Source organism: Medicago truncatula, chromosome 3, assembly GCF_003473485.1.
Source record: "Medicago truncatula cultivar Jemalong A17 chromosome 3, MtrunA17r5.0-ANR, whole genome shotgun sequence".
NCBI lineage: Eukaryota > Viridiplantae > Streptophyta > Magnoliopsida > Fabales > Fabaceae > Medicago > Medicago truncatula.
The window spans coordinates 52,613,599-52,685,330 of NC_053044.1; the positions used below are offsets into that span (position 1 = coordinate 52,613,599).

Genomic DNA, 71,732 nt, shown 5'->3' on the forward strand with positions numbered 1-71,732 from the left:
AGTCTGCAGCGTCCCATCCCCTTCATTATGTGGATAAGAGCATAAAACATTGCAATGTTTTCAATTACGTATATTCCTAGGAGCTACAAAAAGAATTACTACATTTTCTTTGTCCAAACTTAAAAATAGGTTAGCATTATTAAAACACTTTTTACCACAATGTAAATTATGATTATTGTTATCAGCAAAAATTAATTACTTTTGAGCTATTTAATGTTATTATATTATTCTAATGTAGATGTGTAGTTTTTTTTTTTAAGGTAGTTGAATGAACTTTTCTAATAAAATCAAAAGGAAAATTTAGTAAATTTGATTTATGAAATTTGATTTATTATATATATATATATATATATATATATATATATATATTATAATAGTGATTGGATGAAACACTCTTTTAAGTGGTTGAAACTTTTTAGTCACAAAGAAAAGTGGTATTTCAATGTAGGTGGGGTTTAGCATGGGAAAGGGGAGTTGTTTCCTACCATGGAAAAGATTTTTATGACCATTCGATTAAAGAGGTGTACATATTTTATAATAGACTCCCTATATTATTTTTTTCTTTTTCTTTTCATATTGTCTTCAACCCATGAATACCAAAATTTTACAGAGATCTGAAATCCATGCTTTACCAAAGCCTTTCCAGATAACATTAATAAACCCAAAAACACATTGATTCTTGGCCTTTTTTGCAAGAACCTAAAAACACATGTAAATAAAAATTACCAAATCTAAGAATATAAAAGTGTGGGAACATTGATGAACAAAAAACCAAGTTGAAGACAAACATCAAAATTTGCTCACGGCAATGGTTTTGATTTTGTTTTCCTATGAATTAACTTGTTTTGTTTTTAACTTAATTGGTTCAACAAAAAATTAAGTAAAAAATCGAAAATAAATCTTGTTGTGTTTCAAGAAATAATTATATGATTTTTGGATTATAAAACTCTGAATTGTTGTCTGTTCATAGGAAAACAAAATCGAATTAATGAACAAAACATTAAGTTAAAAACAATCATAAAAAAATCTGCAATGGTATTTCTTGTTAACTGTTCTTTAATTTTATTTACCGGGTGTTTTAAGAACATGACAAAGATGGAGTTGGTGGTGGTCAATAACCGGAATTTGAGAGGTTGTTGTTGGAGGTATGGTGGGTGAGTAGAGTCATGGAGGAAAGAGAAGGATGATGGAAGATAATATAAAAATAATCTAGTGTTGAAAGACTATGATAATATTATGTTCCTTACATGATCTAATGCTCATAAAAAACTTTCCCATGGTGGGAAACAATTCCCCTTTCCCATGCTAAACCTCACCTTCAATGTATGGTGTGTGTTCACATGGGAAAGGAGAATCCTTTCCTACCATGGGTCACTTAGATGTTCACCATTTGATCAAAAGAAGACCACAATATTAACATGTTCCCTCAACACTATATTTTTTCACAATATCTTCTCCAACCATTCTCCCTCCACTCTCTCACCCAACACTTGCAGCAACTCACGCACCACCACCACCAACCTCACTATCACCATAACATTTACCAATGGCTTCTAATTTAAACTCAAAAAATAAATATAAACATTAATCATCATCAAGCTCAAATATCCAAATCAGAAAACCTATAACAATTTCATTTCACTCAAAGATCCAATTGTTGTTCTAGATCTAACAAGTTCGAATGCTTTTTCGTCAAAAAAAAAAAAAAAAACAAGTTGATAGAAAATTGATATTGCAAATTTCTTAAAACAAAATTATTCATCAACACTCTCTTTTGATACCAGTGCCATTCACGTTCAGGAAATTTTCGATCAATATCATGATGTTTGAATCATAATTTGAAATCAATTAATATATGGGATTTTTTACGGTAATTAATTAATGAAATTAGTATGGGGTTGTTAATTAATCCCATGAAATTTTCGGTCAATATCATGCCAACATTTCAATAAATAAACAACATTAATTATTTTTTTGATTAATATTATGGGTTATGTAACACCCCGTTACCCAAAAGTAATTAATAATAATTAAATACACAACATCAGAGTTCAACTCAAATGGGCATGTCACACTACTATATCAAAATTTCTTAAATAGAATATAAAAATCTATTTATTAAACATCCATAGAAATCAACATTTAATCAGCAGCGGAATATTATCATCAAACATCAACAATTGTTTAAAACTCCAAAATAATATCTTGGCATAAAGCCTTAACAACATGAATCAACCAACATAGGGCCATAACATCAAGTTTCAAAATAAGATACATAAGGAATGAAATGCAAATAAGAAAACCCATCCCGAATGTATCAGAGCCCTAGACACGACACTTGAGCCACCACCAACTACTCAGGATCACCTGCAAGTTACCCATAGGAAGGGCAACATTTTCAAGCAGAAGGGGTGAGATTCACAACAATAAAATATAGATATCAAAATCATCAATTGAATCTAACACCCTATAAACATCAATACATCATCTTGTAAATATAAATATATATTTCACAAAGCAACATCATCATCTTCAATAAGGCAAATGCAACCAACAACAAGACTCATGCATGACATGACGACACCACTAAGACCCCTCAATAATGCAATTATGCATGTGGTACCAAACAGGACCGAAGCTCTCACCGCTTTTGAATGGTTCAAGCATTCATCAGGACATAAGCCCTCACCGCTGTGAACAACCAATGCTCCAGGACATGAGTCCTCCCGCTGTTTATGCATATGCTATGGACCCACTTGTGTATATCTACATACAACTTGACCATGAATACATTTTCATATGACTCCGAATTTATACAACATGTATGATTTAATAAATATAACATACATTACAGCCATCAACATCATCATCGAACAGTAATCCAAGCAATCCAGAAAGATGCACAATTAATCACAATTATGCTCAAACATCAACATCAATCATCACCATTCATATAATACAAGCAACATACAAAAATTGGGCAATTCGCCTCGCGAGCACATCTGCTCGCTATGGCGAACACACAAAACAGGTTGCTCGCCATGGCAAGTTCAAGGCGAATTCGAGGCGAGTGAAAATAAGGTGCTCTCGGGAGTTTTGACATTTTTCTCACTCAAACTTCAATTTTAAGCTCCCTATTCATCTTTTTAATCTAAAACTTGCTCCAGTCCTCTCTAAAATCATTTAGGTACATTAAACTAACCAAAATACATCATATAACAACAATTTGAAAATCATGTTTTAATCTGGGTTACTCGCCACGGCGAGTTGGTCTGCTAGCGAGGCGAGCCATGAAGTTGCTCACTCGCGTGGCGAGCATAAGCTACTCGCGAGGCGAGCGATGAACTTCTGTACGGGCAGAAAACAGGTTTTTCCCCAAAATCCCATTTTTCTTCAATTCACTCCCCAAATTAGTTTACAGATGTGAATTAACTTGCTGTATGCACTCATAACCTATTTCTAACATAAGAATAACAATCTCTACCCCAAAATCATCATTTCATCACAAAATCCATAATCCCCAATTCTCACCAAAAACCTGTTAAACATCAAAATCAGAGATTAACATCTATACTACTGAAGCAAACCTCACCCTTACCTTAAAATTGCAGAAGAAATGCACAGCAAAAATTAAATCTTGGCTCTACTTGCTCTTCTCTCCCTTTCTCCCAAAACTGACAGTTTTCACGTAAACTGCTTTCTAACTCTTTCTTACTTTCTTAACTTCCTTCTCAACTTTCCATTATTTCACTTAACTCCCCATTAATTCTAATTAACTCCCCAAACTACAAAATAATAATTATTTCTCACCTAATCGAATTAATATTAAAACCAACCATATAATAAAATATATCACACCACATAACATCATAAATATTATTTAAAATCACATATAAGACTCTAAATAAATTAAAATAAATAAAACAACGACTAGAGCGTTACAAATTACGTAGATTTTCTATTTATCTTTAATTGATTTTCTGGGCTACGTTACTCTCTGATAGAGTGGGGTTGGTGGTAGTAGACTGAAGGTGAGTTGCTGGTAAAAACATGAAGAAGAGGTAGTGATTGGGGAAGATATTGTGAAAAATATAGTGTTCAAGGAACATGATAATATTGTGGTCTCATTTTGATCAAATGGTAAAAATTAAGTGTCCCATAGTGAAAAAGGATTAACCTTTCCCATGTGAAATGCCACCTCAATGTATGTATTGAAACAGAAATTTGTAGGAAAGGTAAGAACAAAATTTTGTATTCTCAAATTGGTTGAACATTCCAATGGCTTGTCTTCAAAGGTTTGAAGTTTGAATATCTGTTGTACTACTTATTTTAATATTCTTGCTTGTAAAAAATAATTTTTAAAAATATTGTGATGATTTTTTTTGATAAAATTCTCTGCAAGCAATTGCATAGTTAAATTAAGTTGTTACTGCACTACTTACGATTAGGGGTGGCAATATGATCCATGAATTCCACATCCATCCAATTCATTCACTACAAAATCCATCAAATCCATCGATCAAACAAAAAAAATTGTTAATGGATTGGTTTGAATCAATCCATTAAAAACAAATAGTTGCTTTTCTCACCCTATGCCTTTCCTCGCGCGCCCTATTTTTTTTTTCTCAATTTTACCCCTGGTCCGGATTTCGTTTTCCGAATTGTATTGTTAGAATTTTGCAGATGTTTCCGGATTTTAAAATCCGGAATAGTGTTTAACCAGAACTTTTGCAATTTTAAGCTTTACAATTCGTAAAATAAAATGCAAATAAAATAAAAAACAGAAATAAAAAGACACAAACAAAAAACAACTCATTTTACTAATACATGAACAATACATTACAATAATTTTCAAGCTTTTTAAGCTTATTACATAAGATCCTAAATCTATTTCTAATCTCCTAAGAGCCTAATTCTAATCTCCTAAGAGCTTAACCACTGCTATGTGATAGGACATAGCAGTAGTTTCCCTATTGGAGAGCAACCGGAGGAGGAGGGAAGAGGAGGGCGGGAAGAAGAGAATAATGCCCCTGAGGGAGGTAGGGGGTGCTCAAACTTACGCCCAGACAGGCCAAGCTAAGAACAACACTAATCCACGTGAACCTCACTTCGTTGCAGCGTGGTTCCATCATCATTGATCGTTCATACAAACCCTGAAAGTTTTCAACGAGGCCCTTATCTACGAAAGGTCAACGATGGAAAACCATGGTTGTAGAAGGAAGAAGAGGATGAGAGGGTGGGAGAGGATGGTGTGAGAAATGGTGGGGTTCGGAAGGCTATTTATAGGGAGAGGTGGGTCAAAAACGGTTGGGAGGTCATAAATGCAGTCAAAAAACGTGGTAAAACGCTTTTTCTTGACTTGACCACCGACAAAAACGTGTGGTGCAGACCATCGGCTAAGACTATGCACTCCGGAATATAAAATTCGGAATGCACATCTGTTTTCCGAAATATATTTTCCGGATTAATGCGATAATGGTGAACGAGGGAAAAGTTGGCACTTCTTGTAGGGTTAAGGAAGTTCCGGGCTGTATAATCCGGAAAGCTTTAACATTGGATTCTTTTGAAAGAGAGTCATTAATGTAGGTTAGGACGGTTACAACCACTAACATGTTTTCATTGACTGTAGTAATGACCTAGGACTTGTTTTAGGCTATAAATAGGCTTCCATCTTCACAAATACCTTCATTCTTCACTTCACATCTTTTCTTCCATTTTGTTCAAATGTTTTTAGTTTTTTTTGGATGTAGGTGGTGTCATGGTCATTGTTGACCGTTCATATGAACCATGCAATTGCATTGCAGCTTGTGTGGGGTTCATATAACGGTCAATAGAGATCTTTGACATCAAAGAAAGACACAGAAAAACACATAACATCTGGTCCGGATTTCGTTTTCTAAAAATCACTAACAATCTGGTCCAGATTATGTAATCCGGACCATGGATATTTTAGTAAATTTTGCAAGGCGCGCGAGAAGGCAACATAGTGGGAAAAGTAAAACTCTTAAAAACAATAGATGGATTAAGTCCATCCACCCTATTTTCAAAATTCAATGGATCACATCTTTAAAAAAAAAATCCAATAGATAACTTCAAATAATATTTAATCTTTTTTATTTAAATAAATATATATTTGATAAAAGCACTCTCCTACCACACATTTTTTTTTAATCCTCCTTCCACTCATCCAACTTGGTTCCTCTTCTCTTAATTTCTTAAATCAAGACCGATTAGATTAATGTTGGTCATATTATATAGGGTTAATGGTGTTTTACCCCCCTGTAATATAGATTATTTTTGGTTTTCTCCTCTGTAAATTTTTTTTTTTTGGAATACCCCCTAATAGGTCATAAAAAAACAAAAAAAATTCTGCAAAAAAAAAAAAGTCGTTTTTTTATGACCTATTAGGGGGGTATTCCAATTTTTTTTTTTTTTTACAAGGGGGTAAATCAAAAAAAATATTTTACAGGGGGGTAAAGCACCATTAACCCTATTATATAATATTTTATGATCTAACTATTGGATAACGAGTGGTTGGCTTGAGATCTTGGAGTTTGCTCCTCCAAAGATATCAGGTTCGATTCTCTCTGGTGTCAATTTCGGTGGACTAAGTCCATACATAGCGTTTTGCTCTGGCTTTAAACGGGACCCCCGCAAGTGGGTGGTGGGGTTGGTTCCCTTGAATTAGTCGGTTCATGGATCAGATACCAATTTTTTTTTTTTTTTTTTTTAATTATTGGATCACGAGAGTAATCAAGGATCATTACATTGAATTTTGAATAAATCATACAAACGTAATTAGACGTCACATCTTAATTTTAAATTTTAAACATTTTACATATTAGTTCATTAACTAATATTTTGCTCAGCAATCACGTTTACATCTTATCTGTGACTCTTGTATATGTTCATTTGATATTTCTTTGATCAATATAAATTCACTTGATACACATCACTAGGAATGGTGATGAAAAATCTGAAAAAACAAACAAATAGAGAAGATTGAGCGTAAGATAGGACCGCATGATATAAAAAAAGTAGTAATATTTTAACAAATATCTAAGACAATTTTTTATGTCAATTATTTTTTAATTTTTTTTTATTGGTTAAAAATAATGGAGAGATAAAAAGAGGATAACGTGAGTATGAAAGAAAGTTGTTAAAAAATTATCACAAAATAGGTGTAGAAATATCATTTCTCATAAAAAAAAAAAATGATATTTGAACATCCATTTGATGACAACTTTTGTGACAACTTTCTCTCTCATACACACATTATATTTTTACTTTATCTCTCTATTGCTATGATTTCCATATCAATACTACTTTTTCTTTATAAATTATGGTTATCAAATAAGTTGTCATCAAATTGGTTGATCAAATAACATTCCTCTAAAAAAAAATGTCGTTGCAGGAGACAAATTGGCGTGAAGAACAAACATTTTCTCTTGAATAAAAACGAAGGAAAAATGAAAATCGAACATTTTCTCCGAAAAAGTGGGGCAGAAAATGAGTAATGGTCCTAATGGAGTGGACTGGACCCCTTGAAAGTGGGCTCCACAAAGGGGTGGGACCACATGTGTGAAGGGAAGAGTCCGTCCATATTGATTGGGCCGGCGGCAGTTAAGTGATGTTAAAAATAAGGATGGTCCCCACAAAACACGCCACATAGATAGACTTCATCAGCTATTCTAGGCGCGTGCTTCACTTAGATGGTCCCCTCTTTCTTTCTTCCAAGTGGAACAAGTTGTCCAACCCACCTGTGACTTCTCAATGGCCAGGACTATAACTACGTATCAAATCATACTCCTCCGTTCTTTTTTAAGTATCATTTTTGGAGAAATTTTCTGTTTCTATTTAATTGTCAATTTTAAAGTTCAATGCAACAATAAATATTGTTTTACCAACATTACTCTTAGTTATTTATTGAGGAGAGAAAAATATTTGAAATAATATATTAAATGACTAAGATTATTATAATAAAAATATAAATTATTGTATTAGAAAAAGTAACATTTATTAAGTATCTTGGTTTGTTTAAAATGTCAAAAAATGATAGTTAAAAATGAACGGAGTATATCCAAAGATTATACTTATATATGTATAATTCATAATTATAAATAATTCTTAACAAAAGTATATTTATACAAAGAAAAAAAAATAGTCTTGCTAACGAGTGTTTCGAGAAGCTGTGACATTCTTTAAACATGCTAAATTTACTAATTATTCTTTTAAAAATGGCTAAATTTTCAATTTCTAAAGTATTGATTACACAAACTTTCATAAAAATTTTCATTTAAGGTCCTTAAACGGTGTCTGGAGCAATAGTTAACATTTGCCCAAAGAAAAAACATACAAAGAAACTAAGCAACTTGTTGTCTAAACAATCCAAGGAGTCTAGCACAATGAAATTTATTTAAATTCATATCATCAAAGTGTCAATGTTAGCATCCTTAAATTTAGTTAACCCGTAATATTAAAATTTTAAAAATCTAAAAGATAAAAAATAATGAAAATACTCAAAAAAAATTGTCATAACTCATTCGTAGTTAATGATGATAGGCTATGATGAGTTTTTGCGTACTTCTTTGAGGATGAGAAAAACACCACATTTTCTAGTGAGTTGTCGATATTGTAATTCCTCTGCTCCTTTTTATATGAGACAAATAAGTCAATAAACATTTATACATTTTATTTATAATATAGATCAAATATATCAATTTTTACTGACTATTTTTTTTAGATATTTTATTATTTCATTTGTCTCTTATAAAAGGACGGAATGAAATAATTGAATAATTTGTAAAAAGATGTGAAATAGAAACTTATTCTTAAAAAGGGACATTCAAAAGAAAAATTTTACTTTATTTTTTCAAAATTATAATAATGTTGCTAAAAAATTAATTCCCTTCTTTCATTGACCTTAATTTTTAGATCATATAGTCTAGTAGCTAAAAAATCAAATTTTAAAATATACAATATCCCTACCTACCAACATATCCAAGCTCACAATGACGACGATATTTACATCTCTCATCCATTATTAGTAAGTTTTTTTTCTATACTTACTATGATCATCAAAATACAAGTCAACACTTTATTTTTTTCAAAGTCAACACCTTCGTTATATTACATCATACTTCGTATAGTTAAGAATATTTTTTCTTGTTAAGTTTATTAAAGAAGTGGTATATCCTATTGATCAAATATATCAGTATATTCGATAGCTATAAAAAATAGTGATAGAAGAGCAGTGGCGGAGCCCTTTATGGGCTGGGGTGGGCCACAACCCACCCAGAAAAGTAAAAAAATCAACGATTATAGGTCTATTTTGCGAAATTTTATACAATTTTGTGTCGGTTTTATGTTTTGGTTGATCCGAATTTCTGCAAAGTGGTGTAATGGCCCACCCGAAAATTTAAATAATTCAATTATGGGTCTATTTTGCAAGACTTTATACAATTTTATGTCGGTTTTAGGTTTCGATTGATCCAAATTCCCGGTGTAGTGTCCTGGGAATACAGATAATTGGAAACGGATTACTATTCCAAACTTAATTCTTTTTAAGATTTATATTTCGATGAACTGGTTATCACCAATCTTTTCTAAATATGAAAAATGGCCCATCCGAAAAATTTAAATAACTAAATTATAGGTTTAATTTGCGAAACTTTAAACAATTTTTCAATGATTAATTTTTGTGGTCCACCCTAACTTTTTTTCCTGGCTCCGCCACCGAAGAAGAGTGTTTATAAGAAGTATTTATAAACTATATCTCTTTCTTTTATTTTTAAAACAACGTATAAAATGAGTTAATAGTTACGTCAAACATTGAATGTATTGATGTAAGTCAAGTAATTGTTGATTTTTAAACCAAAAAGGAGCATTTTTTTCATACACGTTTTTTTAATAAAAAAAAAATATTTTATGTGATCGATTTGTTTACAAAAGAAAAAGGAAATAGGAGTTCCGGGACAAATTTTGTATTGATATCATCTCAGAAATAAAACCTCTTCTTTACATTTTCTGTCCAATCTCCTTTCTAACCATATTTATTGATACTCCACGTTCACTTCACAGTTCACACCACACACTAGTACCAACTCATAACACTCTCTCTTCCCTCCTTTTTTTCTCCATTTCTTTCTCTCTATTATCCACACCCAACTTTTCCTTCACCATGAATCAATAGATATATTTATATATATATATTATGGCGTATCACAACCAAGACAACCCACTCCACCATTTCACAGAACAACAACAACCAACCTCCGATCCTCACCACTCTTTCCAAACTGCACCTAACTGGCTCAACAACGCCCTTCTTCGCAACCTCGACACCAACGTCAACGCCACTGCCACCAACAACAACAACGGTTCCCAATCCTCCGGTCAATGGCTCTCTCGTCCTATCCTCCACCGAAACCATAGCGAAGTCATCGACGACGTCACCGGCGCCGGCATGAAGGCGGAGGAAAGCGGCGAGGCAACGGCGGAGGGAGTGATGAACTGGCAGAAAGCGAAACACAAAGGTGAAATAATGGCGCACCCGTTGTATGAACAGCTTCTATCAGCACACGTGTCGTGTTTAAGAATCGCCACGCCGGTTGACCAGTTGCCCAGGATCGATGCTCAGCTGGCAGAGTCGCAGAATGTTGTTGCCAAGTACTCTGCCTTAGGACAACAGGGCATGCTTGATAACGATGATAATAAACAACTCGACCACTTCATGGTATTTTACTTTTCTCAATAATAATTACAAAATATTGTGATTTTTTTTTTTTAAAGCTTTTTGCGTGTCAATTAATGGATGGAAATTGATTTGCAAAATTTTCTGTCTCTGTGGGTCGTATTGAATTTGAAATGCTTTCTTTTTCTGTGCAAAACTTCAATTTTAACTCACTTGTATTACTATCCATGAATGACTAAAAATAAGTCCAAAGTAGAATGATGATTAATTATTAATTAAACTTCATTAATTAAAATAATTAAGGAAGCTAATGGTTCAATTTTGACCTTTTGAGTTTGTTTTAACATGAAATTGACCTATTGAGCTTATTTTAAGTGGCATGTTTATGTAGGGAGTTTGTCTTTTATTTGATTTCTACTTTCTTCTTTTAATCACATTATTTTTTTGTATGGCATCTTTTTAGTTTTGATTCTTATTTTTAATTTTCTGCAACAATATTTCTGTGGTCTATGCGAGCTTCCATACATAAATCCTTGCCAATGGAGTGTAATTATGTTTTATTTTATTTTTGTCATGGAATATGATTCCAGTTACTGTAGACACAAATTTTGGTCAGTGCTAGAATTTAGTTTCTGTTGTATGGTTACGGTTTTGAAATTTTCGTCGTTGATGTTGCAGTCGCACTATGTTTTGTTGCTTTGTTCGTTCAAAGAACAGCTCCAACAACATGTCCGAGTCCATGCAATGGAAGCAGTAATGGCTTGTTGGGAGATCGAACAGTCCTTACAAAGTCTAACAGGTACAGTAATATATTCTTTTTCTATTGATTGTTACATCTTAACTTAATAAATAAAGGTTATGCATGATAAAATAGAAATGTAATTTTTCCAAATTTTTGTTTCTTATTCCTAAAGAAAAATTACACGAATAAAGTTTTTATAGGAAAAAATAGGAGTAATATGTGCTGCTGCTACAGTATGTTTTCGGTTCAGTATAGGCCATAGGGTTCTCAGATTGGGATATTATTTATACTTTTCTCATAATAGGAATTATACGGGGTAACTTGTAACCTCATTTTCAAATTTTCTTACAAGGTCAATATTCATTAATGTTCAGTGTAACAATAAAATGATAATTAAGCTCTTAATGGTTGATAGTCAAAGAGGAACATGACTACAGGAATTAAAAGTTTCTTCCTTGTCCTGTATATATGAATTATTTGCGTTAGGGAAACTTCAAATCTTTGTTAACTTTATTAACATTCAAACATCAATCCTATACCAAATACGTCATGAATAATTTATAATGATATAATGGTCAAAATTTCTGTGTTCTAAATGTATTGTATTGAAATGAAGAATGAAGACTTTAGTAAAATAAATAAATAAAAATGTATTGAAGCCGTTATAGTTAATTATACTGTATGGCCCAGTTGTCCTTGTGTTTTTTTTTGACAGAATTGTCCTTGCTCATAGCATGTTATTATGCCAAACTATTATGCGCTTTGAAAGATTAGCTAACTTGTTGTTCATACTAAACAGCAAAAGCACACATCACTTTTTCCAATTGGATATTAATCAATATGCAAAGTTCAGTGTAACAAGAAATAGTAGTAATAATCAAGCCATTAATGGCTGGTAGTCAAAGGAGGAACATGGCTACAGGAATTAAAAGTTCCTTCCTTGTCCCATATGAATTGTTGGACTTTGGGTTAGGGAAACTTCAAATCTTAATTTGTTAACTTTTATTAACATTTAAACATTGATCTTAAACCAAATAATGAATAATTTATTAGTAAGATAGAATGGTCATAATTTCTGTGTTCTAAATGTATTGAAAACATCATAGTTATACTGTATGGCCCAGTTGCCCTTGCTTTTTTTCGACAGAATTGTCCTTAATTTTTTGCATGTTATTTTGCCAAACTATCATGTACTTTGAATATAGATACTTTTTGTAAGATTAGCTAACTTGTTGCGCATAATAAACAGCAAAAGCACACAGCACTTTTTCCCATTAGATATGAGTACTAATTAAAGTGATGTTTATCCCCACATGCGTAACAGGAGTTTCACCGGGGGAAGGTACAGGAGCAACAATGTCTGAAGATGAAGATGAGCAAGTAGACAGTGATGTTAATCTGTTTGATGGAGGTTTGGATGGTTCAGATAATAGCATGGGAGGATTTGGTCCTCTTGTTCTAACAGAGAATGAGAGGTCCCTCATGGAACGTGTAAGACATGAATTAAAGCATGAGTTGAAACAGGTACGGCCCTCATGGATTACATTAAATGTTGAATAGGAAAGCTAGTAATTAAATTAACTACATACTATTTTAATATACTATTCTTCATCACAATTCACAATCATTTCAAGTTTCAATACATTTTTCACTGTCTAGTGAAACTCATATAGGATTCACTTTCACATGAATTAATGTAAGCTAATATATAGTAATATAAATTAAGCGTGTTTCGGAACGTGTATTAGAGATTATATTGTTCTTATTTTTGTAGGGTTATAAAGAGAAAATTGTGGACATAAGAGAGGAAATTTTACGCAAGAGACGAGCTGGAAAACTTCCTGGTGACACAACCTCAGTACTTAAAGATTGGTGGCAATCACATTCAAAGTGGCCTTATCCTACTGTAAGAACTCTATATTGACTTTTACTAAAAAAATTATGAAATCCTTTTTCAGATTCAAAACATACTTAGCCATTTTAGTTTGCTAAGCATTGATATTTTTTCAATTTTTTTTTTTAATGAATTTAATGAATAGCAACATAAATGTCCTTGCTTGTCTATGATCAAGCATAGTGCATGCACATCATGTTTGAATAAACGACTTAATTGTATGTTTATTGTATAAATGTTTATCATATAAGCACAATTATATTTTCATATAAGCGATGAGTTGTTTTCATAAGTTATCTAAGTGAGCTTACGAAAATAAGCTCAAAACATTTTATGGATCCAATCAGTTTCACAAATGTTTATGAGAGCATATAAACTCAAATAAAACCATTCAAAATAGTTCACATGTTAGCACGTATTTTCTGTCTCACAAGTCAAGTCACAACCCACTAATCATTGTTATTTTTCGTTCATCTTCGATATGTGTTGTTCCTTTCAGGAAGAGGATAAGGCAAGGTTGGTGCAAGAAACCGGGTTGCAATTGAAACAGATCAATAACTGGTTTATCAATCAAAGGAAGAGGAACTGGCACAGCAATCCTTCAACTTCTAATGCATTGAAGAGCAAGCGCAAGAGGTATTTCTATATTAAAAAAATAGTCCTTTTCATAATCTTAAATTTGCATGAACTCTGCACCGATCTTGAATTAGAAATAAGTAATGCAGGTGATAAAAGTACCAAGCTCGAGAACCAAAACCTTATATCATGGTGGCAGCAGATCCAACAAAGTAAATGATCGGTGAAAAAAGAATTACATTTTGCTTCTGATCAAGGAACAGAGTTAAAACTGAGATGAGGAAGCTTGAAGGCCTGCAGCTGCAGCACCTAGGATGCAACAAAATGAAAAAGTTTATATATATATCTTTTATCTCTGAAAATAAGATGTTTCTTAAAGTAGTTCTTTAATATTTTTTCAGTCCCAATATTTAACAAATTATCGTCTTTTTCCTTTCAAAAAATAAAATAAAAATTAACGTCTTTATATTTTTCATTATTGTGCATTTTCCTTTTATTTTAAAGAATAAAATAAAATAAAATAAAATAAAGGATTGCTGTTCTTTAGTGCGCATTCGAGTGATTCTACTTTGTAAAGTCATGACATGAGGGTGAAAACAGGGTTCATAAACTCTTACAGTTGTCCTTGGTTGTAGGACGAATATAGTAAGCCTGTGACATACCCTTCAGATTCAGACGTGGTCACAATTTGAAAATTTTGGGTGGTCTGTTTTTATTTTATCTAAAGGTATGATTTTTTTATTATTTTTGATAATAAGGAAATAAAATTAAGCAATTAAACTAGGGAGACATATCCCTCCAGCACCATTATCTAAAGAATTATAAACAAAGGACCTGACTTCAAAATGATATCACCAGCAAACAATGAATATGTTAGCTTCCCTACCTATAGGCCATATATATTTATAGATTTCCTTCTTCATTAGTTAGGAGTCTGTTATGAATTACTTTCCAAAGAAAAACTCAATACTTATTAGGGGTAGGACCCTTCCAATCCCAAACAGTGGAATATAGAGTAGTATGACTATGAAATTCATCAGGATCTTGATGGAGAAATTGTCATTGGTAGTTAGCTACCAAAAAGGCAAATATGAAAAACCGTGAGAAGGAGGTTTAGTAGCTGAATAAGATTGCAAATAGATTGATGCATAGGGTATATTATATTTGAGAGACCATTTGCCAATCACTCTTCAGATATTGTTTAATTTGTCATGCAAGTCATCCATAGTGGGATGATTATCCCCTTCAACACCAGTTTTCCATGGTGTAAAGTCTTGCAACTGTCAACCCCAATAACATACTCAAACTTTGGATGTTTAAAGGCAACTACATCACCCTTGAAATAGGGTGTGGTTAATTGGTTCAAAGTTATTTTGCAGCATTATATATCACAAGTCTAACCTAAATGTGATTATAAAATTGCCACTATATGAAAAAAATTGGAAACCTTAACATGATCAAAGAAAAAATTATGGGATCTATGATTGATTAGATTTACTCATTTGAGCTATCTATATAAGAGAGGTTATGAAAACAACTTATGTCATATTTATAAATTCTTTTCAACATATTTCCATAATTTTTATAGGATAATTTATAGAAATAGTTTAAAAGAAAGAATTTGACTTTACTTTATCTTTATCTTTGTTTATGATATAAGCTGCAAACTAATAAGATTATTCAAACATCACCCTGATATAATAAAGTATCTCAACTATACGGAGTATTATGGATTAGGATCCTCTTACATGAAGAAAAAAAGTGTAAAATTTATGTGAATGATTTCGACGTTTAAATATAAAGTGGGAATAATATTTGGAATTTGAAAAAAAAAAGAATAATTAAAGGCTGGTATATAATTTTTTTTTATCAAGACTGAGATGTGAAAATTGAGAAAACATAATAGATTTAAAAAATGGAACTAAAATATTTTGATACAGAATTATCACTTGATCTTATTAAATAAATAATCGTTATATCTTTATACTCTTGAAGTTTTCACTACACTTTAAAATTGACTAATATTTGTTTGATAATTTATTGGACGTACAAGATAAGTTGTCTTCTCTCTCTCATTCGAGAAGTTTTCTTATAAAAAAAGATAATAATTTTTATAAACATATTTACTAATTTATAAAGCTTATTAAAAAACAAAGATCATGCTATGCCTTTGAGTTTATTTTATTGGAAGTCACAATTTTTAAACAATTAATATTTTCCTTTACAAAAAAGAATTAATATTTTTAAAACTTCATATTAGCAGTTTTAACATTTTATTTTGAGAGGATTATAGTAATTTTAACTTGTACCCTTGCCTTAGCATTGATTAAAATAAAATAAAATCGTCTCTCTCTTGTACGCGAAGGCGCTACACACCGCTACTTGAAGTTGAAGGCGTTATTGCATTGTTTGTTGGTGTTCCAGTTTTGTTTACAGCTGATTCAAACAACGAAAAGAAGCCTTCACAACTTATCGAAGTTTGAGTTAAGGAGCTCTAACCTACAATTTGCGTTAATCAAAACTTCCATTTTTTATTTTACTTTCTAATGCTTCTTCTAGTCTCTTTTGTTTAAGTAAAATCACGTTAACCTGTAAGAAGTAAGAACAAAACAAAAAAGAAAAAAAAAACCGGTAAAAACAGGGGTTTGGCTTTGTAGAACACTTGCTGAAGTTGATGTGAGATATCATGTTTAATTTTTTGAATTCTCTTATTAACTAATTTCAATTCTAGATACTGTTCTGTTGTTTAATAGTAACGCTCATAAGGTGTTTGTGAAAATGCCCCAATGAGGTTAATTCCTGGATTAGAAATTTTAATCCAAATTAATAACTATAGATATAATTTTATCTACTGTATAATTGAATTGATAATACATTCCTATGTTTTTTCAGTTTGTGATATTCAAGTAAGTTCCGAAGCCGACAGTTCTGTTTAGTTATCTGCAGTGCAGACCGAAGCCTTTTAATGGTGAATAGTCTCCCCTTCTTTCTCTACTTTGTTTCCTTTTCTTTCAACACTGCTTTTGATATTTAAAATTTGATTTACGTTTTTGAAGGAAGCACAACAAGAACCGAGTCTGAATCTTGAGGATTGTTTGAAACTACTGAAAGGAGAGCGAGATGAACAACGTCTAGCTGGACTTCTTCTGGTCACCAAGTTCTGCAAAGCCGATGATCACTCCTCACTTCGCAAGGTTTACAATGCTGTTGGTTTTCGCTTTCTTGAACGGTTACTCAGAACTGGTATTTGCTCTTTCATTATTCAATGATTTCCCGCCATATTCAAATCGTAATATATTATTTGACATTATCTTATACTATAAAGGGATGGGAAAAGGAGCCATATCCAGTGATGGGGACAACAACCGGGATGCATATTTGAGCCTGTCGGTTACAGTTCTTGCTGCCCTTTGTCGTGTTCCAGAGATTGCATCCTCAGAAGACATGACTTCCATGATCCCACTAATATTGGAAGTAATGTCCACCCGGTATGATGTTGTTCTTTTATTTTCTTTCACATTACTTAACTTATGCTAATTTTCCCCTCTCACTTTTTATGATTTCACCTATATTAAAAGGGACTTATTCAGCCAACTTAATTACCTCGATTGCATTATATATAGGTGGTTGTTGGTTTAAACATTGTCACTATTGATTAATGTTTAAATTGAAGGTTAACCATGAACTACTACTTTCAAATTATTATTACTAGTACTATTATTTTCTTTATTTTTGTTAAAATATTGTTATTGTTGTGCATTTATTTTCCTGACCCTGTATTAAGGGTTGCATTTATGCCAAACCAAAACTGTGTGAAGGAGAAAGAGTGTTGACAACCGTATCAGGGATTGCATTCATTTTGTATTTTGGTTAAAATTGTTATATTTTGTTTTTGGTTCAAAATTCTCTCTCTTTATCAAGCTGACTAGTCGTGTTAGATTATGTGCTTGCTTTTGCCCTATGATCAGGTTATATCCCATACCCTGTTTGTGGGACAGATTTTAAAAAAATGGATAAAATTCAGTTATTTATTTTCATATGCTGGGTGAAAAATTTAAACTTCTCTATTAAACCTTTATAATGCACACATTTGTTGCTACTACAGTAAAATTATTAGTTACATTACAGGCCTTCTCTTTCGTTGTTGACACTTGACATCTTCCAATGTATGAAAAAAGTGTGGCCCACACATTTATACGTTAGTTTTATGTACGGAAGTCTTTCGTTTTTACTGTTTTGAGGAAGTGACATTTCTTTATTATTTTTGTCAAATATCGTATTTAGATCTGGCTCATCTGTCCTTGAAGAATGTTGCGAGTTTTTATACTTGGTATCAACTGCTTCAGAAAATGGAATCACGAGATTTTATGAATCTAGAGGCATCAAAATAGCTGCATCCCAGTTGCCTTCTATGGAAGATGGTATGATATTTTTGTCTGCTGCACCTGGATAGTTTTTAGTATCATCTAACTGTTGCATATATATCTACAAGTACATGAATAATGAACTTTCATTCCAATGGTTTTGTCTATGCATCATAATTCACAACAATTAAACATTATGCAGGTTCGCATCTGGTGGAAATATCCATTAAACTTTTGCAATCGGTTCTGAGCAGGATATCGTTAGACACAATCCAGAATGATTACTTATCCGAGCTCTCAGTTATTGTGAGTGTGCTTTTAAATATTTGTATTTCAGAGTTTGTGTGTTTTCATTTTGATTTTGTCATCTTGCTTCATGTCAAATAAACTTCTATTGCCTTAATTCTCTACAGGTGGCTGTGGTAGCAAGGCAGTTCGCTATCTTGCATAATTCCTTGAAATTTGATGCTCTCCACCTCCTTAATTCCATTCTTTCTTCAACAGATTCAGTATGTAATATTATCTTAATCTGTTATTCAGTCATATGGTCTCTATAATATTATGGAATTCTAACCTGCTTATCAAAGAAAGCTTTTTCAACTGAAGTATGTCATATGAATTTGGTAAATTTAGAGATGTTGTCTGTGCTAAATATTCATCATGTTGCTTCTGGATAAGAGATTGGATCATATTTTCTGTAATTGAGTAATCTCTTTTGTGATGTAGGTCGGGCATTTGCTTGTTAAAATACTCTCACCTGATTTTTTTTTTTTTAAATTTTGTTTTGTATAAAATAGTGCCTTCCATGTAGCGACCCCACTTAGTGGGATAAGACTTGGTTGCTGATGTTGTTGTGTATCTCTATTGCTCTCTTTTGATTGAAGGCGTGTCCCAGTGTCTGAGAACGACACCGACACTTGTGATTACATCGAATTATGTCACTTTCTCAAAATTTTATCGGTGTCGACGTGCAGCGCCGTGTCCGCGTCTGTGTTTGTGCTTCATAGTTGTACCTAAGTGCCTGTTTTGGTTTGACTGTCTGTATTCTTGGGGAGATTATGTACACATCAATTCATTTTCCATGCAATTAACTTCCAGTTCTTGGTATTTTCAGTCACAACTTCTTCAAACCCTCAAATTACGGCCTCAAGATTGTTGGGTTCCCAATGTCCGTGTTGGTATCATGGCCATTTTGCAGAATCATGTTGGTATGTTTTGACAATTCGCTAAATTATATTTTTTTATACTATTTTACCCTTTATTCTCATTTTCTCTGTTCCATTCATATGTATGTATACTGCAACCTTGATTTAAGCTAAAATGAGGAAACAATAAATTAGATTAATTGCTTAATTTGCTATTCATATGCAGCTCCTGCTGAAAGGCTCCAGGCTCTCATTTTAGCTGAGTCAATGGTTTCCATATTCGGAGAAGATTGGTTGATTAGCCAAGATCCAACTCCAGATAACATGTAAGCTTTGATCGTTAAATGTTAAGGCTTAAGTTCGTGTATTGAGTGCTTGTTGCTGCTTTTTCTCACATGTTGTGGTTTTAGGTGTCTGTTGCTTGTCTTGGAGCAGTCGAGGGTTGAAATTGCTGTTCTTCTGAATGAGCTGGCCTATTTAAAATATGGAGCGCCTCAAGATACTCCAGCTTCTGTTGAGGCGTATTCTCTTAAGCAACGAAATGTGGTTGTTGCCTACTCGTTGGTGGAGAAGATTATAAAACTCATTTCAAATGTTGGTGAAAATGATGGTATATATTCAATGAAATGCAATCCACTTAGCCTTTAAATTCTTTTTTCTTTCTTTCTTTCTACTTTTAGGAAAAATTACAACACAGAAAACGGTCCCTTTGCTCAAATTCAGTACATTTGGGCTTCATTTGTTTTCATAGTGTTGAAATTAAAGGGATTTAGGTAGAGTAAGAAGAAAACAGAGATAAAAGAGACTATGAAAAATACACTTAAGTGTATTGTTGTGATGTGATATGTTATGCCATGTTTTCTAGATACTCTTAACATTTTCAATCTTTGTATTTCTTTCGCATTATGGGCCAAATAGAAACTGAAATTGGCCAGGAGCCAGAGCAAATTAAAGGGATTTGGGTAGAGTAAGAACACAGATAAAAGAGACTATGGAAAATGCTTTTCTGTGTATTGACGTGAGTTGTTATGAAATATTTTCTAGATATTAACATTTTTGCGCTGTGCGTTTATTTCACATTTTGGGCCAAATAGAAACTGAAACTGGTCAAGATATAGGGGGACAGTGTTCAGTTTTTGTTTCCTGTTATCTAGGGTGATGGTTAATATTGTGCAACTTTTAGTTATACTGGTTACTCTTTTCTCCTGCTAGCATCAACTATGTGGTAAATGGTAATGTTTTTATTGCAGTTTTGATTGCTTGAAATGTGATTCTTATCTCACATTTGAGTCTAGTTTTGACAATGTTGAAAGCTGTGGGCTTGTTCTTGTGAATTGGATATAATGTATTTTCATCTCTAATGCTCTATAGGAAACCTCCTCGATGAAGACACACTCACAAAGCTGATTCGACAACTTAATGAGACAATTGCTGTTGTGCTAGAGTATTTAGAAGATGCAAAGGTAATTCTGATAACTAGTTATCTAAGTTTAAGATAATTTTAACACTGAATATATCTCAGCAATGTATAATGGTGAAATTCTACAGGAACATGGCCAAAGGAAAGGTAATGATTTACTTGCTTCGGTGCGAATTATTGGGAGGTATGATCTTTTATATTGCCTCTTTGCATTACTTGTACTTAAGCACTGGATGGATTGGTGCAATGTCATGCATTGATATTTCATTATTCCCTTGAATGATTTCATTCTAATAATGTGTCAAAAACATTTTCATCCTATTTACTAATGTCACACATTATGTTGCATGGAAGTTCCAGCGTGGATAGACATTTTAACATGTATATTGTTCATGACTCGACTAAAATTGTTATTCTATCGAAACATTGTTGCACCAGGAAAGGAAAAACACAAATTTTATGTATTTTCCCAAGGCCAATTGTAAACCGTACAGAAGTCTTTTAAATACTTTGTTGTTTCTCCAATCTCCATGCCCATCTTCCAGAGAAGAGGTGGTTTTTGTCATGGATTAACTATTCTAGAAGCTTATATTAGGTGGAGGTTGAAGGTTGCTTTTATATTTCACACACTCTTCATGCAAGAGCTCAGGCTTGAAATTTAGACCTTGATGGTATGTCAAGAATTGGAGCCTTACAGGTCATAAAAGGATTTCTATCACTGTCACTTCGCGCTTGTATTGTTTTTGTGACAACATTCTCTTATATTTGATGCATAGGGTATATGGTATAAGGGTTGAAACTTGAAACTTGGTTGACTTTTTTTACTGTTCTCTACATCTTTAAACTTCAAATTTTGAGAGGAAATACTATGATTTATGAACTATTATTGTGTATCTGTTTCAGCTATCTTGCAGAAGCACCGCTTGCATCCAAGGAAAAGGTTCAAGATCTTTTAGGGTATATGCTTTCTATTGAAGGTGCAGATGAGCAAAGGTATCTTTAAATAGATAACTATTCGTGGATCTTTTGTTCAATTTGTCTTTTAGGACATCAATAGCTTTTGCTTAGATAAAATATTCACTTCAGGCCCTTCCGCTCTGTCTGCTTTCTGCTACCTTTGTTGTGTCAAATTACTATGGAGGTTGAAGGATGCAAAGCTCTGTGTTTGTGTGGAGGACTTCAGTCTGTAAGTTATTCTCTGGTTCCAATATTTATATTTAATTTTTTATTTCCTCTTCCATTCTTTTTGGTTAGTTTGTTATCTGCACTTTAACTTAAAGGAGGACCTTTAAGAATTAATCAATAGAAAGGTAATGGTTACCTGCTCATTGCGTAACTCTATCTATTGTTAATATTCTAACATGAATTTTGCATTTATTGCCACAAAATCATTTGATAACATTACTAATAAAAGTTTTTTTGTTTGTCTAAATATAATGGGTCTATTTGCAGGTTTTTGATTGCCTCGCTAAATTAATTAGGTCAAAACACCATATGCTTGAGGATGATGGTTGTGTCTTCTTGGCATGTGATACAATAATGAACCTTCTACTTAAGGTGATATTCTCATTATAATAACCTGCTCCCTGTTACTATATTATCTGTGTAAAATCCTGACACAAGTTGCACCTTTTGGACTGCAGAAAGATGAAGTGCAGTTGACATTAGATGAAGCAGCTTTTGTTGATGTTCTTAAAGCATTGGCTTATTGGTCAGGTACTATATTTGGTAGAAGCCATCAGAATGAATGTCATTTTCATTTTGCACTATTATATTTGCTTGTTCGCTTTCTTGTTTATTTGCATATTTAGAGTGATATGTGGACTGCGGCAAATGTAAGGAATGCATTATGGTCAAAATTGTTAAAAGTGCAGATGAACATCAATAACAATAAAGTTCCTAGAGTTTACATGCACTTAGTTATCATTGATTATGGTCAATAACCTTTTGGATATGCTTATTAGTTGGTTTCTACTTATTTTATATTTTTTCCATGATAGTTTACAGAAACAACTTTGTAGAATATATGCGGAATTTCTTCTCCTTTCCTCTTTGATTGTAGAACTAACTTAATTAAGTTTTTTATCCAATCAATCCCTAAAAAGGAAAAACCGGGTGGGTGTTAAACTTCCACACCAATTGAAGAGTAGGGATTTTGGAAATAACCCTTACCTTTTCCTGGGATATTAAGGCTTTGTTTGTGAGTTTGGAGGGGAATGGAGGGGAAGGTTTGGGAAAAAAGGAATGAGCAAGTGGAAGAAATAGAGAAAAATGGGAGGGGAGGGAGGGCTTTGGGGGGTTAACTTTTCTTCATAATACTAATCCCTCCTCATTTGGAGAACTAAAAAATTGTATTAGAGGAGGGTTTTGGAGGGTTTATATGAATTCTTCAAATTTAATCTATGTTGTTATATTATTTTTAAAATAAAAAATATAGTAATCATATGCATTAATTTATCATTCTCTATAAAGCTACTCTTTTAAATTTTTTGAAAGATTTCTCCATTTTCCCTCATATTTTCCACCCCCTCAAAGCCTTTCCTTCCCCTTCCCCTCCCCTCATTTTTCTTATCATGGGATCCAAGAGAATATTATGATTCTTAAAATCGGAAAACTCTCAATGTCTTGGATTAAATGCTTCAAAACATTTAACCATGAAACTAACTTATCCTTCTACTGTTGATTTTGACTCTGGCAAATACCATCAATGTTTATTTGTTTCTATATCGAGTTGAAATTATGAAGTAAATCAGTTGTTTAAATTTTTTTACTGAAACATGGTTTGCAGAAAATACTGATGACATGTCTAGTAGGATGATGGCTACGAGCATTTGCGCACTGATATTTGATTATACATCCGAAGAGGCTCTTTTAAACTATCCCGATTTCAACCATGACACTCTTAGCAGTCTTTATCAGCTCATCGCAAGATGTCTGACTTCACCAAAACAGGTGATCAAATTATACTATTGAATAGGTTCAGTAGATTTTGTTGCACAATATTGGTAGGCATCAGCATCAGCATTAAATTATTTATTTTCGCTTCAGTAGTTTCGTGTCCCTTTTATTCTTCGTAATACTGATTTGTATCAAAATGACCTTCAATCATTATCTTATCTCTCTAGTGTTATCATATGTTCATTCCAACATCATCTTTGATATGCATATTTAGTCAATATTTAAATAGTGGGACTTTTTACTCCATATAGTACAAAAGTTAGTGTGATAAACTTTGGTGATATTATCCTTTAATTATGATAATCCTTTGATGTCTCTTTCTATTTTTTCATCACATCACATATGAAGTCTGATCTAATATTTTAACAAACGAACCATGCTAATTGTTGGTGTTTCTATATAAGTTCGAGTAGGATCACTTTAAACATTTTCCTGCTAAACGTAGATGCAGTCACTTCATTAGATTTTGTGTCCAAGTATTACTATTTACATATCAATCCAATTAGTAGAAGTCACTAAATAAGATAGTGAAAACGTCTATATTGCATTTTAACAATCATCGAAGAAACCTGATTGGTCATTCCTGACCTTGAACTTGATTATTTTCAACTGAATTGTTGTTCCTCTCATTATATTTGAACTGTCTGGGCATCTCATCTGCTAAATTTCCATTGTTTATAATATAGTAAGCTCAATAAAACATGTTATATGTGAATTTTGATCTTCACCATTGCTGAATAAATAAATATATATTCAGCGAGTAAAGCACTGCAATATATCATTGACATTGTTTGAAAATTTCAAGTGTTACCACATTGGTTGAGTCTTTTGACATCATTTTGTTCTCTTATGCATTTTCTACAGTTGGAATGTACATACTCTTCAATTTTAAATAGTCCTTCTGAAAGCTTACTAGATTTTTCCTTTCATCGGAATCGACACTTTTGACCACTTCTTGAACTCTATTCAGAAATTTTATGTTTCAGTGGTGAATTATTTGTAATTGATTTTAATTTCATAATTACTTAAACACTTGGTTGTTTTTTATAATCTATTGCAGGGTACTAACCCGGATATGGATCTATCTGAGATTATCTCTGCTGGTAAATGTCTATTTATTTTAGTTATTAGAACATCAATTAAAGGCTTTTTGAAGGTTTTTTTTTTTTTTAAACTCCTAATTGTTGTGCAGGTTTCTCTCGATGGGCTCATCGGTACCCCCACATCAGAGAGGCAATCAAAGTATGATTTCGATTTTCTGTGTATTAGCTGTACGTGGATGCTTTAACTTTTGATAGCAATGATATTTTTTTTTTTTTTTTTTACGTGATATTGGTTTGTAAAGAGCTTAATTTAGTTTGTTAGTGACACTTGGTGTAAATATCTTTTATTCACACAAATTAAAAATAGAGAAGGATGATATTACTAAATACTCTTGTTATATATTTTATTTTTTCATAAGTTATAAATTCATTTTAAGAGATCACTTATTGCTTTCGTGGCAATTAATAATATTTTAAGTTCTCTTTCCATCAATATACTATGCAACATGTGCCATAGTCACTTATGCCAATTTCTGGCATTAATCATCCAGAGCCAATGTCACTTGTCAGTTTTAGTTCTTTCTTATTACTAGTAGTATGAATATTTTGTATAGATTGCAAACAGCACATTCTCTCTAATCTCTCAAAAAAAAAAAACACATTCTCTTTAATTGATTGAAATATAAATAGGTTTCACTAAATCATATAGAACCCACATAAATTTAGTGGGATCCATTTAAAATTCAATCAATTAGAGAGAGTGTTTGAAAAGAGTGTGTTGCTAGTCTATAATTCATATTGGTATTCGTATAATTCATAGAGTATTACTCATTGTTATTTAACGACGGTTGAGTGTATTGTTCTATTGTATTGTCAATCTAGTTGGTATGATCTCTTCTATAATAATATTTTCACTTCAATTATTAAATTAACATGATTTTTCACAAATCGTATGTTTCACTAATTCAATTATTAAATTAAAAGTTACTATTATTGAATGAATATATTAGTTCAACAAGTAATCATAATAGATACTTCGTCAAATGACTTCAACTAAATGTCAAGCATTTTTTAAATACAAGTTAATGTCAAGGACAACATGTACACAAATAGTTAATTGACTTTAATGTTGTGTACATAATTATTCTTAAAAGATTCTTCCCATTTCAAAACATGATTTAATGAAATAGAAACAAGAGCTTTTGTAATTTCATGACTTGCAAAAACTACAATGTGACGTTAATCCTTTATCCTTCTCAGGAGCTTTGAATTAAACGCCAAATTTTCATTCAAGAAATACCAAGCACGTAAAGACATAATTAAATTGGCATTTAATATAAGAGTTTAAACCCAAAACAATTAAAAGAGTAGTGTATCAGGCATGTATGATCACGTAATAAAAAGTACTGCTACTAAATTACCAAAACCAAGTACTACTACTATAAACCAAATACTTGCATCATCCTAATCAAGAGCTTTTCTCAGATAAGGCTCCCATCCAAGCAGGAGGCAACATGCCCGTTTGCTCATGGACAGTCTTAAACAGAGGTGGCAACATCTTGTAGACACCAGCAACTTCTTTCATACCCATGGCACCATCAGTTATTCCCCCACTATTATCACCACCATTAGTCCAAATACTAATCTTAGGCTCAAGTCCGCGTATTGCCTCGGCATTAATCTTAGCAATCTCTTGAAACATGTCACCATTTATCATCAAGTAATCCCTTACAGCTGTGTAGTCGTTTCCAAGTGCATTGAGAAGTGTACTTACATACGCTCCTTGAGCTTGTCCAAGTGTCACAATTCCCTCTGCCTCCTTTTTCTTTGCATAAAGCTCTGCTTCAGCTGCTTGTTTGCTAGCATAAAATGTTGCATCTGCCGACGCTTTCTGTGCTTCTGCCTCTGCCTTCTTCTCATACAGAATTGCTTCAGTCTCTTTCTGTTTCTTGTACAGCTCCCAGTTTGCTTCTTGTACCTACACCATCCAAAGTTTTAATCACCAAAAAAGTAATACAGTATAGTTATATAATAGCCAACACTTAAAAGTAAATATTGAAATTGATTAATCCAATATGGATCACAACTGTTAAATGTGAATCAACCAACTGTTCCATGTTAAACAAGCTGAAAAGGCAGGTAGTTATATTTCCATATTCTTCATTTCAAATTACATACCACAAGTTAATTACCACATGATTAAAGTAACTGATAAATGTTCAACAACTCTTCCATCATGAAATTATACTTAATTGTATAATAATTCATAGGTAAATTAACTATGGAGTTTCGGTACCATCAATTAGGAAACAATCAAAGGCCAACTTCTCATTGTACTGGCGAGGGACTCTGACTTTTGGGAAACACTCAATGGCCAACTATGATCCTATACTCATGTGTATATCTTTGATCCTATATAAAACATTTATCACGACAAAACTAAGAGAACAGATCAAGTAGTCTAATTATTTAAAGAATGCAAATTTACTATTCCATATAACATAATCAATAATGAACTGAATAGAGTATTTTAAAAATTAGAATATCTTTACATTAGTCCACAAAAGTTGTCTTTAAAATACTCCATTAGAATGTAATTAGTGTTATCAAAGAGGTGCCAAAATTAAATCACAGTAATTTTATTTTCCTATCAACAGCTATTTATTTATTAATCTTATTGCTATTATTTAATTTCAGCAAATAAAAAATGAATGAAGTTATATATATATTTGCATTGGACTAAACTAACCTTGGTTTCATATTGAACACTAGCTTTGCTAAGTAAATCAGCTTTAAGCTTCTCAGTTGTAGTCAATGCATTCATCCTCTCGACTTCACCTTGCAACTCAGCTTCCCTTAGAGCAACAGCCTTCTTCGCCTCGACTTCAGCCACCTGAGCCGCCTTGGTCCAAGCCGCTTTCTTCTTAGCCAACTCAGAATTAGCTTGAGCCACTTCAGCCTCTCTTTGATTCTCAAAAACCTTCACTTCAGTCCTCACTTTAATTCCCTCCTTCTCACCCTCTCCAGCTCTCTGCATCGCAATAACCTTCGTCTCTGCATCAATTTTTGCTGCATTCTGCAGCGTTTGTCCTTCCCTCAATTTTGAACCAATTTCACCTTTCATCTTAGCTTCTGACACGTCAACCCTAGCTTGATTCTTGGCTTCCATCTGCGTCTTTTGACCCAAATATGAGAAATACTCATGACCGGGCACATCCACCAATTGCTTAACATTCGCATTGTAAATCAATAATCCGAATTGATTCAACTCAAGTTGAACTTTGTCAAATACTTCTTGTTTAAACTGTTTCGTTCCTCTGAAAACCTCCTCCATGGTCATGGAAGCAGCGAGGACACGTGTCTCCCCTTCGATGATTCCTTGAACGAGTTCATTAACGTGATTGGAGTGTCGATCATGAGGTGAAATAAGTTTGGCGTATTTGAGAAGGCTTTCCTGATCGTCAACACGAGGACCAATTGTGAAGACGGCGGGGAGAACAAAAGGAAGTTTCTCGGCACTCATAGCTTGAACTTCAAAGGTGTAGTTTACCGGTGAGAGGTCCAAGACAGTGCAGGATTGACCGGGAAAAATCCATGCTTTCTTTTTGAGTTTGATGTCTTTGATGAAAATACCTGTTATCACAAGGTATTCTGATGCTTTCGCGACCCGGTAAATTTTCATTCTTGATGATTTTGAGAAGAGACTCACTGATTTTGGTTACAAGAAAATCGAAACAGAACGAGAGAGAAACGATTGTGAAAATCGATCAGATTAAGTAACTGTGTTGTTCTTTATTATGGCCTAAGGTACTTGGTAGGCTTTGTATATATATAGAAATTTGTTAGGTTAAACCCAACGCGGTAATTAATTAAAGGAAGAGAGAATAGAATAACTGAACGATAAAATAGTTATAATTTGTTATGAGATATTGTTTTTTTTTTTTTTTAACAAAATCTCATTGATGTTTTTTAGGAAGGAAAAAGGAAATATCCTATCCAATTTTATTGGTTACGTTATTTGGGTTAATCCACATAATTCTGATTTTAGCCAATGAAAATAAGTTTGTTTAGATTTCACTTTGGGTTAAGAATGCTAGCCAACTGTCCCAGGGACCTTAGTTGGTAGAAACATTGCATAATATAAGCAAGAATTGGAGTTCGAACTCCGAACATCCCATTTCTTTACATTTAATATATGTGAGTTTTAACTACTTGATAAAAAAAAATATGCTAGACAATTTACCGACAATATAACAAATATAATAAAAAACTTATCTTTTTCAATAACACATATAATTGGCTAGCATTCAAAAACCAATAATATAACAAGGGTTTCTCCAACATGTTCAATATTTGTTAAAGAAACTAAAATTAGCATATTTTTATCCAAAAACAACAATCATTTATTAAAATGTTATGTATTTAATATGAATTGCAAAAATTCAAATACAAACTTATTATTTTTAACTTTTTTTAATAATTATTTTAACTTTTTAACATGATAGAAAACTTATATAACAAATATAATAAAAATTGTTATTTTTTCAATAACATAAAAAATATAGCATTCTCAAAAACAATTTCTTTTAAAGGTATAATTGAAATAATATATATAGGGAGTTGCTAACTTAGACCAACATAAAAATACTAATGTCGAAGTTAGTAAGTGTGTATACCTTTTTGAAATATTTTATTAAAAAATATAAATTGCATCCAAACTATCATTTATTTTAAATTAAATTGGAACTGAATTTTTTTTGTCCAAATAAAAAGTTACACGGTTGCTAACTTAGACCTTAATGTTTTTAGGTTTATCGAAAAACTTTAATGTCCAAGTTAGCAAGTGTGCACTTTTTTATTTGAACAAAAATACTCAATTGTTACTATTCAAACAAATTTTAAACGGAAAAAACCATGAAATGAGTATGCATACCGCCAAATAAAAGAACCACAAAGTGATGTTAGTCTTTCTTAAGGGCTTTGTTTTAGTTTCAAAAAATTCCATTCATAAAATACCAAGCATGTAAAAGTGTAAATTAAACCATAAAATACCAAGCATATAATACAAGACTTTTAACCTGAAAATCTGAAAGACTAGTGAATCACACACATATATCCGCCAAATAAAATTCCACAATTAATCTATAAACATAATAGTTGCATCATCCTAATTCAAGTTTTTGTCAGGCAAGACTCCCATCCAAGCAGGTGGTAACATTCCCGTTTGCTCATGAACAGTCTTAAACAAAGGTGGCAACATCTTGTAGACACCAGCAACTTCTTTCATCGCACCTTCACCCCCACTATTATCACCACCATTAGTCCAAATACTAATCTTAGGCTCAAGTCCGCGTACTGCCTCAGCATTAATCTTAGCGATCTCTTGAAACATGCCACCATTTATCATCAAGAAATCCCTTACAGCAGTGTAGTTGTTTCCAAGTGCATTGAGAAGTGCACTTAGATACACCCCTTGAGCATTCCCAAGTGTCACAATTCCCTCTGCCTCCTTTTTCTTTGCATATAGCTCTGCTTCAGCTGCTTGCGTGCGAGCATAAAATGTTGCGTCTGCTAATGCTTTCTGTGCTTCTGCCTCTGCCTTCTTCTCATACAGAATTGCTTCTGCCTCCTTTTGTTTCTTGTACAGCTCCCAGTTTGCTTCTTGTACCTATACCATCCAGAATTTCAATCACCAAAAAAGTGATCCAGTATAGTTACATTATAGTCAACTAATTGAAAAGGCCAAGTTAATCGATATGCACAATCGTTCATATATATAATTTATTTACTAGGTCTAATAGGTATTAACTATTAATTTCGGCAGAATCAGTTAAGATTTTTCCACTTCTAGTTTTATAATGCATATTATGGGAGACAATCAAAAGCCAACTGTGATCTCATTATATATGTTTATTGATTGATACTAATCACCAAGGTTGTAAAATAGTGTTGAATTCTCTATTAAAGCTTTTACGGTGACAAAAACAAGAGAACAAATCAAGTAGTCCAGTTATTTAAAAAAATGCAACTTGACTACTCCATATAACAGAATCAATAATCAATTGAATAAAGTATGAAGTATTTAAAAAAAAAAAAAAAATAGAGTATATTTACATTAGTTATCAAAAGTTTTGTATCCTTAAAATTACTAATCTTTTATCACCCATTGTCCATTGATCATGAGTGTGACCGATTTGGTTAAACCTCAAAAGGGACAGAGTTTAAAGCTCGATTTAAACACATAAATAGATATGAATCTCATCACATATATGTCAACAACTTTAATTAATCATAGTGATTTAATTTCTAATGAAAATATAACAAACTATTGATCTTGTTGCTAGCTAGTAAAAATGAATTGTATTCAAAAATTCATTTTTTGTACAAAAATAAAAAAAAGAATTGCATAATATTAAAGAAATGAAGATTTGCATAATAATAAATAAATGAAAAAATTATATATATTTGCATGTACTAAACTAACCTTGGTTTCATATTGAACACTAGCTTTGCTAAGGAACTCAGCTTTAAGCTTCTCAGTTGTAGTCAAAGCATTCATCCTCTCAACTTCACCTTGTAACTCAGCATCCCTTAGAGCGACGGCTTTGGCAGCCTCAACTTCGGCCACTTGAGCCGCCTTAGTCCAAGCCGCTTTCTTCTTAGCCAATTCAGAATTAGCCTCAGCCACTTCAGCTTCTCTCTGATTCTCAAAAACCTTCACTTCAGTCCTCACTTTAATTCCCTCCTTGTCGCCCTCTCCAGCCCTCTGCATCGCAATAATCTTTGTCTCTGCATCAATTTTTGCTGCATTTTGTAGTGTTTGTCCTTCCCTCAATTTCGAACCAATCTCACCTTTCATCTTAGCTTCTGATACATCAACCCTTGCTTGATTCGCTGCTTCCATTTGTGTCTTTTGACCCAAATATGAGAAATACTCATGACCTGGCACATCAACTAACTGTTTAACATTAGCATTGTAAATCAATAAACCGAATTGGTTTAGTTCGAGTTGAACTTTTCCAAATACTTCTTGTTTAAACTCTTTTGTTCCTCTGAAAACCTCTTCCATGGTCATTGATGCAGCGAGGACACGTGTCTCGCCTTCGATGATTCCTTGAACGAGTTCCTTAACATGATTGGAGAGTTTATCGTGCGGTGAAATAAGTTTGGCGTATTTGAGAAGGCTTTCCTTATCATCCACACGAGGACCGATAGTGAAGACAGCGGGGAGAACAAAAGGAAGTTTCTCTGCGCTCATTGCTTGAACTTCAAAGGTGTAATTTACAGGTGAGAGGTCGAAGACGGAGTAGGATTGACCGGGTAGAATCCATGCTTTCTTTGCGAGCTTTATGTCTTTGATTCCGATTCCGGTTATCACAAGGTATTGTGATGCTTTTGCTACCTTGTACATCGTTGATTTTGATTTAATTTTTAAAAATCTAAAAAAAAAAGAAAATAGAAAGGAAAATTACTGAAGTCACTGTGTTCTTGCTTATGGTGTAAGGTGTATGGTATGGAAGGCTTTATATAGATATATGATAAAGGAAGAGAATGCATGATAGCAAAATAATTAGTATAATTTTATTGGATGAACCATTTTCTACGCACACCTCTAATTGGCTATTAAAGATTATCGATGGTTAAACTTAGTATATTTTTTGTCTCTAATCCTTGGTTTGTTCCGTTGTTTTGGAATTAATATTATTATTTGTTGTCTCTTCTTGACATTTTCTTCTTCTTATTTTCTTCTTCTTGTTTTTTCGGAGGCATTTCCAAGATATTGCCAGTTGGATTATCTGTACGGAATTGCATCAGTATGATCTTTATGTGTTTATTGTTGACCAATTGATCGCGTTTACTATTTTTTTGCGAAAATGAATGTTAATTTCGATGAAATTGTCTGGAATTTAAGAGAGAGTCAACTATTCATTCTTCTTCAAAAGGTTTGGCAACCGGCCAACCGTAATAATAAGCTATTATTTATAATGTTAGGATGACGATGAATCCTTTAGGGCACTATAGTGTTCTTTCAATACCTGCGTTTCTAAAAAATGTTCCTATCTCCTAGACAATAGCTTTAGTGTCTATTCTTATATTTTATGGGCACTTAAGTGTCCATACCTACATATACTACCTATACTTTAACTATAAAAAAAAAAAAAAAAAAAAATATCATAATTTAAATAAAACTATGATCTAAATCTTTTTAAAATCAACACGTAAAATAATACGAATTGTTGTATTTAGTCAAATAAAGAACATCTAAAATATTCCTAAAAAATTATAGACCGGAGGGAGCAATTACTACATTAAGCAATTTTTAGGTTTAGGTTTAGATTTAAGATGAAATAACTAAATTAATTAATTAATTAGTTGTACACAAAAAAAAAAAAATTAATTGTACATGCGGGGTGCGAGGTTGAGAAGTTACCCATTTAAATTTGTCCGCACTCATATCCATTTAAATTTGTGGGTAATTACCCGAATCCGAGCTCAAACCCATGAAAGCGAAATTTTACCCTATCCATTAAGAGTATTTTTTTGCAGATATCCATTAAATCTGAGTCCAATTATGGATATCCATTAAATATGGATCCAATTATCATCCCTAATAACGTCAACATGAGACTCTAACACAAACTTTTCAATCTACTTGTTTTTTATTGATTAATATTTAAATGCATCCCACTAAATAAGATGAGATCAATATGAATTTAGTAGGACCATATGATTTTTGACGAATTAAATGTGTGTCAAATAATGTGTTTAGAAAAAATATTTATGAATTACTTAATATAATTAGACAAAATTAATTTGGTAATTTCCTCTAAAAAAAATTAATTTGGTAATCGTCGTTTTTTCATGAACTTATATCTTATTTTCATTTGACGATAAAAAATTTTAATAAGGCACTTCAATATTTTATTTTTTAACACACATTTAATCCATCAAACTGTTAATTTTACAAACCATTATAAATTTTATCGTTTAAAAAAGTGTTACTTTCAATTTTCAATGTAGTATTATTTAATTTTTTATAATCTTGAATAGTTTTTTTTTTATGAAATATAATATTGTATAGTTTATTTAATACTCCATATATCATTATAAATATATTATTTCTCACTAAACATTCACAAAAATAAAAATATGCTTTCGGTTGATAGGATAGTTTATTAAAATCTTCATTCTTTTTCTTTAATTTATTAGTTTTTTATTTTATTTGAGTGAAATTGTCAAAAGCAATCGTTTTTTTTTTTGTTAAGTAGCATAGTGGCTAGAGCTCACACAATTAAATTGTGGAGAAGTGAAGTGTCCGGGGTTCGAACCCTGACCCCTACATATAATATGCAATATTCCTACCAATTGAGTTAAGTTCATGGGAATATCAAAAGCAATCGTTATTGTAGGACAAACTAAGTATTGCTTTTTAAAAAATAAATCAATGATGCAGAGATAAACTTAAGATTATTTTAATTTTTTATGGTCAACTTTCTTTTAAAATATTCATATATTTTTTATCACAACAAAAAATGAAAGTTAATGACCATGAAGGCATGAACTGCTGTTGACTGCAGTTAACTGCTGAGGAATTAAAAAGCCGGCTGCAGTTAACTGTTAAGGAAAATTTCGGTAGTTAACTGCCGCCGATTTCATTTTTTCTCGGTAGTTAACTACCGAGGCGTCCTGAAGCCATAAAATGGCAGAACCTGTTGCATGTGTTTTTACACATTGTTTCAATGCTAAATCATAAAGAAAATAATTAAACAAACACGCATATAAAATAAAAATTATAACAAACACACATATAAAAAAAAATAAAAAATTAAAACATTAATTTGTGTTGCATATGATAATTTAAGATAATTAAAAATAACACTTAGATTATCTGAATTATACTAAAGCGGCAATGCCACATGCTTGACATAAGAGTGCAGCAAAGATAGGTCTTCCGGTCCTCTAGGAAAGGGAGGGTCCACAGGTAACACCTCCAGGGCAGCCGCTGCTGCAATGTCATCATCATCTGCTATATGCTGCTCCTCTAGTATATGATCCTGGTCATATCCACCATCGGTCACATCGTGGTGTACCTGATCCTGATAATTCAGGTACTCCACCTGCTGGCTCGGATCAACCACCTGCGACTCTTCAGGCTGTGTAGCCCGAGAAGCCTCCTGCGAACTCCCTGAACCATCCACCCTCCGACCTCTTCCCCTCTTTGGGATGTGCCCGCTTTCGCTCTCCTTCCGGTGGCTCTGAGTCATCGCACGCCTACCAGCAATCATCTTAGATGGATCAACCGGATTCTGATCAGACATATCTACACAAAATTTTTAAAAATTAACATCATTTCCATAACCTAATCAAACACGTTAAACCTAAACTAAACATAAACATAATCAAACACATTAAAAGTACAACAATGAACATCATTTCCATAACCTAAAATCATTCAATATAATCATCATTACAATAAAATTTATGTCCATCATTTCCATAATAACCTAAACATCATTCAATAATTTACATACACTTAATCATTTGTGTCCATCATAATTCTTGTAAGCTAAACTAACTAAAAAATCAATATACAATTAACCAAACTATAATTAACATCATTTCTATCATTTTCATAACCTAAACTAACTAAATAATCAATATAATTTTCATTGAAGCATTTGATCAAACACTTTGTGTGCAAAGTATAAAACATATTCAAATTGTGTTCATTTGCCACCATTCAAAGCCACATTATGATTTTAACAACATAGGCAACAACTACATTCATTTATCAATTCATAAACTACACATGCAATCATCAAATTGTCAATTTTAAAATCAACCTTAACCACATGCAAACTACTCTAATTTTTTTTTAAAAATAAACCTAAACAAACTAACATTATCATTAAAGTGATTGATACAACTTACTTGTGATAATGTGCAGTTGATTTTCTTGCAATTCGTGAAAATGACTTTGGTGAAGATTAGAGAGAAATTGAGAATTTTTTAGAGAAGTTTAGAAACTAACATATTTGTGTTTCTGATTATGTTTATCTTCAGCATGCCTCGACAGTTAACTATCGCGGTTTTCCTCGGTAGTTAACTGCAACCGGATTTTTAATTCCTCGACAGTTAGCTATCGAGGGGGCAAAAACGTATTTTACTCGTGTTTCTCAGCCTTATCAAATATGTTAATGGCAATTCTCCATAAACTTGTTGATGTTGCGTTTAGGTTACTCTTAAACAGACAGGTAAAAAAAAGTTTATTCATGAACGGTTCCTTGTGTGGTACCCACGATAAAGAAAGATTAAAGAGAAATGATATTTGTACAACCATTTTGTGACAACTTTGTGACAATTTTCTCTCTCATACTCACATTATACTCTTATTCTCTCTCTTCATTTTTCTCTCTCCATTATTTTTAACCAATGGAAAAAGAAAGAAAAAAAATTGTCACAAAAGTTTTATCAAATAATTGTTCAAATATCACAACTCTTTTGAACAATTCACTTATTTTTTACCATGCTTGTGCAAATAATAATGTCTTTTCAAGCTTGGCAGTACAAAGGTGGCCCTTCAACAATATGAGGGAATTGTGAAAGTATTTGTGAAAGTTTTTTTTTAAAATGCTAACAAGTTTTTCCTTGACACTCTTTAAAGATCTTTAATAGTAAGTTCTTATAAAAATTTACGTATTTAGTAAATTGAAAATTGAATTGTTTGACTTTTTAAAATAATAATTTATTAATTTGAAATTCTTAAAGAGCGTTTGTGGCATTCGTTAGCAAGATTTGTTTTTTTAGGAAATTGTGAAAGTCTATGTCTACTGCAATTTTGACTTTCAAAAGCATTTTTAAGTGCTATCAAAGAGTCCTTAATTATGGTGCTCAATCTAATATAAATGCTGCAATTTTATCAGGTAGTAGAGAATTGGAAGAAATTCGGTGGTGGCCTCTGGATTTTGGCTATATTCAAATGAATACGGACGGTGCTTCTAAAGGTGGTTTAAATGCAGGTTGTGGAGTGGTGCTCAGAGGTGATAACGGAGAATGGATTTGTGGGTTTTTGAAAGGGTTGGGCTCTTGTGGTGTTTATGCCAGAGTTGTGGGGTGTGTTTGAAGGATTGAAGTTGGCTCATTCTCGTGGTTACCGTAAAGTGGAGCTTCGCATAGACTCTTCGAGTGTGGTCTCTTCCATATCCTCTGATCAAGGTGGTTCAGTAGTTGATCGGACACTACATCATAATATTCAACGTTTGATTGACTGAGATTGGGAAGTTCAAGTTCGTCACTCCTTTAGAGAAGCCAACGCTTGTGCAGATGTGATGGCGAATTTGGCATGTGAAAGTGATTTTTCTTTGATTTTATATGAGCAATGTCCCGCTTAGATTAGATCTCTTTATTTAGCAGACTTTGTTAGCATTTCTACTTCGTGTTTTGTGAAACGATAGTTGCTTTCTTTCGGGCTTCGGCCCTCTTGTTGTCCAAAATAAATTCTGCTATTACTGGTATCCCACCTATAACCTATAATAGTGTTTTTAAAAGCTATTAAAAGCCTCTCTTTAGTAGCCCTTTCCTTAAAGCGCTATGGTATCCTAATTTGATGCGACTTAAAAATATTTTTCGAGCAGGATTTAATAGCGCCTGACAAAAAAAAAAACACTATTATAATTGGGCGATGCAATTTTGGGGAGACAATGTGTGTGATACATGAAGCATATAGATCACAATTGTGAAGTGTTGAATAGTGGTCTTTGATCTTTAGAATGAAAGAAAAACAAAAGGAGTACTAGTGCAATATGACTCAATAAGTATCAAAGTAATTCGAAAACAATATAGTTAATTTCATTAATTCAATGTGAAATTATTACATAATAGTGGATTAGTGGTCAAGTAAACTCACAAACCCCTAACCAAGTTGTTTGGGCTCCAGTGACAAGGAGTTTCTTCCAAGGACATATCCGGGGAATACCGGGTTCGATTCCTAGGGGGAACAACACTTGGCCAGTGCGCATGCCTCTACGCATGAGCCGGATTAGTCGTCCACCATTGGTGGATCAGAAACCGATGTGAAAACCAAAAAAAAAAACTCACAAACCCCTTTTACAACCATTGACTCAATTTTACAATCGCAATGATCAATATAAAATAAAGAGCGATCCTATATAGTGTGAAAGAAAACATAGCGAAAGCTTCCCGAACCAAAACTAACTAATTACAGTTTGATGTTTGGCGGCGGAATACAAGGAGGTGCTTGCTGAAAAAACAGAAATGAAATAAACCTCCAATCAAAACTAACCAGATATTGTCGTGGTCTATTCGCTTGATATTCTCTAGCGAGAAAAAACATTTCCCTAAAATAAATGATGATCGAAATACAAACAAATGATATTCATCTCACCCTTGTCATCAAAAACATGAAAATGAACTTCATTCAATACATTATAATCAAAGTAACATTTATGGGTTCTGGATTGAGAAAGAATTTTCTGTCAATACTTCACATCCCCTCCACACTAAGAAGAAAAAATCAGGTGTGATGAGCCACATTGCATTTACCTGCCTTCTACCACTAATAGGGTTAATACCTTCTATTACGATTTCCATCATCGTTACGACTACCTCCTACACGCAATAGCCGACCACCTGGACCATTTTCCCTTGCCATTTATGCAGGGTCGGAGAGCTGGAACCTAAACACCAGGGGTAAAAATTGACATTGAAAGAGACAAAATAGTGATGGAAATGAGTCATAGGTTAACACTTGCAGGTTCTCAATAAGATCTATACCTACGGCCAAATTAGTGGGTATAGGAAATTAAAAAGGAAGAAGAAATTTTTGTGATATACCCACGGATTTTTAACCTTTATGTTGTGAATTCGGTCTCAAATTTCACAGCAATACAAATTATATGATGTGTGGAGCAAGTATCAATGGCAACCAATAACCAAATGTAAATAACCACAAGCAATAACAACAATCTAGATCTAATCTAGAAAACAAGTGCATAGCAAAACCACAATCTAACCAAAGGATAAACAAGATAAAGAGAGTAGAGAAAAATAGACAACAACACCAAGAGATTGTTCACCCAGTTCGGTCCAACCATGACCTAGTCTGGAGGAGAGATTAATCTCTCCAATCCACTATCAATGAGTTCTTACAAAGAGATACAAAATGGGTTACAAGAAATTAGCTTCAACAAGCTCACAAAGAACAACCTTAATTTCTACCCATTTTCCCAATCTCACCAACGAACAAGACACTCATGATTTTCACTCTCCCAAAGTGTTTACAATTGTTTCCCAACTCTAGAATCTAACCCCCAAAAGAGAACCAACCATTAGCCTTTGATTTCACTAAGGATCTTCTCTTTTGGTTTCACAAGACTCAACCCAAGTTGCTCACAAAAGACTCTCCACTCATATGTTTCCCAACCCCATGAATCTTCCCCAAAAGGCACCAACCCTTTTCACAATAGCCCCCTCTTTTGGTTCTCCAAGATTCACATCTTGAAACTTTGAACCTCACCCAAAGACCCTCAACCTTTAGTATCTAAAACCCTAAAAGTTCCCTCCTTTGGTTTCCATGAGATTCACCAAGCTTACCCAACAAATGGGTCAAAGAATGCATATATTGTGTTCAGATCCGGACAAAATCGTGACACATTTGGTGCGTACGACCCAAGGTACGACCAACCTTATCCTGAAAACATGCCCAGCAAGCCGAAAATCGTGTCACGTTTCCCCAACATCGTGTCACGATTGGACACCCTGCAAAACATGCTCACGGCATTGCAAAATCGTGACACGCCTGTAAAATCGTGTCACGATTTCTCTGTTTTCTAAAACGCAAATTGAAGGCACTTTACAACACTTTACCTGCAGACTTTTAGCTGTCATTATAGGTCAATTTTGTTGTAGTGTGAATAATTATTGAGGTGCATTCTCCATGTCTAATACTCCTGCACCTGGTAATTTGTAGGAAAACGTGAGCTGTACATAGAGTCCAATAAATATGGTGAGGTACTGCCAATAAGATTTCTTTTTCATGTTTACCTCTTTTCTTCCAAATTCAAATTAAAAACAAATAAGATAGAGAAGAAGAAAAAATGAAACTCAACACTATTAACAATTACCTCCAATTAGTGCTTCACGTTAGCTAATCTGTACTAAGTTTTTTCTCATCTATAAACAATAAATTGGCCCCTTAGATCAGTTCTCAAATTTCACAAATAAAAATATTACTTCTATTTTAACAATAATCAGTTTGCAATATGAAAAAGAAATTAAGAAACACCTATACCAATAGAAGTAATAGAACATCATTTCTATTTATAATTTATAGTATGGGTATGCATGGTTAGTTGTAACACATCCCAACCCGCCCCTTGTTCACCCCTATCTACTTCCTGAAAAACATCCCAAATGATCAATCCCAACTTGTTCTCAATATAACAAAGTAAATAAAATTTCCTACCAATATAACAGAGTTAATAAAAATTTGTTCACATTTCAAAATATAGTTATTCAAACAATGCAAATTTAGAGGGTTTTTTGTAAGAGTAAAGTTCAATGTAATTTGTACCATTTTTTGCTGGATGTTCCTGTTTGCCTTTGGTGGGTGCCTAATGACTTTCTAGCCTGCTTTTGTTTCCGTCCTGTATACATCTGTGTATTTAGTCATGGTATTCTAATATACTGTGAATGTAAGTTAAGCTGGTTTTTCTCCCTGCTAGTGAAGAGTTACCCTGGAATTTCTGCCTCTGTCCAGGTACATTTTGTGCTTGGATTGGTTATTATTCAATAAATTTGGTTGTTTAAAAATATAATTAAAAAAAAAAATTGTACCAAAAACAATCCTGCCATAGACATAGTCAGCACTACTCTCAATTAAGTACATAAAGAGAAAGTGAAAAAATTATTGATTAAGGATTTGTTACATATAACTTATTGAATAAAACTAAGTTGAATAAAAAACAACAAAGATCTACAATATTAACCGCAAAGAGCCTTTGCTGAAGGTTTTTCCTATTTCAAAACATGGTATGTGAAATAGAAGTAAGAACTCTTTTTTTTTTTTTTTTTTTTTGAGAACAAGTAAGAACTCTTGTTATTTCATGAATTATGCATGCTATCAATATAATAACCACAATGTGATGTAATCATATGGATCTCATGGATCATATTAACAAATTTTTTGTTTGATGGATGGATTGGATGGATCATATCATTGATGTTAGTCCCTGTCAAGAGTTTTGTTTTAAACACCAAAAGTGCATTCAAAAAAATACCATGCATGTAAAAATGTAAATTAAATTGTCATATAACATAATAGTTTGAACCTAAAACTAATAAAAGACTGGTGAATCAAACACATCAATCACACAATAAAAGGTACTACTGATATAAACCTAATACTTGCATTGCATCATCCTAATTAAGGGCTTTTCTCAGATAAGGCTCCCATCCAAGCAGGAGGCAACATGCCCGTTTGCTCATGGACAGTCTTAAACAGAGGTGGCAACATCTTGTAGACACCAGCAACTTCTTTCATACCCATGGCACCTTCAGTTTTTTCACCACCACTATCACTACCATTAGTCCAAATACTAATCTTAGGCTCAAGTCCGCGTACTGCCTCGGCATTAATCTTAGCAATCTCTTGAAACATGCCACCATTTATCATCAAGTAATCCCTTACAGCTGTGTAGTTGTTTCCAAGTGCATTCAGAAGTGTACTTACATACGCTCCTTGAGCATTCCCAAGTGTCACAATCCCCTCTGCCTCTTTTTTCTTTGCGTATAGCTCTGCTTCGGCTTCTTGCTTGCAAGCATAAAATGTTGCATCTGCTGACGCTTTCTGTGCTTCTGCCTCTGCCTTCTTCTCATACAGAATTGCTTCAGCCTCTTTCTGCTTCTTGTACAGCTCCCAGTTTGCTTCTTGTACCTACACCATCCAGAGTTTGAATCACCGAAAAAGTGATTCAGTAGTATAGTTATATTATAGCCAACGCTAAATATTGAAAACATTCATCCAATATTAAAGTTAATAAAGTCAGATCTCATTAATATGTTTATTGATACCTATCACCAAGGTTGTAAAATACTGTTAAATTCTCTATAAAGCTTTTATGGTGAAAAAAACAGGAGAGAACTAATCAAACAGTCCAATTATTTAAAAAATGCAACTTGACTTCTCCATATAGCAGAATCAATAATCAATTGAATAAACTATATTAAAAAATAGAATATCTTTACATTAGTTATCAAAAGTTTTGTATCCTTTAATTGGTCTTTAAAATATTAAAATATCCTATCATTAATCTTCTATCACCTATTGTCCATTGATCAAGAGTGTGACTCATTTGGTTAAAACTTAAAAGGGACAAAGAGTTTAAAGCTCAATCTAAACACATGAATAGATAATAGTATCATTGCATATATGCCAACAACTTTAATCACAGTGATTTAATTTCCTATCAAAACATATGAAATTATTAATCTTGTACCTAGCTAGTATAAAAGAATTGCATAACAATAAATAATGAAGAAATTACATATATTTGCATATTAAACTAACCTTAGTTTCATATTGAACACTAGCTTTGCTAAGGAACTCGGCTTTAAGCTTCTCAGTAGTAGTCAAAGCATTCATCCTTTCAACTTCACCTTGTAACTCAGCATCCCTTAGAGCCACGGCCTTCTTCGCCTCAACTTCAGCCACCTGAGCCGCCTTAGTCCAAGCTGCCTTCTTCTTAGCCAACTCAGAATTAGCCTCAGCCACCTCAGCCTCTCTCTGATTCTCAAAAACCTTCACTTCAGTCCTCACTTTAATTCCCTCCTTGTCACCCTATCCGGTCCTCTGCAGTGCAATAACTTTTGTCTCTGCATCAATCTTCGCTGCATTCTGCAGCGTTTTTCCTTGCCTCAATTTCGAATTTCACCTTTCATCTTAGCCTCTGCCACGTCAACCCTAGCTTGATTCGCTGCCTCCATCTGCGTCTTTTGCCCCAGATATGAGAAATACTCATGACCAGGCACATCCACCAATTGCTTAACATTTGCATTGTAAATCAATAATCCGAATTGATTCAACTCAAGTTGAACTTTGTCGAATATTCTTGTTTAAACTGTTTCGTTCCTCTGAAAACCTCCTCCATGGTCATGGAAGCAGCCAGTACACGTGTTTCCCCTTCAATGATTCCTTGAACAAGTTCATTAACATGATTGGAGAGTCGATCATGTGGTGAAATAAGTTTGGCGTATTTGAGAAGGCTTTCCTGATCGTCAACACGAGGACCAATAGTGAAAACGGCAGGGAGAACAAAAGGAAGTTTCTCGGCACTCATAGCTTGAACTTCGAAGGTGTAGTTTACCGGTGAGAGGTCCAAGACGGAGCAGGACTGACCGGGAATAATCCATGCTTTCTTTGCAAGTTTTATGTCTTTGATGAGAATACCTGTTATCACAAGGTATTCTGATGCCTTTGCTACACGATGAAGTCCCACTGTTGATGATATTTGAATTTGGAAAACCTAGATTTCGAAATGACAGATGAAGTGACTGTGTTTGTAAGAATATAGAATTTGTTAGGTGAAACGTGACGCCATCAAAAGAAGTAAAAGTAAGAGTGAGTGAACAGAATAATTCCAAGATACTTACAATTTTATCGGATCTCATTCGAGTTATTTTAGGACGTATAAAGAAAAAATCCTATCCAATATCTCATTTTTCAAGCAAAAATATCCTATCCAATTTTATTTTTTTTACAATATTGGTTATATTATTTTGGCCATTAAAAAATAGGTTGATAGCTTGACAAAAAAAAAATTGATGGTCAAATTTTTTTTTTTAATCTTTAATCCTCCAAGAAGAAAAAAAAAACATGTTAATTGAGAGTTAGGCAAAGAGATAAATAATTTTTTTTTTTTTTGAAGAAGCTAAAGTAGCCCATCAAAATTGACATCAAAGAAAATTGAATATGAGATCTTGAGAAGAGGCATACTCTAAGGTTCAAAGCCAACATCACTAAATCAACCCAAATGGTGTTAAGAGATACATAAAATTAATTTGATTAAAAGTTTTTTTAGCTAACGTTTATTTTCAAGTTCTTTTGAACAATTCGTGAACTCATTATAAACACGTGAGACTAATTAATTGATTGTTAGCCAAAATATTATACCGATTAGAAATAGATCTTTTTGTAAAATTAAAATAGAACTTGAGTTTTTCTGTGTTGAGAATAGGAATAGAAGTTAAGCTGGATCACTTGGATATTCATCTTGTTTCATATTAAACCCAATTTCAATCATTCTTGACGGAAAAAAAAAAATTCAAAAAAAATTGTTTTGATTAGAATTTGAATAATTTTCAAGGTTTCCAAGGGAAATTAGAGATTTTAAAATAGACCAAGGAGTGTGAAGTAAACAAAATTAATCCAAATAATTCTTTTTGCAACTCGTACATATATAGGCCATGCTTGGATAAACAAACTAACTCATACAACAACACGTCACAAAAAATTCCTATTATAATCTTTATCACAGGTAAAATGACCCATATAATGATCTATTGGAAGGTACACCACTCTGATCTCTGCCTCCTTAGCCCAGAAGTTGCGTACCTTGGCTTCCATGAACCAACTTCACACCCTTTTCCCCAGTACGTGTAGCATTAAAGTGTGCTTCCACGGGAAACACCGCAATTTTAACTCATTCTTGGTTAGTTTGATATAAAGCTACATTGTATCCTCGTTAACAATGGCTTTCATACCTTCGATATTTTATCAGCAACAAATCAATAAAAGAGGACTCTATTTCAAAATCTTGTGCACCCTCCATCTCCATGAGTTTATCTTTGAAGGAACATACACCTTTTTCATTAAGACCTAACTCCGTCCAGGCCTCAACTTTATAACCATTAAAAGGTAACACACTACAAATCAAGGACAGGGTGTAGGATTAGTGGAAACCCTAAATACCAACATTCAATTTATTTACTAATTGAGTGCAGATAATTGAGTCATCTTCCATTTCGCAGATAATTGACTCTTTAAGATGATAATTGAGTGCAGATCAAATTGCAATGTTAAAAATTGTGAAAGGAAAGAACGATCATGATGAGAGCGGGGGGATTGTCTGTGAATTCGTGATAACAGAAAACGAAAATGAAAATGAAAACTGCGCAAATTAAAACAAATGACTTTTAATATGGGGTAACTTGATTTTACAGGTGTATGTAGTAGTGTGATTTTGATGTAGTAATGAGAATTTAAAGATACTCGTGTTCATTTTGGAACCATTTATTGCTTTTTATTAAAGAAATGGAAACAAATGTCGCAATGCAGAGACAACTTTAAAGAGCTACTACTTTGTTTTATTATCAATTTTATTTTGATATGAGAACAAAAAAATGAAAGTTAATGACGTTGGACTTAAACTTGCTTAACAAGTTATTCATAAATGGGTTCTGGTAATAATAGCCTTTCTGACAAGGATTTGAAACAATGCACTTATTTCTGACCATGCATGTGCAAAATATATTAATGCATTTACGTTTTTTCTTTTTAGGGGTATGCATTTACTACTTATTACAATACAAAAGTGGTCCTTCTATAACATATAATGGAAATGGGGATTATTCAAAATACCTCGCATGGTGTATTAGTGTACCATATATATGACACATCGTGTATTGTTTGTAAAAGACTAAAAGTAGTCTTTTTTTTTTTAAGCGGATTGAATATATCATATATTAAAATCAAGACTGTCAAATGGACTCCTGATAAAATAAAATAAAAACGTAAATTTTTCAAAGAGTCGTCTTCTATTTAAATTATCAATAATATAAAATTTAGCGGTTAGGATGATAAAAATCAGACAGAGGAGAATTGCAGTGATGATGGTTGAGCAGCGGCACGGCAATAGCGGTGAGAGGGATGGTGTCCAGGAGAGGAAAAAAGTTGAAGGGATGGATGGTGTCAAAGGACGTAGTAGAAGCGAAAAGCATGATTTGATTTCAATTTATTTTGTTGTTGGTGGTGGATGTGGGTTAGGTTAGAACTATCATGATTTTAACAAGTGATTGGAGCTACCAAGCTACCATATAACCAAAATTTTGAGGCCCTGTAAATTGGTAAAGAACTCGTTATTTCATGACTTACGCATACCGACAACAAAAATAACCACGATGTGATGATTGTCCCTGTCAGAAGTTTTGTTTTAAACGCCAAAATTCCATTCAAAAAATACCAAGCATGTAAAAATGTAAACTAAATCATCATATGACATAGTAGTAGTTTGAACCTAAAACTAATAAAAGACTGGTGAATAAAACACATATCACACAATAAAAGGTACTGCTATTGTAAACCTAATACTTGCATCTCCAAATTAAGAGTTTTTGTCAGGTAAAGATCCCATCCAAGCCGGAGGAAACATGCCTGTTTGCTCATGGACAGTCTTAAACAGAGGCGGCAACATCTTGTAGACACCAGCAACTTCTTTCATACCCATGGCACCTTCAGTTATTCCCCCATTATTATCACCACCATTAGTCCAAATACTAATCTTAGGCTCAAGTCCGCGTACCGCCTCGGCATTAATCTTAGCAATCTCTTGAAACATGCCACCATTTATCATCAAGTAATCCCTTACAGCTGTGTAGTTGTTTCCAAGTGCATTGAGAAGTGTACTTACATACGCTCCTTGAGCATTCCCAAGTGTCATAATCCCCTCTGCCTCTTTTTTCTTTGCGTATAGCTCTGCTTCAGCTTCTTGCTTGCGAGCATAAAATGTGGAATCTGCCAATGCTTTTTGCGCTTCTGCCTCTGCCTTCTTCTCATACAGAATTGCTTCAGCCTCTTTTTGTTTCTTGTATAATTCCCAGTTAGCCTCTTGTACCTAGAGCATCCAGAATTTCAATCAGCACTTATAAAGTAAACATTAAAAATCTTCTTTTTTTTGGTGGTGGAACATTGAAAATCATTGATCGAGTAAACAACCTACTTGTTATGTTTTACTTTTAATCAATGGTTTGCCTGTTAAAAAAAATTGACAAGGTTGGTAGTGATAACTCCACATTCTTCGATCTTTTTCTTAATTCAAACAAACCATAGCACTTGCTAACTCAACAAACTTGAGTAAAAGTACACAAATAATAGCAAGAAAAGGATCATGATTTAGACTTGGCATGTTCTTAACAAAACTGTCATGATACTACTATTATATGAACATACCGAATGATTTAATTTTATAATGATACAGAAATTTAGCAAATGATATATGTTCATTTGAAAGGTATTAACTATGGATTTGCGGCCTCAATTAGCATTTTGCTACTTCTCTTTGTGTAATGTTTAATCTGTCGATTGGGGGTCTCTAGCTTTTGAGAAACAAACATTCAAAACCTATCTGCAACCACAATATAGTTTATTAAAAGGCAACTATATAGCACCATTGAATTTTTAACTCCCATCCTATGATCTTCGTAAATATGCAGTGCACGGACGTAGGACTATTGTATATTGAAACCAATCACAAAGGGAGTAAAATACTGTTAAATTCATACATATACCTAGAGCTTAAACTTAAAGTCCAACCTTAACATCTCAATATATAATATTCTCATTACATGTATGCCAAAAAACTGTAATTACAGCGACGTAATTGAAGTATTACTCTTGTTGCTAGTAAAACAATTTGAATAATAATTAACAAATGAAAGAAGAAGTTAAATTTGCAAGGACTAACCTTAGTGTCATATTCAACACTAGCTTTGCTAAGGAAATCAGCTTTAAGCTTCTCAGTAGTAGTCAAAGCATTCATCCTCTCAACCTCACCTTGCAACTCAGCTTCCCTTAGAGCCACGGCTTTAGCAGCCTCAAGCTCAGCCACTTGAGCCGCCATTGTCCAAGCAGCTTTCTTCTTAGCCAACTCGGAATTAGCCTCAGCCACTTCAGCCTCTCTTTGATTCTCAAAAACTTTCACTTCAGTCCTCACTTTAATTCCCTGTTTCTCACCTTCTCCAGCCCTCTGCATCGCAATAACCTTCGTCTCTGCATCAATTTTCGCTGCGTTCTGGATCGTTTGTCCTTCCCTCAATTTTGAACCAATTTCACCTTTCATCTTGGCTTCTGCCACGTCAACCCTAGCTTGATTTGCTGCTTCCATTTGCGTCTTTTGTCCCAAATATGAGAAATATTCATGACCCGGCACATCCACCAATTGCTTAACATTGGCGTTGTAAATCCATAATCCGAATTGGTTCAATTCAAGTTGAACTTTGTCGAATACTTCTTGTTTAAATTCTTTTGTTCCTCTGAAAACCTCTTCCATCGTCATTGAAGCAACGAGGACACGTGTCTCGCCTTCGATGATTCCTTGAACAAGTTCATTAACGTGATTGGAGAGTTTATCATGAGGGGAAATTAGTTTGGCATATTTGAGGAGGCTTTCGTAATCGTCAACACGAGGACCGATTGTGAAGACGGCAGGGAGGACGAAAGGGAGTTTTTCAGCACTCATGGCTTGAACTTCGAAGGTGTAGTTCACCGGTGAGAGGTCGAAGACAGTGCAGGATTGACCTGGAAAAATCCATGCTTTCTTTTCAAGCTTTACATCGTCAATTCCGGCGCCAGTTATCACAAGGTATTCTGATGCCTTTGCTACCCGGTACATGTTGATAATGGTTTGAATTCGAGAAGCTAGAATAAGAAAATTGAAGCTAAAGAATTGTGATAATCGTTTGCGGACGAAGTGACTGTGTTCTTATTCCTTATTATAGCTAGTGAATTTGTTGTAGGATCTTATTTATAGGATCTTATTTGACTTATTCTCAGGGCAAAAACCATCCTATCCGAAAAAAAAATAAAAAAATGTCCATCCAATTTCATTGATTATATATTTTAACATTAAATCATGAGTTTAATTAGGCCACATAAATTAAAATCCTATTCATGAATGTAAAAATAATTGCATAAGAGTATACTAATTAAATTATTAAATATATTTTTTTAAGAACAAGAAGAAATCACCTCTAAAAAAAGAACAAAAAGAGAGAAATGTACTGACAATGGAATTGGAAGTTTGGAACCTCTACTTCATCTCGATTTCACTAAAACACAGGGAATAAACAACAAATTGGAATGAATTTACTACTCTTTCTCTAACCATTAAATCAACAACAAATTGGGAGCAATTTACCCTATCAAAAAATTCAATCACTTTAAATAAAACAAACAGTATTGATCTTCACGGTATGTATGTGTTCCGTTTGACAGAACCAAGGGACTGGAGGAGATGCGGTCAAACACCGCTGCCAGTCCTTGTTGAACCCTTACTCAAATCTGTAGCCAATATCATTATGATCATTTGATTCTCACTTCCAGTGTCATTGTCAAATGGGATTTCCGTAATCATTTTTGTAATCAAATGGTTGGTGCGTGTTAGTTTCTTTTTGTAAAATTAAGCTTTTCCCTTTTTTGTTTTATACTTACTTCATCAAAAAAAGGTATTGTTTGTTTTTTAATCTTTTTTTCTTTGTTTCTATACTAACAAATTATTTCATTTCAGTATGAATAATGAGAGTAATACAAGTTGGACTCAAATCAAAAGTTTGGGAATTGGCAGGATCATAACTATTGCTCTTGGTTTAGGTAATAAATTTAGTTGGTATCGCTACTGTTCTCCTTTGCAATATCACTATTTGAAGATTACCCGGTCAATAAAAGGAGTGACGAAGTGCTTAAAAATCTTATCTAAACTATTTGCGAGTGAAATGCCATATTTCCAATCCTTTGCAAATAAAAAGATGATAAGGGTTAGTACTGCTGTGAACTTTTTTTAATCATAAAAACATAAATGGTGTTCATAAATTTAAAATAGAGAACATCTAAATAACAAATCACACAATACTCTTTAATAAAGCGTTTATAATGAGACAACTAATTGTTCTACTTATGTATTTTAAACAAAAAAAAATACAAATCTATGACACTAGGTGTTAATAACCTAGAACCTGCAGGGAAATGTCTGTCATCATTACAAAGTTGAAGTGAAAGCCGAATCAGAAACAAAAGGAGAAGCATAAGCAAAATAGAAAGCAAGAAGCTAAAGCAGAACAGATAGAAGCGCTAAAGCAGAACAGAAGCAAAAACTAAACAAAAGCAACATAAGTATAACAAAAGAAGCAGTGGCAGAAGGAACCTACAACAAAGTACCCCAATTAAGAACAAAGAACGGATCATAAAAAATGAGCAATACTGAGATCTCAGAACCAAGGGAAAAATGAAAAATGCCAGAAAATAGTATATTCTTTGGCATTTCTTTGTCGAAATGAAAATAGGAAAGGAATAGAGGAGTGAGTATAGGAAAGAAAACAAAAAGAAGTTTGCAAAAGAAAACAAAGCAAGTTCACCATCAAATGTTAGGAAAACAGCGAATCATGACTGAATCGTTTATCCTTCTGTCATTAAGCACATTGAGATCATAAATGATTACAATGCTTCTATGCATCTAAATAGAACAGCATCTTCAAGCCTACAAAACAAAGCTCAAAGGGTCTACAACTCTCAATTTTATTTTGCTAACCAAACACCAGCAATGTCCTAGCTGCTGCAGGAAACTAATCGTGAAGGACAGCTTGCTCTATATATGCAATTTGTTGTACTGTTAGCATATAACAGATATGACAATATTGTATCTTTAAAATGCTTCTATGTATTATTGTTAGTCCTTCTCAGGAGTTTTGTTTTTATTGCGAAAATTCAATTCATAAAAGATCAAGCATGTAGAGAAATTTAAATTAAATTAGCATATAAAAAAATAAATTAGCATATAAATAAAACTTTGAACTTCAAAACTAGAAAAGACTAGTGAATCTCAGACATGTATCACATGATAAAAGGTACTACTGTTAAATTACCAAAATAAAAGATACTACTACTGTAAACCTAATACTTGCATCTCCTAATTAAGACTTAAGAGCTTTTGTCAGATAAGGATCCCATCCAAGCAGGAGGCAACATGCCTGTTTGCTCATGGACAGTCTTAAACAGAGGTGGCAACATCTTGTACACACCAGCAACTTCTTTCATCGCACCTTCACCCCCACTATTATCACCACCATTAGTCCAAATACTAATCTTAGGCTCAAGTCCGCGTACCGCCTCAGCATTAATCTTAGCAATCTCTTGAAACATGCCACCATTTATCATCAAGTAATCCCTTACTGCTGTATAGTTGTTTCCAAGTGCATTCAGAAGTGTACTTACATACGCTCCTTGAGCATTCCCAAGTGTCACAATCCCCTCTGCCTCTTTTTTCTTTGCGTACAGCTCTGCTTCAGCTTCTTGCTTGCGAGCATAAAATGTGGAATCTGCCAATGCTTTTTGTGCTTCTGCCTCTGCCTTCTTCTCAAACAGAATTGCTTCTGCCTCCTTTTGTTTCTTGTATAATTCCCAGTTAGCCTCTTGTACCTACAGCATCCAGAATTTCAACCGGCACTTAAAAAATGAACTTTGAAAATCGTTGATCCAGTATACAACCTACTTGTTATGTTTTACTTTTAATTAATTGTTTCAGGTTGAAAAAATTGACACAGCTGTTAGTTATAATTCAACATTCTTCAATCTATATGCCATTATCATACAATATGTCAATCTTTTTCTTAATACAAACAAAACATAGGACTTGCTAACTCAACAAACCTGAGTAAAAGTACACAAAATAATAGCAAGGGATTCATGATTTAGACTTGGCATGTTCTTAACAAAACTAATTTGGAACAAAATTGTCATGAAAGAAATAGCATATGAGCAAATCATATGTCAATCACCATTATTAAATGATTTAATTTTTTTAATATACAAAAATATAGCAAATGATACGTTCAAAAGCGTGCTCTTCCATGATGAAAGTTTGATCACATAATTATACCATCTTTTTATATCAATATGCACATATATACAATTTATTTACAAGGTCTCAACTATGGATTTCCGTCCCCAATTAGCATTTTGATACTTCTCTTTGTATAATGTTTAATTGTCAATTGGGGGCCTCTGGCTTTTGAGAAACAAACAATCAAAAGCCAACTGCTATCATGCATAACATGGTTTCAATTTAACCACCTTATGCCCGGACCTAGCTAGGATTATTGTATATTGAAACCAAAAACACCAAGGTTTTAAAATACTGTTAAATTTGTATACAAAAAATTAATGTTAAATTCTCTATGAAACTTTTACTTTGACAAAAAAAAAAACTACACAAGAAAAAATAAAAAAAAATCAATTATTTTAGAAAGCAAATCGGATACATCATATAACATAACCAATTTAACAAAGTATATTTAAGATTATAATATGTCAAGTAGACTAATGGCTAGAAATTCGAACTTCGGTGACGCGTGTCACTCAGTTAAATTTGAAAAGGACCAAAAGTCCGACCTAAACATCTCAATAGATATTAGTCTTATTAAACGTACGCCAAAGAAACTGTAATTACAGCGACTTAATTCAATAGATATTACTCTTCCTACTAGTAAAACATTTAATAAATGAAAGAAGAAGTTATAGTTGCATGGACTAACCTTAGTTTCATATTGAACACTAGCTTTGCTAAGTAAATCAGCTTTAAGCTTCTCAGTTGTAGTCAAAGCATTCATCTTCTCAACCTCACCTTGCAACTCAGCTTCCCTTAGAGCCACAGCCTTCTTCGCCTCAACTTCAGCCACCTGAGCCGCCTTGGTCCAAGCAGCCTTCTTTTTGGCCAACTCCGAATTAGCCTCAGCCACTTCAGCCTCTCTCTGATTCTCAAATACTTTCACTTCAGTTCTCACTTTAATTCCCTGCTTCTCACTTTCTCCTGCCCTTTGCATCGCTATAACCTTCGTCTCTGCATCAATTTTTGCTGCATTCTGCAGCGTTTGTCCTACCCTCAATTTCGAACCAATTTCACCTTTCATCTTAGCTTCTGCCACATCAACCTTAGCTTGATTCGCTGCTTCCATCTGCGTCTTTTGTCCCAGATATGAGAAATACTCGTGACCAGGCACATCCACCAATTGCTTAACATTCGCATTATAAATCAATAACCCGAATTGATTCAACTCAAGTTGAACTTTATCAAATACTTCTTGTTTAAACTGTTTTGTTCCTCTGAAAACCTCCTCCATAGTCATGGAGGCAGCTAGGACACGTGTCTCACCTTCAATGATTCCTTGAACAAGTTCATTAACATGATTGGAGTGTCTATCATGGGGTGAAATAAGTTTGGCGTATTTGAGGAGGCTTTCCTGATCGTCAACACGAGGACCGATAGTGAAGACAGCAGGGAGAACGAAAGGGAGTTTTTCGGCACTCATGGCTTGAACTTCGAAGGTATAGTTCACCGGTGAAAGGTCGAAGACCGTGCATGATTGACCGGGGAAAATCCATGCTTTCTTTTGGAGTTTTATGTCGTCGATTCCGGCACCAGTTATAGCAAGATATTCTGATGCTTTTGCTACCCGGTACATGTTGATTTTGGTTTGAATTTAGAAAAACGAGAATAAGAAAATTGAAACGATTCAAAAGAAATTAGTGTGAAAATCGATTATCGATGAAGAGACTGTGTTATTCCTTCTTAGGGATTAGGTATCTATATATAGAGAGTTTGTTACTAATAATAGCAAAAACAAAGGTTTGTTACTGGAGAGGAATTGCACCAGAAACTGAATTCTCCTATCATTAAGCAAACCAGGAGAAACAGAATCTCCTACCATTAAGGAACTGAATTAATTTATCTCAATCTCTTAACCAAAGGTAAGTTCAAGGAAGTAACATACATACATAGAGAAGGCCTACGTGGCAAGAGGCATTAAATCTACAATAGGCAGGTCCACACAAAAAAAAAAAAAATCAGCGCCAAACTTCTCCCTGTTGCCGTGAATATGCATAAATCTGCAGTTAAAGTAACGCAAATGATACACAGCAAGGAACTATTAAGAATCACGATGCAATTGCAACCATAGTTTAAAAACCTTTCAAGATACTTTTCAAAGCAAAAAAGAGATAAAAATATTTAGATGATCTTTACGACTGAAAAGAGACTTCTGAGTAAATTAGCAATGCAACCATGCAATGCTTAGAGCACAAAACCTCATATGATCTAATGGCCTTCTTCATGATGATATCATTTTGTCATGATATGATTTTGTGAAGAAGAGTCTGGCATTAATAAATCCAGAAAGGTCAACCATTAAAAAAGGCAGTGTCAACATGCAATTATGTCATAAGTGTGGCATCTACCAAATATGAAAAAGGAAAGTAGAAGATGGGAGGCAGTTTAAGCAACCTAACAAATAGCACAAATTACATAGAATCAAAAACAATTTCAACCAAATTTATTACTTCTAACAAATTTTTCAATACGGATGATTTTTATTAAAGAAATCTATGATAAAAGACCCAAAACCTTTGGTCTCTAACCGGACCTAATGAAAAAAATGATGGTATCACTTCTTATAGACTCCTTTATAATGATTCTGATCTAGTTCATGGTCCACTAGAAGTAGAAGGTGCTCTGCTGGGATGTGACAGTATCTGTTGGTACGAGTGAGTGTTCCCGCTACATCGAGAATGGTAAAGTCTTCAATTAACTAAGTGAATATATTGTGTATCCTTGATGCAGGGTCAATCCCCGGATCTACGCCACTCGTTGGACATATTCTTGAGACACTTTGACTACGTTTTTTCTTTTCTTATGAAAAAAATTTAACACACCTAAATTGACATCTGACATGATCGAACCTGAGATTTAGGAAGAGCATACTCTTAAGTTTCAAAACAATATCACCATGCCAACCCAAGTGGGTTGAGACACTTTAACTAATTATTAAAGTACAAGGTTATACTAACAAACATCTTTAAGACACTTGTTAAGTAAGCCAAAAGTATTCTTTCTGTCTTAAAATGTTCTCTTTTGATTTTTACACGATCATTAAAAAAATGATTAATAACGTTCATTTCAATAATCAAATGTGTTTCATTTACTAAAATATGCTTATTAATTATAATTAATTAGTAGAATAGTTAGATGATTGAAATACAATAAATAAGAGTGTGTTAAAGGAAAGGAATAATAGATGTTGTATTGATATTACTCTCTCTCCGTTCCTTGATATAGGAGTATTTTAAACAAAACAAAAACACATATACTAAGAAAAATTGCTGGCGTAATAAATTTGTTTGATAAATGTGTAACTATTACTAAATGTATTTTATATATAAATGCATTTAATGTTTCTTCAAAAAAAATATAAATGCATTTAATGTTGATTTTTCATATGTCAAGATAATTTGTTTGATACATCTAAAAAATTAAAATGGTCTTATATTTAAGGATAAATTTTCCTTTGTAAATGGTCTTATAATTAAGGACGGATGAGGTGTAAAATAGAAAAATAATTTGAGATTTATGGACAAACATTTTTTTAAATGGTCTTATGGTTAAATACAAAGGGAGTATAAATTTTACAATGAAAGTAAATTTTATTTCAAAAATACCTAAATTTTTACATAAAGGATTTTATTTTTTCGTGAATTAGTTAAACAATGATGGCAAAATTACACAATTCTTTCATTAATTTAATTTTCAGGGTGTTTGTTTTAAGTTTTCCAAAATTATTCTTAGGAATAATGTTCCTTGGAATATAAAGATGGGAATTTTATTCCAAGGTATTTAGAAAAAATATGTTTGGTTAACCTTATAAAATTCCAAAGAACCTTAAAAATATAGATTATAATAGGTAATTCCACATAATTTTATTACCATCTTTATGGAAACTTTATTCTTACCCTTTTCTTTGGGAAATTTTTTGGCTAAAGTGCACTTTTCCACGCCTAAGTTTCAAAAAGTTGCAATTTTGACCCCCTATGTACAAAAACTACAATTATGTCCCCTTAAGATTTAGCTCATTTGCATCTTTGATCATTTTGGCCAATTTTGACCGATCAATGTCTACGTGGCATGTCACGTGTGTAATTATTTAATTAAAAAATTTAAAAAAAAACCATATAATCATTTTTTAAATTAAATAAATGAAAAATTAAAATTAAAAAAAATAAAAATCAGGAAAATATGCTCGGCCCAATTCTCCGGCCTCTGCTGCTGGTTTTGATAACGGTGACTTTGGACCTAATATAGATGATGGACTTTTGATACACAAATGGATGCAGACAATTCTGATTTTAGAGGATGAAGATGATCCATGGAAACCATTGAATCCTCCTGAACCTGGAAACTTGAAGGTGAAGCCCTTTCGAAAAGGTTTCCGTTACCCCCACCCCCTATTTAAGTATTTATCAATGATTTGCCTTCTTGTAATTGTATAACTTACGAATGTTGTTTCTTGTTTTTGTTGTGCCTGCAGTGAAAGCTTCAAGAAAGATTAGAATTGTTGAGTTTTGGATGAATTGTTACCACTGATAAAATTGATGATGAAGTACACAACAAAAGAAAAAAATAGAAGAAGCAAAGTTGAAATGGCAGGAAGAGAGGAAGAAATTGTTACCGTTGAAATTGATGATGTCCAAATTGTGAATGTCCAGTTACTCCAATAGAGGGAAAGAAAAAGGAAATTGATCATGAATAATGGGAGATGATGAATTAGGTTTTGAGAATTGTTGTTCCCACATTTGATAAGATTGTGCCACACTAGTAAAATACGATTTTGCTGCGGAGAAATTAGAAATCCGACTGCAGTTAACTGCCAAGAAAAATCTCGGTAGTTAATTGCCGAGGAAAATGTTATAAGAACAGACATAGGAGTTTCCAAAACTCCATTGTTACGTTTTTTGATCTTCAAGGTGCAATTTTGAGCTATTTCAAGTCATTCCAAACCAATTTCAATCACAAAAACAAGTAAGTTTTTTTAATCCTATTGCATTGTTGTTTTGCTGTTGAATTGTTTGTTTTTTTTTTTTGTTAAATTTCGATTATATAGATTTTATTGATTTTATGATATGTTGGGATAGTTTATGTTAGAAATGTTAGAGAACTTTTATTGAATTGTTAGGTTTAGGTTTTGATGAATCGTTGCAGAATTGTTAGAATTGTTTAGGTTTAGGTGTAGATTTTGATGATAGTTTAAGTTTAGGTTTAGTTTTTTATTTTATGGCATTGTTGTTTAGTTAGGTTTTGATTGCCATTTGTTTTTAATGTAGATATGTCTCAGAATCAGAATCAGGGTAACGTTCAGGGTGATGAGAAGAACAACGAAAAATCGCCTATGACATGGCATGGAATTGTTTGCGATGGTTCCGAAAAAAAGAAGAGTTCGAAGGTGCGGGTGTACAATCACTCGAGGTTGAGGAGGAGCGGGAAGACATGCTATTTTGGTCCTCAACCAAAACAAGGTGCCGCAGGGACTGTAGCGGGAAACCCGATTAACTTGTGTGACGAGGATGAATGAATGTAGTGGCATTTTAATGCCTAATTGTTTTCGATTTTTTTATGTTTTACTTTTGTGTTTCGCACATTTTGTTTGACATTATGGTACTTAGAATAAAATCGCATTTGGAATAATTTTGATTAAAGTCGTGTTTTTAATAATTGCGTATTCGAATAAAAATTAATTAAATCTAACGTGAATCCAACTAATTAAAATTGCGTAATGAATAAATAAATTCGAAAAGTGAATAAATAAGATAATTATTGTTCCATTCAAAACAAAATATATGTTATCACATTACATTGCATTACACATTACATTACATTCCAGAATGTACCTTCCAATTGCAACAATCATCTTACCACTGAATGGGACAAATTCAAACTTGTTAAACAGCGGGACTCCAGTATTCGATCAGCATCTTGAACGCTGGTATTCAAGTGTCAAAAGAATGAGGTGCATTCCTTGACACTTGAATACCAGCGTTGAAGACGCTTATCGAATGTTGGAGTCCTACCGATTAACAAGTTTGAATTGCCCCATCCAGAGTAAGACAATTGTTGCACTTGGAATGTTCATTCCAACTCCAACAATTATCTTACATTTGAATGTGATAAATTCAAACCTACCAAACATACTGGACTCAAGCATTTCGCTCGACATTCATGTTTTCCTTTGAAAAGAATAAATTTTTGTTAGGCTTGCTTTAGATGATGGTATTCAATTGCCAACGAAATGAGGTTCATTCCTTGACACTTAATACCTTCATCTAAACCAGCCTAACAAGAATTTAATCTTTTCAAAAGAAAAACATGAATGCCGAGCGAAATGCTCGAGTCCTGTTGTTTGACATGTTTGAATTTATCTCATTCAAAGGTAAGACAATTGTTGCAGTTGGAATGCACTTTACCCTAACTAATGACGATCTTCTGGCGGAATCAAGTTGTTGATAATATCTTCAGTTGATCTCAGCAACGTCACTCGCATATCGATCCACTGGAACATGTTGCGCTCCCAAAACATGTTCGTCACGTTTTCGCCGTTTGTTAATTCCACCCAAGTGAATGATATTCTCCCCTCGTCGAGCGTTGGACGTTTATACCAAAGGTGTTCCACCCTCCTTGTGTCTCTAGGGTTGACTCCTTGGTTGAATTCAGTCAGTTCATCCTTGAGACCTCTTAACGTTACACCAAGGCACCGAACCTTCAACCTCTGAGGTTCTCCGTCGTTGAATTGCGCATGAACGTCGATCCACCCGGCCAATGTTTCAAATCTACACAATAAGAAATTAAAAACAATCAATGAAAAACTCATTCAAACATTTCATCAAACACTTGATGTGCACATTATACATATACTCTAAAATTCATAAAAATAACCCTAAAATTATAAATCATATACTATTACTAAAACAAAAAAATTAATCATATAATATAACATAAATCATTCACTCTTACTAAAATAAAAAAATAAATATAAAACACCAAATTAAAATATAACCCTAAAATTTTAAACTATAACATAATCATCATGCAAACATTTTAACTAAATTAATCAACTAAAATCTAATCTAAAAATGATTTATAACATGTAAATCTAATTAAAAACTAAAATAAAAAAATAAATATAAAACAACAAAATAATAACCCTAAAATTCTAAATTATAACATAAACATCATGAAAATATTTTAACAACATTAATCAAATAACATTCACCTTAAAAATTAATTATAACATGTAAATCTACTCAAAAACTAAAAAATAATAAATGTACTCAAAAACTAAAAAATAAAAACATTTATAACAACTAAAATGTAAGTTAATAGCATTATAATCACTTACTTGTGATTTTGTTGAATAAATTTGGTTGGATTTGGTTGTGTTTTTTAGAGAGATTTGTGAGAGAAATTTGAAGAAGATGAGATGAATAATGGATGGGAGAGCTTCTGTCAAATTTGTAGCAGAAGATCCTCGATAGTTAACTACCAAGGTTTTCCTCGGCAGTTAACTGCAGCCGGATTTCTAATTCCTCGGCAGTTAACTACCGAGGAGGCAAAATTGTATTTTACTAGTGTGGCACAGCCTTATCAAATGTAGGAGCAGCAATTCTCTTAGGTTTTTTATGGGAAGATGGAAGAAGAAATAAGGGCTATAATGGTCATTTTGTGTGTCTCTTGGTTCATTAAGGATAAAATGGGAAGTTCATGTATAAAAACCATATAATCATTTTTTAATTACACAAATATTTTTTCCTGATTTTTTTATTTTAATTTTAAATTTATTTAATTTAAAAAGGCTTAAATGCTTAATTGGTCCCTTAACTTGATTTTAAGTATCGGTTTAGTCCCATAAATAATAAAAAGTCCGTTTAGGTCCTTTAACTTTATTTAAATTATCGGTTTGGTGCTTTCTGTTAATTTAATTCAAAAAAACGTTAAATTTTGGTCCCTTAACTTATTTAATTAGTATTAGTTTGGTCTCTAAACTTAACGTTTTTTTGAATTAAATTAACAGAAAGGACCAAGCTGATACTTTAAATAAAGTTAAGGGACCTAAACAGACTTTTTATTATTTATGGGACCAAACCGATACTTGAAATTAAGTTAAGGGACCAATTGAGCATTTAATCCATTTAAAAAATGATTATGTGATTTTTTTTAATTAAATAATTACACACGTGGCAAGCCACGTAGACATTGACCGGTCAAAATTGACCAAAGATGCAAATGGGCTAAATCTTAAGGGCCAAAATTGTAACTTTTTTAATATCTTATTATTTTTTTATGAGTATTTTTCAAATATCATATTTTTATAATTATTTATCATATATTATTCAAGATATTTAACCTCAAAATTATACATTTGCATGCGTAATAAGGTCAACTACGTCAAGTATTATAGGACCGATGGAGTATTTGTTAGCATATTTTAATGGGTTAAATATGTTTTTGTTCCTATAAATATACCAACTTTTCGTTTTAATCCCTCTAAAATTTTCCTTCAACTTTTAGTCCCCCAAAAAAAATTTATCTTCATTTTTGGTCCCTCTTTTAAAGTAAATTCATATCTAGAATTCATATTTTTTAATTAAACTTTGCAGAAAAGTTTATAATATTATAATAATATCTCCAAAAAAATTAGAATTTTTTAACTAAACATTAATTTAATATGAATTTTAATAGTTTTTACGGTTAAAAATTCATATTTAATTTATGTTTTGTTAAAAAATTCTATTTTTTTGGAAAGATTTTTACAATATTTCACACATTTTTGCACAATTTTATTAAAAAAAAAATACTAAAATGAACTCAAAAATATGGATCAAAAGTAGTGATTGAAAATTTTATAAGAACTAAAAGTTGAAGAAATTTTTTAGAAGGATTAAAACAAAAAATTTATATATTTATAGAGACCAAAAACATATTTAGCCCTATTTTTATTCTAAACCTAACAAACACAAAGGATTTGATTTGTTTGGGGGAAAACATACATTTTTCAAGGTTGTACGCTGCTCTCCTTCTGTCGTCAATATTGGAGCATAAAAAGAAGGAAAGATAGGACAAAGAAGGGCACGTAAAATGACACACTTTTGCATTGAAGTCAAAAGCGGGATAGAAATTACGTTGGGGAACGAGCCCAATCAATTAACCTTGCACCGTTTATTAAATTAATCTTTTTTAAAAATTAGGTTTAATTGTTATTTTTGTCCCTTAACTAATTTTTTGGTATCGGGTTAGTCCCATAACTAAAAAAAAAACCATTTTGGTATTTTAAGTTAATTTTTTTTACACAATTCGGTCCCTTCCGTTAATGGATTAACCCAAAATGTCTTAGGTGGACCAAAATTTAGGTGATCCACCGTAAACCTTATTAAAAAATTTAATTTTAACCATTTGATTTTTTTTCAAAAAAGAAGGTCATTGGATCGTGAAAGCTTATTTTATCTTATAGGGAACCATCACCAACTAATTTTTTTTCTTATTTCTTCATCTTCTTCCTTTCTCATCTTCATCACCTAAACCCAGAAATTAAAAAATAAAAAATTTAACAGAAAGAAGAATGGGTCAGGGAGAGAAACAAGAAAACACTACAGGAATCAAAAAATTTAAATTCAACAAAAATGGTTTTTGAGATGTTAAAAAAACCAACATGCCAGCACAAGACCGTATCTCAACACAACTACCTATTCTACAACCTAAACTCAAGTGTTCAAACACGACAAATTGTATTTTTGGTCCCTTAACTATTTAGGTAGTATTGCTTCGGTCTTTTAATTAAAATTCGATTTATTTCGGTTCTTCAACTTCTCTCTGTTACACATTTTGGTCAGTTTTAATTCAAAAACATTAGGTTTTCTTCATTTCCTTTTGAAATTTTTCTGGGATTTTTGTTGTTGATGGTTGATGGAGATGATATGAAGATGAAAATGAGGAGAAGAAGACGAAGAAAATCTAACGTTTTTGAATTAAAACTAATGAAAATGACCAAAATATGTGACATATAGAAGGTAAGGGACCAAATAGATCAAATTTAACTAAGGGACCAAAACGATACTATCTAAATAGTTAAGAGACCAGAAACGTAATTTAACCATAACATTACATGATTGCTGATTGATGTGATTAAACTATTTTTATTTTAATATTTTTCATTTGATGTGAGTGTATTTAAACATTTTTTATTTAAAGTTGTGATTATAAAAGATTTGCTCAAAAAAAATAATACATATAAAACATTAATATTTAGGCACAGTTAACACCATTAAAAATATATTGAATAATTGTGTTGGGCAACTTCTGAGGAGAAACAAAAACATTACTATTAAAAAAGAGAAAATTGTAAATCATACAACAATATCAAATATACAAATGTATGAAAAACAGTCTCTATTACATTCGAAACAACTTATTTGTTTATTTTTGTTTTAAAATTTGATATTTCTAAAGCAAAACATGTGTCTCTGCTCACGAAATATTATTTTTATTAGACCAATCAAATATACAAACAACAACTTATTTATTTATTTTTGTTTTAAAATTTGATATTTCTAAAGCAAACATGTGTATCTGCTCACGAAATATTATTTTTATTAGACCAATCAAGTATACAAACAATTAACAATTACGTATTTTTTTCAAGGTCACCAACAAAATTCACACATATTAAATGTAGAGTAAAAAAACATTGTGAATTTTTTTTTATGGTCGGGATTCGAACCCCAACCTTGCATATATTATGCATTATTTTTATCAACTGAATTAAGTTTACGGAGATAAAACAATGTGGATTTAAAATTGCGTTCGAGTACTATATATCTACTACAAAGACATTTGATAAAGTATATTAGATTGTGAAGAGTTTGAATTCTTGATTCTCGCTTCTCGCTTCTCAAACTTTTAATGTGTTCGAATTTGAGTAAATAGGCAATTACTCAAATTGTAAGTTTCGTCAACTATCCATCTGAAATTGACAAAACTTCAATTATCCCCTAAAATTTTACAACGTTAATCAATTTACCCCATCCGTCACGAACATGACGTTTTGAAAATACCCTATAAAGTTTTGCACTTATGTGCAAAATGTTCTCGAACTTAAAAATTTATATTATTTTTTTCTTAAGGAATGTGCACCACTTTCACAAGACAAGAACAAGATTAGTACATAATTAGATGTGAACTAATTTTCCTGTATAAAACATGACACAAATAAACAAATAAAAAAGAACAGCAATACTTCTCATTACACATAAAATAAAAATATAAATTTTCAAGTTCGGTGCATTTTGCATATAAGTGCAACACTTTTAGGGGGGTATTTGCAAAACGTCATGTTCGCTAACAGAAAAATTTGACGGAGAGGGTAAATTGATTAACGTTGTGAAATTTCAGAGGGGTAATTGAAATTTTGTCAATTTCAAAGGGATAATTGAGGAAACTTACAATTTCAGGGGGTAATTATCTATTTACTTGTTTAAATTTGGTCACAAAACTATTTAGACAAAAAAAGTGTCATAAAATGAAATTGTTAATCTTGTAAAAAAAAAAAAAAGCGTATTGACAAGATTAACCATAAAATACTTGCTCTCTAAAACTAGAGCTGCACCATGAAATTGTTAATCTTGTCAACAAAAAAAAAATGAAATTGTTACTTTAACCGTAATTATGGTTAGATTAATCAAAATTTTCCCGGCATTTGGTAATGGTGGGGTAAGCAGTGAGAGGAACGAGGTTAATGTCATTGTCAAACACTGGTCTTGGAGACCTCATATTTCCAACAGTTAAACTCTGTTCTGTTCTGTTCACACTCTCTCCTCTTTCTCTCCCACACACACACACACCACTCTTTCTCCGCTTCATGTTTCTTACTCTCACAACATAATGTTTTCTAGTTACTGGTTACTTCGTTTTTGTTTTCTACTCACATTTTTCTCCTCCTCACTATGTCACTCCTCCACTTCTTCTTCCTTGTCACAACTCACTTCAGGTGCTATTTCACCAACACCTCTCTCTTACATTTTCTTTACTCTTTCAGCAATTCATTATGCAAACCAAGCTTTTACTGGGCGAAAAAAAAAATAAAAAAAAATATCATTATTTTTTAGACAGTGCAGGATATTTATTGTAGTTGTACATGTACTTGTACTCTTTCCTTGCTTAATTTTTTTCCTTTTTGCTAAAATGTACTTAACCATAAAAGTTTCTGATTTTTTCTTTTTCTTTTTCTTTTTGTTTTCATTTTTCCAGTGAAAGAAAATGAGGGAAATGGTGTGGTATTTTCTAGGTTTGATGTATTTGCTGCAGCACCATATGAGAACTCACCACTTCCCTTAGCTGCAGAGAGAACTAGAAGAAAAGATCCACTTGATGGCTTCAATAAATACACAAGTGGATGGAATATCAGTGACCACCATTATTGGGCTGTAACCTCATTCAACCCTTACTCAATATAATTTGTTCTGTTTTTGCTAATTATCATTGTTAATTAAGGTTTAAGTTTTGAGCTTAGTTTACGTGGGGGATTTTATTTATTCTGCGTTTTAGTTTATTTTATAAATGATTTTTGGACAACTAATTTTTGGAAACTTTCGCGACAATTTGTAAGTGGTTAACACAGTTCTAATAGATGTTCAATTACTTTCCTTAGATGCTTAATGAATATACCAGTTGTCTACACTTATTAACCATGATTTTGGACATGATTAACCATAATTTTCAGGTGTTTAAATTAGCCTTTTAGTTAGTCCTGCAGTATTGAATTTTCATACCAAAAATTAAGTCCACTCACTATTTTTCCTTTTTATTGAATACAGTCAGCGGCATATACAGCAGTTCCTGTATTCAGCATTGCAGCAGTCTGGTTCTTGGGCTTTGGCTTCTGTTTATTACTCCTCATTGTTTGTTACTTCTGTCGTAAAACCGAGTCTTATGGTTATTCTTCAACATACTATGCACTTTCCCTTATTCTCCTCATATTGTTCACATTTATAACACTGTAAGTACGAATCTTTCTATTCCTTTGTTTTTCTGGATTCATGGTTAATCGAATCTGCATTACAAATTACATGTCTTTCTGTGTTAACAGAATTGGATGTGCAGTACTATATATTGGACAAGGTAGTTTTCATAGAAGCACAACAACGACGTTGCAATATGTGGTGTATCAAGCTGATTCTGCAGTGGATAAATTAAGAAATGTTTCTGATTACCTTGCTCAAGCAAAGCTTGTTGGAATCGATCGAGTTTTTCTTCCCGCTAATGTTCAAACTGATATTGATGCGGCAGAAACAGACATCAATGCTTCTGCTGGCACAATTTCTGATAAGACAAAAGAGAATTCAGACAACATACAAGATCTCTTAGATTCTGTGTAATGATTGATTATTAGGCATTCTTCAGCTGTATATATTTTTCATTTCCATTTTTCTCTGAAAAATGATAATTGTGAGTCTGATACAGGAGGCTGGCGCTCATCATAATAGCTGCAGTTATGCTAGTATTGACGTTTCTTGGATTTTGTAAGTTTATGTCGCAGTTTAGTTGTATAATTTCTTATTGTTATTGAGGTATTAATTTTTGCTCTGACTTGTTACTATACAGTGTTCTCAATTTTCGGAATGCAAGTCCTTGTGTACATGTAAGTGAAATGTATTGTTACCACTTACACTTATATACTCTTTCTGTCCCTTTTTATAAGCACCATTTTACACTCAGCGATTGTATTGTTTGATTCTTTGCTAGTAATCATAATCCCTCTTATCATCACATTTTCTCATCAAACACTTTGACATAAATTGCAGCTTGGTAATCGCAGGATGGTTTCTTGTTACTGGCACCCTTATATTATGTGGTTTATTCCTCATTCTCCACAAGTAAGTTTCCCTAAACTAGTAAAATCTGAATTCAATGATTTTGCCATATAATTTTATAGATATGTTGCTCATAGAAAACAATGTGGTAGCAAGTGATTTTACTACTCAACAAAGCCATACACTTAATTTTAATTATCACCTCATATATGTATTTGAGAAATTATATCAAATTGTAATGTTTATTATGTGCATGCCACTTTTGATAGTGTGACAGCAGATACATGTGTAGCCATGAATGAGTGGATCCAATATCCTACTGCAAATACAGCTCTCGACGATATACTGCCCTGTGTGGACAAAGCCACAGCACAAGAAACATTGTTGAGAAGCAAAGAAGTGACTTCTGAACTAGTTAACTTGGTGAACCAAGTTATTACTAATGTCTCCAACATAAATTTTGCCCCCAATTTCACGCCGCTGTACTACAATCAATCCGGTCCCTTGATGCCACTCCTCTGCGATCCCTTCCGTCCTGACATGACAGATCGACAATGTGACTCTGGTGAAGTGAACATAAGCAACGCCACACAGGTACGTAAATTGAATCTTCGTAGAACATGAAAACACTATAATGCACTTGGTTTGTGTTAACCATGTGAAAGTCTAAAATGTTCATTTCTGTTATGCATCATTTTTGGGGTCTATCAAGAATCAAGGTTTTTGGAAGTCACATTGTAAGAGTCAAAATGAGCTGTGTTCTGCTCACTAATGAGTTGAGTTTCAAAAATTATGATTCACAAGACCTCGAGTCATCGTGAGCCAGACCACTCAACCTGTGGATTGAGGTGGGTTACCCCTTGTTCGAGTTGGACCTAACTGCCGATTCTAATATAATTAAAATATCCAAAAAAAAAATCATAAAATACCTTAATCTTTTGAAGAATGCCACCAATACTCCCTGTCTCTCTCCACCCTTATCTGAAATTCATGTGGTTCCCATGGAGTAGAATTAATTTTGCTTCTAGAATTTATTTTAACTTGACGTTACTATAGTTTAGAACTTTTGCCTCGGTTGATTTTTAGCCTCAAATCTTTTGTTCAACCAAATTTTATATAAATATAACTAAACATAAATCAATTTACATTCAACTCATTTTAGGTAGAATCAATCTTTGTCGACACAAAACCAAAACACACACTAATACATAAATAATAATGTCATCTATCATACGACAATTTGAGAGTTACTATTATCAAGTTAAGTTTGTCAATTTTAATCAGTTTGTGTGTGATACAGGTATATGGGAACTTTGTGTGCCAGGTTTCACCATCAGAGATATGCATGACCCAAGGACGTTTAACCCCTACCTTTTATAACCAAATTTCCGCTGGAATAAATGTTGGTAACGCCTTATATAATTACGCCCCATCGCTTGTTGAGCTACAAGACTGCACCTTTGTTCGAGAAACATTCACTGATATATACAATGAACATTGTCCTGGTCTACGGCATTATAGTAAATTGATTTATGTTGGATTAATAATGGTCTCTTTTGCTGTGATGTTCTCCTTGATCTTTTGGGGTGTGTATGGAAGAGAGCGGAGGCATCGTTTGTATACACAAGAGTCTAAAGATTCAACGCTAGTAACTCCTACACGAGCTCATGCACCAACAAGACGTGCACCTGCACCAACAAGACGTGCACCTGCACTTGCACCTGCACCAACAAGACTTGCACTTACACCATCAAGTCATGCACTTGAACTTAGCCCATATCCCTGATAGGTGACAATGATATATATTGAGTAACCTCATTGATAAATGATGTTTTAACTAAGTTTAGATTATTATTTTTTCTGTGTTGGATAATGTTGTAGCTTCATGTAGTTATTTTTTGTTTGTTTTTGCGGACAAGGAAATGTCGTTATTTTATATGAACTGGAAAAGAAGAATCCGGATAAGGAATCAGACACGAGATAAAACAGAGAAAAAACCATGAATAAGTAGCTTCATGTTTGTTCTTTTGTAGGCCTCACATGATAGGCCATGGATTTTGGAATTTTGAGCCACCACCAATATCCAACCAACACACGAATTCTCATCTTCTTTCAACGAATAGAAAGCAAGCACAAAAGTTCTTTTCTCTTTTCCCTTCAGTTGCTATTGTAAACAAAAAAATATTTTTTATGATTCATTTAGTTATTAATGTATTTGGTTTATAGTCTTCTTTCAATATTTTCACGCCTATTATTAGCACTTTCACTTTCTTTGAACCATTAATGACACCACACCATTCAATTGTAGACAAGTTTGATTTGATTTGATGTTGGTAAGTATTTTCAAACTGAAGAAAAAATGTCTTCTTTTGTCAAAAAAAAAAAAAAGTCTTCAAAGTCCGTACGTTGTGGTTGAACACTTAGTCACATGAAACATAGAACTAAATCAAAGTTTTAAGATTGAAAACAACGGGGGCTATCTGATATAGTTCATCAACACCGGGTTGTGTCTCGTATGTGTTGTGAATTCGGGAACCTCAAACCTTACATGAATGAAATTTAGGTTGGTGAAACAAGTAAGTTGACAACCAATAACCAAAATAACCACGAGCAACAACAATTTAGATCTAATTTAGAAACAAGTGTATAGTAAAACTACATTCGAACAAAAGAATAAACAAGATAATTAGTTTACCTACAATGGTGAACTCTCCCAATTGTTATTTTATGGGTCCCATTATCCCACATTATTTTAAAGTAGCTCACTTATTTTGCACTTTAAGGGTGAACTTTAAAAAAAACTCGTTGAGTCCCACGTTTTTACCTCAAATATTAATATTTTATTCATATTTAATTTTAGGGTTAAATATGTTTTGGTCCCCATAAATATACTAAATTTTCGTTTTAGTCCCTCTAAAATTTTCCTTCAACTTTTAGTCCTAAAAAAATTTTCATCTTCACTTTTGGTCTCTCATTTAAAGTAAACTTGTATTTTTGAATAAAATTTTGCAGAAAAATTCATAATATTATAAGAATCTCTCCCAAAAAAAATTACATTTTTTTAACAAAACATGAATATAATATGAATTTTTATATTTTTTTATGGTTAAAAATTCATAATTAATTTATGTTTTGTTAAAAAATCCAATTTTTTTTGGGGAATTTGTTTGACAATATTCTACACATTTATGCATAATTTCACTAAAAGAAATACAAAATTAACTTAAAAATAGGGACCAAAAGTAGTGATTGAAAATTTTATAGGGGCTAAAAGTTGAAGGAAAATTTTAGAGGGGTTAAAACAAAAAGTTAGTATATTTATAGGGAACAAAAACCTATTTAACCCTTAATTTTATCACAACTCATTGAGTCCCGATATTACACGTTAGCCAACTCCAACAAAAATTATAGCAAAATAACCCACTTTTTCAATCTCCACCTGACGAACCATTGAAAACTTGAGACCGCTGAAGTTGTTCTAAGAGTAAAGAAAAGATAACAACACTAAGAAATATTTACCCAGTTCGATCCAACATTGTGTCTTAACGAGATTCCTTTTTTATAATAAATTTAATATCGAGCTTGTTTTATAATAGAAGAAACATTATTTATTTTATAAAATTTAATATCACCGGTGACATTTTTTTTGACAAAACAAAACAATCTCATTTCATTCAAAATAATATTTTGGATACAATCATGTAGTATTTCAATGAAAATACAAAAACTACATAGAAGATGTGGCAGCTCTATCAAGACAGTGAGCAACCTCGTTGATTTGTATTTCAGTAACATCTTTATTTCTTGTGATTTAAAGACTCTGGTAAATATTATAAATTTGGGTAGTTTTAACTTGTGTCATTAGGGCACATGTTAAGAATTTCAAAAAAGAGATATTTTTTAAATTTTATGTATTCTTATGCATTCAATTCTTTAAAAAGTAAAAGATTAAATATAATACACACATTTCAATATATTTTTTATATTTGATTCATTAACATGTGCGTCCTCAAGAACATAAATTAGCATTTACCTTAACTTTTTGGTACAAGAACAAGACAGTGTAGTATATTTATTCTGCTTCTTGAATATTTTAGATCTCACGAGAAAACTATGATTAATTAGATCACAATCCAAATAACAGTTAACATGAATATTTCAATTAAAACATCATGGACTTGATCAATAATAATTACACATTAGTACTTACATCACACCCCAATATCTCACATCAATCTTCATCAATCATATGAACAATTATCAATTTACAATTATTCATTCACAATCACCAATCACATTTATCATGAATAATCAATAATCACATTTCATGAACAATCACCAATTACTTGTATCATGAATAATCACTAATCACATTTCATGAAAAATCACCAATTACATGTATCATGAATAATAATTAATTCACAGTTATTCATACACAATCACCAATCATATACATCATGAACAATCACCGATCATATACATCATGAACAATCACCAATCATAAGCCATGCACGATCATTAATCATATTTCATGAACAATTATCAATTCACAAATATTCATTCACAATCTCCAATCACATTTCCAAATAAGACTCATGTCATGATATGCACTTATTGACACATAAATGCATGTGGTACCAAATCTCAACAACGTCGTCACCTTTCGATGCCACTTGCACATCGAATGTAAGGGCTCACACCTGCCTTACAATAATCTCGAAGTAAAAGAGTCATCCCTTTTACAGCAACAACGACTATGATGCATGGACATGTATAAGGACTCGATAATGCGACAACAATTCACAATCTCAATCTCAATATATAGGACAACACCCAATTATATTGATTATCTCCACATCATTGCATTATCAAGAAAACATGCCCATACACAAATAAATCATAGTATTCACCATCATCACATCAACATGATCATCAATAATCCACAATGTTATTCAACATCAACTGTCACATATAGTTCACCAATTCAAGCATTCTCATATTCCAAGTAATATGGAAAACAACATCTCATGATAAATATCATATCCAACATATAATCATTCATAATCAACTATCACATATAGTTTCACCATTCAAGCATTCCTTACATTCTAAGTAAGATAACATATAACATCTCATGATAAACATCATATTCAATACAATCATTCATTCATACAACTTCACTTAGTCATACAAGAATAATCTCAATAACTCACAAGACAATTTGCTAAAGAAACATTTCCGACAAAAATTCAAATCATGTGGCAAACGGCCAACATTGATAATTTTCAAACTTAGGTAACTTATTCAAATTTGAAATCCTACAATTCAATCTTAATCAATCATGTAGTCAAGGACTTAAGCCACTTACAAACTATTAGAAATTAGTTCAAAGGATAGCTTAAGTTCGTATGAGAAGAACCAAGACAAAACGACATTTAGCTCAAAACTCGTTTTCACCGATTCTACTCCACTCAAAATATTTTCTTAAACCATCAACACATTCACATTCCCAAATACATAAATGCATACTCAATTATTCACTCTAAGTACTTCGTTAAACCCAATATCAAGTTTGGAAAAGTTTCACGGCTTAAAGAAAAAGTTACGATAAGTTTTCACAAAAATCCACATGACCCATGTGTAGTAATTTGATCATAACTCAAGTTCTAAAAATCATTTGGACCTCAAACCAACGCCATTAGAAAGCTAACAAAATTATCTAAAACTTTCATGTTTACACCAAGGGCCAATTCAAAACAGAATAGGTGAAAAAGACGCAAGAACACGAAACAGGGCTGCTGGAACTGGGCACGGTTGCTTCTTAAGAAGCTTCTGGCATGCTTCTGAAGTGTGCTTCTGAAGTATGCTTCTGAAGTGTGCTTCTGGCCTGTTCGCTTACAGCTTTTTCAAAAAGTGCGTTTTTCACCATTTTGCGCGTAAAATGCAAACCGTTAATCGGATTTTGATGCCGTTTTCACCTACACGATCCTGACACTTGACTCTAACATAATCTATAAAAATTTCATGTTTCAACCATCCCAAAAGTCATTTTCCAAAACCTCACATAATCACTTATTGGCGAAAACGCTTAAACATTGACATTTCACACGAAAAACCCGTTTTCTCCCAAACGACTCAACTAACATAACCACA

At 32.8% G+C, this 71,732-nt stretch overlaps 7 protein-coding genes and 1 pseudogene across 12 annotated transcripts; 3 read left to right on the forward strand and 5 right to left on the reverse strand.

The window, feature by feature from the left end:
• Positions 1–9,976: 9,976 nt before the first annotated feature.
• LOC11426748 (homeobox protein knotted-1-like 3) lies at positions 9,977–14,380 on the forward strand. Of its 3 annotated transcripts, none has more exons than XM_024779161.2 (6): positions 9,977–10,735; positions 11,372–11,492; positions 12,760–12,959; positions 13,210–13,341; positions 13,829–13,965; positions 14,047–14,371. In XM_024779161.2, the coding sequence occupies exons 1-6, from the start codon at positions 10,214–10,216 to the stop codon at positions 14,123–14,125; spliced, it is 1,191 nt and encodes a 396-aa protein (XP_024634929.1). In that variant the 5' UTR covers positions 9,977–10,213; the 3' UTR covers positions 14,126–14,371. The 3 variants fall into 3 exon arrangements, with proteins under 3 accessions (XP_024634929.1, XP_003603329.1, XP_003603330.1); XM_003603281.3 differs by having other exon boundaries at positions 10,101–10,735; positions 14,055–14,380; XM_003603282.3 differs by having other exon boundaries at positions 10,214–10,735; positions 14,040–14,380.
• A 1,857-nt stretch (positions 14,381–16,237) lies between these two features.
• Positions 16,238–25,235, forward strand: LOC11429952 (neurochondrin). The gene is made up of 19 exons (XM_039831825.1): positions 16,238–16,388; positions 16,798–16,873; positions 16,962–17,148; positions 17,231–17,393; positions 18,190–18,326; positions 18,472–18,575; positions 18,683–18,778; positions 19,384–19,477; positions 19,641–19,740; positions 19,825–20,024; positions 20,786–20,877; positions 20,963–21,018; positions 21,738–21,827; positions 21,921–22,020; positions 22,287–22,391; positions 22,478–22,550; positions 23,623–23,786; positions 24,853–24,895; positions 24,985–25,235. The coding sequence occupies exons 2-19, from the start codon at positions 16,871–16,873 to the stop codon at positions 25,038–25,040; spliced, it is 1,863 nt and encodes a 620-aa protein (XP_039687759.1). The 5' UTR covers positions 16,238–16,388; positions 16,798–16,870; the 3' UTR covers positions 25,041–25,235.
• Positions 25,236–26,143: 908 nt separating this feature from the next.
• Positions 26,144–28,644, reverse strand: LOC11426749 (flotillin-like protein 2). Its single transcript, XM_003603284.4, has 2 exons — positions 27,585–28,644; positions 26,144–26,813 (listed from the first exon to the last, which is right to left on the reverse strand). The coding sequence occupies exons 1-2, from the start codon at positions 28,515–28,517 to the stop codon at positions 26,304–26,306; spliced, it is 1,443 nt and encodes a 480-aa protein (XP_003603332.1). The 5' UTR covers positions 28,518–28,644; the 3' UTR covers positions 26,144–26,303.
• A 1,174-nt stretch (positions 28,645–29,818) lies between these two features.
• LOC11433510 (flotillin-like protein 4) lies at positions 29,819–32,344 on the reverse strand. Its single transcript, XM_003603285.4, has 2 exons — positions 31,320–32,344; positions 29,819–30,503 (listed from the first exon to the last, which is right to left on the reverse strand). Exons 1-2 carry the CDS (start codon positions 32,244–32,246, stop codon positions 30,003–30,005), a joined length of 1,428 nt encoding a protein of 475 aa, XP_003603333.2. The 5' UTR covers positions 32,247–32,344; the 3' UTR covers positions 29,819–30,002.
• Positions 32,345–41,141: 8,797 nt separating this feature from the next.
• LOC11423339 (flotillin-like protein 2) lies at positions 41,142–43,522 on the reverse strand (annotated as a pseudogene).
• Positions 43,523–46,075: 2,553 nt separating this feature from the next.
• LOC11427312 (flotillin-like protein 1) lies at positions 46,076–48,701 on the reverse strand. Its single transcript, XM_003603289.4, has 2 exons — positions 47,593–48,701; positions 46,076–46,743 (listed from the first exon to the last, which is right to left on the reverse strand). The coding sequence occupies exons 1-2, from the start codon at positions 48,517–48,519 to the stop codon at positions 46,234–46,236; spliced, it is 1,437 nt and encodes a 478-aa protein (XP_003603337.2). The 5' UTR covers positions 48,520–48,701; the 3' UTR covers positions 46,076–46,233.
• A 1,956-nt stretch (positions 48,702–50,657) lies between these two features.
• Positions 50,658–54,551, reverse strand: LOC25490026 (flotillin-like protein 3). 4 transcript variants are annotated; one of them, XM_039831827.1, is made up of 4 exons: positions 54,298–54,398; positions 53,669–54,050; positions 52,433–53,346; positions 50,670–51,317 (listed from the first exon to the last, which is right to left on the reverse strand). In XM_039831827.1, the coding sequence occupies exons 3-4, from the start codon at positions 53,204–53,206 to the stop codon at positions 50,820–50,822; spliced, it is 1,272 nt and encodes a 423-aa protein (XP_039687761.1). In that variant the 5' UTR covers positions 53,207–53,346; positions 53,669–54,050; positions 54,298–54,398; the 3' UTR covers positions 50,670–50,819. The 4 variants fall into 4 exon arrangements, with proteins under 4 accessions (XP_013461876.1, XP_039687761.1, XP_039687760.1 ...); XM_039831826.1 differs by having other exon boundaries at positions 53,673–54,551; XM_024777886.2 differs by having other exon boundaries at positions 53,669–54,551.
• An 8,985-nt stretch (positions 54,552–63,536) lies between these two features.
• Positions 63,537–67,732, forward strand: LOC11431491 (uncharacterized). Its single transcript, XM_003603292.4, has 9 exons — positions 63,537–63,757; positions 64,018–64,193; positions 64,584–64,765; positions 64,856–65,140; positions 65,230–65,288; positions 65,371–65,407; positions 65,571–65,642; positions 65,849–66,173; positions 66,880–67,732. The coding sequence occupies exons 1-9, from the start codon at positions 63,652–63,654 to the stop codon at positions 67,363–67,365; spliced, it is 1,728 nt and encodes a 575-aa protein (XP_003603340.2). The 5' UTR covers positions 63,537–63,651; the 3' UTR covers positions 67,366–67,732.
• The last annotated feature ends 4,000 nt before the right edge of the window (positions 67,733–71,732 follow it).

Coding starts and splice junctions, on each gene's coding strand:
- LOC11426749 (XM_003603284.4), bottom strand. CDS start 28,517: ATGAAAATTTACCGGGTCGCGAAAGCATCAGAATACCTTGTGATAACA. Junction 26,814..27,584: donor GTGTTCAATATGAAACCAAG/GTTAGTTTAGTC, acceptor TGGATGGTGTAG/GTACAAGAAGCAAACTGGGA.
- LOC11433510 (XM_003603285.4), bottom strand. CDS start 32,246: ATGTACAAGGTAGCAAAAGCATCACAATACCTTGTGATAACCGGAATC. Junction 30,504..31,319: donor GTGTTCAATATGAAACCAAG/GTTAGTTTAGTA, acceptor TGGATGGTATAG/GTACAAGAAGCAAACTGGGA.
- LOC11429952 (XM_039831825.1), top strand. Junction 22,392..22,477: donor TAATGAACCTTCTACTTAAG/GTGATATTCTCA, acceptor TTTGGACTGCAG/AAAGATGAAGTGCAGTTGAC. Junction 22,551..23,622: donor AGCATTGGCTTATTGGTCAG/GTACTATATTTG, acceptor CATGGTTTGCAG/AAAATACTGATGACATGTCT.
- LOC25490026 (XM_013606422.3), bottom strand. CDS start 53,359: ATGTACCGGGTAGCAAAAGCATCAGAATATCTTGCTATAACTGGTGCC. Junction 51,318..52,432: donor GTGTTCAATATGAAACTAAG/GTTAGTCCATGC, acceptor TGGATGCTGTAG/GTACAAGAGGCTAACTGGGA.
- LOC11426748 (XM_024779161.2), top strand. CDS start 10,214: ATGGCGTATCACAACCAAGACAACCCACTCCACCATTTCACAGAACAA. Junction 12,960..13,209: donor TAAAGCATGAGTTGAAACAG/GTACGGCCCTCA, acceptor TTATTTTTGTAG/GGTTATAAAGAGAAAATTGT. Junction 13,342..13,828: donor CAAAGTGGCCTTATCCTACT/GTAAGAACTCTA, acceptor TGTTCCTTTCAG/GAAGAGGATAAGGCAAGGTT.
- LOC11431491 (XM_003603292.4), top strand. CDS start 63,652: ATGTTTTCTAGTTACTGGTTACTTCGTTTTTGTTTTCTACTCACATTT. Junction 64,194..64,583: donor GTGACCACCATTATTGGGCT/GTAACCTCATTC, acceptor TATTGAATACAG/TCAGCGGCATATACAGCAGT. Junction 64,766..64,855: donor TTGTTCACATTTATAACACT/GTAAGTACGAAT, acceptor CTGTGTTAACAG/AATTGGATGTGCAGTACTAT.
- LOC11427312 (XM_003603289.4), bottom strand. CDS start 48,519: ATGTACCGGGTAGCAAAGGCATCAGAATACCTTGTGATAACTGGCGCC. Junction 46,744..47,592: donor GTGTTGAATATGACACTAAG/GTTAGTCCTTGC, acceptor TGGATGCTCTAG/GTACAAGAGGCTAACTGGGA.